At 57.1% G+C, this 68838-nt stretch overlaps 2 protein-coding genes across 4 annotated transcripts; both read right to left on the reverse strand.

Moving 5' to 3' along the window:
* Positions 1-2933: 2933 nt before the first annotated feature.
* PFKL (phosphofructokinase, liver type) lies at positions 2934-31309 on the reverse strand. The gene is made up of 22 exons (XM_086416856.1): positions 31174-31309; positions 25818-25891; positions 23722-23799; positions 19221-19410; positions 18402-18567; positions 17763-17807; positions 17397-17505; positions 15626-15721; positions 13952-14044; positions 12619-12744; positions 11572-11636; positions 10887-10950; positions 8923-9069; positions 8494-8564; positions 7964-8051; positions 7344-7496; positions 5679-5843; positions 5122-5183; positions 4801-4912; positions 4083-4182; positions 3891-3996; positions 2934-3514 (listed from the first exon to the last, which is right to left on the reverse strand). Exons 1-22 carry the CDS (start codon positions 31256-31258, stop codon positions 3367-3369), a joined length of 2343 nt encoding a protein of 780 aa, XP_086272982.1. The 5' UTR covers positions 31259-31309; the 3' UTR covers positions 2934-3366.
* A 10610-nt stretch (positions 31310-41919) lies between these two features.
* AIRE (autoimmune regulator) lies at positions 41920-52403 on the reverse strand. 3 transcript variants are annotated; one of them, XM_086416926.1, is made up of 14 exons: positions 52051-52403; positions 51390-51564; positions 50990-51145; positions 50539-50622; positions 49871-49984; positions 48954-49096; positions 48709-48789; positions 47725-47837; positions 46655-46757; positions 45952-46131; positions 45094-45215; positions 44807-44942; positions 43187-43255; positions 41920-42222 (listed from the first exon to the last, which is right to left on the reverse strand). In XM_086416926.1, exons 1-14 carry the CDS (start codon positions 52198-52200, stop codon positions 42142-42144), a joined length of 1707 nt encoding a protein of 568 aa, XP_086273052.1. In that variant the 5' UTR covers positions 52201-52403; the 3' UTR covers positions 41920-42141. The 3 variants fall into 3 exon arrangements, with proteins under 3 accessions (XP_086273052.1, XP_086273042.1, XP_086273060.1); XM_086416916.1 differs by having other exon boundaries at positions 47725-47840; positions 52051-52389; XM_086416934.1 differs by lacking the exons at positions 41920-42222; positions 43187-43255; positions 44807-44942; ... (2 more) ...; positions 46655-46757; positions 47725-47837 and adding an exon at positions 48139-48283 and having other exon boundaries at positions 52051-52389.
* Between the last annotated feature and the right edge of the window lie 16435 nt (positions 52404-68838).

Below are 68838 nucleotides of genomic sequence, written 5' to 3' on the forward strand. Positions count from 1 at the left end.
GTCTGAATCAACACTTCCTCAAGATGTCAACAAGTGGGAAAGCCAAGACAGTATCACTCACCGTCCCCACATACCCAGTGGGTGGGACTGCTGACAGATGAGGACCCTGACGTGTGGGCACCCCAACTCGACCATCAGACTGAGACAGACACTGCCTGTGGCCTTGATGTCCCCTGGCCGGACTCTCCAGGGTCTGCAACAGAGCCTGAGGGCCTCCCCCGCCCCCTGCACTTAGGCCCTCAGGGGAGGTCTCTCCCACTGCCCCGTCGGAGCGCACCTGCGCAGGAGCCTCTGGAACGATTACCCAGAAACACTGTCCAGCACCTGCTGAGCCTGCCGCCGGCAGGATTACAGAGAAGGGCTCTGGTTAAACCTGCTGCACAAACGTCTGCTTCGGTGGATGCTGTTCCAAGTTCCATCACCCCCGCAAGAATGACTCATGGGCTGCCTTCCCTGGAAGCCTCGCGGAAATAGCAGGGTTTGGTAGGGCCTGAAATAATAGTCTTCACATCGTAAGAAAGAGCTCGAGAATGCTGAGACAGAAAAACAATGCACTTGTGGTCGCGTGCGTCCCAGAGCCTTTCCTGACTGCCTCCCCAGTGGGCACCAGGCTCAGGGAGGGGGTGTGGCTTGTGGAGAGCTGCCCTGGGCCTGGGGGCAGCTGTCAGTGTTGAGAGGGGCTCTGGGTTCAAACACTCCCCTCCTTTCCCAGCGGGGTGGCCCTAGACCAAGGGGGCAGAGCAGGAGTTGTGGACATGGGGGGTTCAGGCTGCTTCCCGAGGCGGGTAGGGTGATTGCTCCTGCTCTCTGGACCACGGGAACACATGCCCAGCACCCCTGTGTGCAACAGACTTCACTCAGCCCCTCCCAGGCTCCTCCTCAGCCTCAGGCAGCCAGAGGGTGATGCATGACCTCTGGCTCACCCTGCTCCTGGGCCCGCAGCCCCTCAGTCAGCTATGTCCTCTGTGGCGTGTCCTTGGCTGTACACACCACCCCACCCTGTTCTGAGAAACTGCAGCGCACACACTCCCTGCAAGTGAAGCCCACGCTTGTTGTCTGGGGAAGGGGGTGGGATTCTCAGGTGCCCCAAAGTCCTGACCCCTGGTGTGTCCACCAGATAAGACCCCACCCCTAAGTGGGAGGGCAATCTGAGTGTGGATATGCTGCCTTATACGGCCAAGGTGAAGAGTTCACAGATGTAGTGAAGGCCCTCATCAGGTGAAAGTGAAAAGTGAAAGTTGCTCAGTCGTGTCCAACTCTGTGACCCCATGGATTATACAGTCCATGGGATTCTCCAGGCCAGAATACTGCAGTGGGTAGCCTTTCCCTTCTCCAGGGGATCTTTTCAACCTGGGAATCAAACCCAGGTCTCCTGCAATGCAGGCAGATTCTTTACCAGCTGAGCCACCAGGGAAGCCCCTCATCAGGTGACTCTGCCTTAATGAAAGGGGGTGTCCTGGTGGGCTTGCCCTGATCAGGTGACCTCAGTCCCCCTGACAGGCATCCTCAGATCAGGGCTAAGAAGGCTGTGGTCCTTCCCTCCCTGAGCTCAGGAGCAGCAAACACTGGAATTCTGTCAACAGGCAGCTCACTGAGGTCCTGGTGAGACCATACCTGGCCAAACAGGGAGACCCCTTTGCTTGGGGAGCCCAGGGCTGGCTGAGAGGAGGAAAGCGGGTGACGGGGAGGAGCAGAACAGCGGTGGGGCTGGACCCCTAGGCTCTCCTGCAGCTGCTACAGTCTCACCCTCTGCTTCCCAGCTGCAGGTCAGGTGGCCGGTGGCACCGCTGACGTCCTTCAGCCTGGGAGGCAGCTCCCTATGTGCCCCGCACTGGCACGCCCCAGGGAGGGAGGCTGAGTGGCTCCAAGGAGGCAGATGGCAGGCCTGGAGGAAGTGTCCTAGCTGGCAGAGGCCAGTATGGGGCCAGGTCCTCCCCTGCTGCTGAGGCAACTGCTGCCTGCCAGGATGCCACGCTGGCCCAGGCACTGCCCAGTGCTGGCCTCACCCGCGCCCAGCTCCCCTTAACCCCTGCAGTGATAGGGCCCGGGCCACCCCAGGACACCCAGTGCCCAGCCTGGAGAAGCGAGAAAGAGCCTGCGAGGCCAATATTCCAGGGTTTTACCAGGATCTGTAGACTCTGCACATTTAAGCAAAACCAATCCGAAAACCCTGGAAAAAGCCAGGGTCTGTGGGACATGAAGGAACCAGAGAAGTGGGCACCAGCCTCAGCCTTAGAGCCAGTCAGCCATTTGAGACCTGACCAGGAGGCCCTCCAACCCGGGGACTCCCAGTTGGGCCTGTGGACCCTCCGAGGTCAGGGCCTCCCAAAAAACCTCACCTGACCTCTGTGGGTGCCAAGGGCAAGAGTGCAGGCAGAGCAGCCCTGGACGAAGTGCCCAGGTAACTGCTGTGGAAACATATGGATAGGCAGCCTGGTCAGAGTGACAGGGACCCACCAAGCACAGCTGTGTGGTCCACATCCAGCTTGTCCTCCTCTCGGCGCCTCGGTGCTGGCATCTGCTGTGGAGCCAGGCACTCCCGCAAGCCAGGGACTTCCAGGGGTCAGCCCACCCATAGACCCCAGTGGTGACAAGTGTCTAGCTGCCTCTCAGCCCCCCAGATCCCCCACCAGTGTCTCCTGGGTGGTCCCTCCCACCACCACCTGTCCCAGGGTCCTTGGCTCTGCTTCTGAGACCCCAGCCCAGGCAGAGTCAGACTCAGAAGTCCTCCCACGACTGGCATGGGGGTCAGGTCACCACACAGACAGGGGTGAGGGGCTGTTGGTTCAGGAAGGGGTATGGCCCCAGAGAACGCATGTCCCTGAGACAGCCTCAGCCCAGGGGCCAAAGGAGGACCCCAGACTCATGCATACAGGTGGGGGGATGACCACCAGCCCGCCCACCCTCCCCAGGTTTCCAGAGATTGACAGCACTCCACAGTCAGGTGATTTTATTCCTAGAAAAGGTGACAAGCTCTGCTCAGCCCCGGCGGCCAGTGCACACAGAAGCAGGGTCACAGTGAGGTCCACAGGGTAAGCCCTCCCACTGCCTTGGGCCCAGGGCAGGTGAGGGTACAGGGCCGCCTAGGAGAGAGGCTCCAGGCCACATGGGGTGCTGAGGCAGAGGGGCAGCCATGTCCAAACACAGACGCCAGCGCATGCCCCTGCACTGGAAGGGGGTGCCCAGGGTGCTCTGTCCCAGGAGAGAGCTGAGAGGGCAGCAGAAAGGAAGTGGGGCAGTGAGAACCCTGGAGCCTGCACAGCCCTGCGGCCCACAGCCCCTGCCCGCGCACCCGCAGGGTCCAGCAGCCTGGCCCCGAGGAGCTGGGGGAGGCGGGTGCAGGGTGAGCGGGGCGTGGACGCAGCTTCAGAAGCCCGTCTCAATGCTGAGGGTGCGGCGGGTGACGTGCTCCAGCTCCCCGGACACGTAGTCAGCCATGCTGATGCGGTAGTGTGCCAGCATCTTCAGCATGAGCCGCAGGTTCAGCCACCACTGCTCCCGGGGCATGCGGTGCCTGGGGCGGGACAGGGTCAGTGTCAGAGGGTGGGCTCAGGGGTGGGACTGGCAGTGCCTGCGGCGGGGCGGGGTCAGGGTCAGGGGGCGGAGGCAGGGGAGGGGTAGCTCCCAGGCGCATCCCTTTGGGACACCTGGCCACTGTGTTGGGGTCCTGTCCCTCTGGGGCCCACACCCAGGAGGGCTCAGCAGATCAAGTACACCCTCAGACCTGACCATCACTGACCTCTACCCTCTCACCCTCACCCTCTACCCTGTCGGTGGTGGACAGGCAACCCTGTGGGGTCAGGGCTGAGTGTGGCCACACCCCTCTCCCAGCACATTCGCCCCAGGCAGGTCTGGGCCCTGCGGTCCACCCTCTCTTTGGAGGGACTCACTCAAAGTCGGTGTCTTTCTTGAGCTCGGTGACAGGGCTGAAGGCCACCACTTTCTTCTGCAGGCCAATCACGCAGGCCGAGTCAGAGGCATTGGCAAACACCCGCCCTGTGGACATAGGCATGTGATGGCAGCCCCACACCAGGGATGCAGCGGAGGGCAGGTTGGGCCGGCTGCTGCCTGCCCCCACTTACCATTGCGATAGACTGCCCGCAGCTTCTCCGACATCCAGATTATGGCTTTCACCCCGAGCTTGGTACCATAGTTCCGGTCAAAGGGGGTGGGAGCTCCACCCTGGAAACACAGTGGGTGAGGTCAGGTTCTGGCCTTTGGGGAGCCGTGGGAAACACAGTGGGTGAGGCCAGCTTCTGGCCTTTGGGGAGCCGTGGGGCCACAGGCAGCCCCAGCCCTGGCCTGAGCCCAGCATCCTGGCCTGACCATGACCTAGGTGAGCCCTCCCAGAGAGTTCTGACACCCCATCCCCTCGGCCTATAGCAACCCAGCCCCTTTCTCCATCCCACATTTGGCCCAAAGGCCACCTCCAGAGGCCGGGTAGTGGGTCGCCAACTCATCGACTGGGAGGCTTCTGTGGGCCCCTGCATCCAGCAGACAGGTCCCACCACTAGTGGGCAAAAACCCCTGGGGAAGGGGTGCCTTGTGGGTGCACACAGCTCTCACGTCTGGCTGGGAACCCACAGCATGGGTCTCACCAAGACACAGCCTGGGTCTCCTGCCTGTGCAGTGGGCGATGAGCACTCGGGTCAGGGGTGTGTGGATGAAGTAGCCCCTACAGCCAGGTGCCCCATGAGGAGGGGCATGGAGAAGTGTCCTCGCTCTGCTGCAGCCCCCTGGGCCCCTGGGCACAGGTGTCAGGGAGCAGCCTTCTGGAATCCACGTCCCCACCCCCCACACCTGCTGCAGGTGGCCCAGGACGTTGGTCCTGCAGTCAAACACGCCCTTGCCCTCGGAGGAGTAGAGGTTGTACAGGAACTCTGTGGTGTAGTGCTCATGGCACTTCTCGTTCCTGGAAGAGGAAGGTGGGACCTGAGTCTCAGGGATGCTGAGCCCACCCCTGTGGGCTGGCCCACAGGCTCGAAGGAAAGCTCGACCCCACCACCACTGCCTAAGCCCCCATCCTCTCTCTGCCCAGCTGCCCCTCAGCAGCCCTGACCCACAGCCCAGGGGTCAGGAAGCTCCCACCCCCAGGCCCTGTGGGCTCGCCTGCAGCCTCACCGGAGTACCAGGCCCCGCTGGATCTCTGTCTTCATCTTCTCGGTCATGTGCTCCACGTTGGCCTGCAGAGGGAGGACCAACCACAGTGAGTGAGGTCGGTGCATCAGTCAGCACTGCCCACCCCCTCCAGCAGCTGCGGGCTGTCCAGGAAGGAACGTTCCAGAATACCCGACAGGCAGGGCCAACATGACCCAAGTCCACCTACAGGGGCAGGCTGGTCCTGCAGGCCCTGAAGGACTAGAAGGGCTGGTGCGGGGGTGGGCCAGTGGCTGGACAGTGAGGCCGGGTGGGAAAGCCACAGGGCGGGGAAGGGGGGCTGCATGGAGGTGGGGGCGAGGGGGTGGGACTGCATGGGGTGGGGGGGCTGCACAGGGGTTGGGGGTGCTGCACAGAATAGGGGTGAGGGGACTGCACTGTGGGGGAAGGAGTGCAGGGGGTCATGGGCTGGTCCCCTTGAAGGCGATGAGTCCCCAGCCTTCTGGGCCATGGCTCCTTGGCTGGAGTCCCAGCCCCTTCAAGTGGTCTGCAGCGGGAGGAAGGGCGGGGGCTCTGCTCACCTTTAAGTCTTGAATGTTGAAGGGATCCTCGAAGACATAGGCAGCGTCGGCGCCCACAGCGATGCCAGTCACAGTGGCCAGGTAGCCGCAGTAGCCACCCATGGTCTCCACGATGAACACACGGCGCTTGGTCCCCGAGGCCGACTGCTTGATGCGGTCACAACTCTGGGGGCCAGGAGGCAGTCAGAGACCGCCCTTCAGGCCGCAGGGACCCACGACGCTACAGGGACTCAGGTCTCTGGCCCAAGCTGAGGACCAAGGCGGAGGCAGGGAGGGGCTGGGACAGCCCCTGCCCTGTGTGCCAGGGTGCTGGCAGGCCTCACCATGAACCTCCCCTTGGCCACACAGAATCGAATTCCCAGTCTGGGCAATTCTGCCCCCAGGACGAGGAGGGATCACTAGAGTGTGGTGGGTGGAGGCCAGGGGCGCTGCCAGGAGCCTCTCCCTGACCCTGGGCCAGGGGCGTACTGAGCCTTAATCTGCCAAAGCGGGAGACATGCCTGCCACGTCAGGGTCATAAACAGGGGCCCAGACAGCACATGCAGTGAGGGCTCTGCACACACTAAGGATAACGTGACGCCTGATAACAATCCTACCTCTGAATGGTTCAAGGAAATGCGAGTATTGGATAAAGAACTGAGGAAAGAGAACCAAAACAGATGAGCAGGTCACTGATGTCTGAACTGTGAGGATCAACCCCAGATGACAGATGAAGAGCAAAGTGGAGGAGACGGCCACAGCGTTTGCAAAGAGTCTGTGTCCCACATATGTAAAGAGCACTTACAAATAAAAAAGAAAATGTGCCCAGAGAAAAATAGGCAAATGGTGGAAAAAGATAATTTCCAAAAACCCATAAATGGCCACCAATAAATGCATGGAAAATGTTCAACTGCACCAGAAATCAGAATTGTGAACTAAAATAGAATCCTATCTTCCCCCACCTGGTGAGGTTCAGGGGCACCAGAAGTTTCAGAAGAGCAGTGGGTGCAGTGACCCACAGCCAGTGCAGATGGAGGCTGGATTCTAAGAAAACCCCTGAGGATCGTGGTATTCTGGGATGGGGGAAGTAGGGGTGGGGGGTTTGGGGTCTCCTTTAGTCTCTTGTTCCACTTGTATTTTCTTCTTCATCTAATAATATGTAGCACTTATTACAGCAGCACACCCTCTTCCAGCTTCTGATCCCCCAAATGGAGGTGCTGGAACCTCGGGGGAGCTGGGTTCATGAGAGGTAATAGGGTGGGAAAGGTCTGGAGAGTGAGAGAGTCAGGGGGACGCCCCTGGGGAGCTCAGTGGGGCAAGCCTGCTGGGACCCTCCCCCATCCCGGAACAAGGCTCCCACCTCCCACGTCCCAGCCAGAGCCCTGGGTACCCCCAGAGCCACCATGTGGCTGCTTCACCAGACAGAACCATGGCTGGATGTCCACACCAGTACAGCAGCTCAGTTAGGTCGGCTGCAGCCCTGCCCACCATCATCCTCACACCCTATCACCCTACAGCCACTCCCCCCCGGTGCCATCCACGAGGCCTCGGGGGGCAGCCAGGTCCTGCCCACTCCCCACATGGTCCACCAGCCTCGGTGGGGCCCCGTACCTGTCCTACCTGCTCGGCAGCCCCTCTGCGCACTCCCCACTCCCAGCCAGCCCCCGGCCCACGCCCAGCCCGCACCTCCATGGCGGCGTTGACGGCCGTGTCGGAGCCCAGGCTGAAGTCCGTGCCTGGCACGTTGTTGCTGATGGTGGCGGGGATGACGCACATGACGATGCACAGCTCCTCGTAGCGCCCACGGGCCTCCACCAGCTGCAGCACCCCCTCGTAGGCCTGTGGGGATGGGGGGCTCAGGCCCGGCCCTGGAGAGGCTGGTCTGGGGGCCAAGGCCAGAGAAGGGGCCCCTGGGTCCTGCTCCCCACGTGCGTGTGGGGCTGGGCACCTGAGCCCACCTGCCCCCACCCTCAGGGCCAAGACCAGGTGGGCCCCACCCAGGAGCTCTGTAGCCACCGTCCCCAGGAACTGGACTCCAAGGAGGGCAGGAAGGAGCCCAGCTGCCGTGACCCCGACCCACTCCACCCATTCTGCAGGCGCTCAGGTTCCTCCAGGAGAGGGCAGGAGTGGATGTCTGTCATGGAGGGGGCTGAGCGAGCACCAGCGTCACATGGACCCCCCCCCAATACTCAGAGCTCTGCTGAGAGCCCTCTGGACTGGCCCCTCGCCAGCAGGAGACTGAGGCCCTCGGCCACTTGGTCCTCCTGCCTGGGTTGCCCCCACATGCTCCCCTGCGGCCCCCTCACCTCAAAGCCCCCGATGACCAGCAGGGCGTGGATGTTGTGAAGGCGGATGTTTTCCACAATTTTCTCCATGTAGCCTTTGGGCAGCGTCCTGCAGAAGATAAATCAGATGGATACGCGAGTCTGCACAGAATGCCAGGCTGGAGGGACACACGTCCACAATGTCTGACCACAGGAGAAGGTGGGCATGGGACCTGGCAATGTGATTATTCCCCGTTAGAGGGGAGGCAGAGGTGAGGCATGGGTGGGTGGGGGTGAAGGGACCACCAGCAGGACAGGTGGCCTGGCACCTGCCAGGGCACTGGCCACTGCCCTCCCCACACCTGGGCTGTAAGCCTCACTTCCTGCCCGAGGGGGTGCCTTCTGCAGGCTGGGTCACCTTAATAGCCATCCTCTACACAGGTGCCCTCAGGGAAGCCCCCGGCAGCAGGGTCTGTGTCCCACTCTAGACAGGCCACCAGCCAGGGAGGACCCAGCCTGTGGCCACCGGGCTGGTTTCTCTGACATCCCCCGCCCAGTGGCCAGCTGCTCACCTCTTTGTCCCCAGCATGGAGCCACCACGCCCCAGCCAGCCGGCCACGTCATGCCAGCTCACTTCTTGCACCTGTAGGGGGAGGCATGGCTTCAGGGAGCAGGCCAGGGCACTTGCCCACTTCTCCACAGATGACAGGCCTGTGCTCAGAAGTGCACATCCTTGGGGGGACAGAGGCCAGGCCAGGGACTGACCCTCCAGCCGCAAGTCGGAGCAGGGTCTCGGGGGCTGACCTAGGCTGAGGTGGATCCAGCTGTGCCCCCGCCACCCAGGGGAGCAGGCCCAGCCTTTCCCCGTGCCCACATTGCGAGTCCTTTGGTCCTTGTGTGTTTATAAGCCAGCCGGGGACATAGCCTAAGCTGACCAAAGGCAAACAGGCGCACCACCACAGGCTGGGCTCCCCACCGGCCTCGGGCACGGCCTCACCTACCTGGTTCTTGGCCAGGCCTTCAAAGCCGTCATGCACGACATACACCGTGTGGCCCTGGGAGATGCCAGAACGCACCGCCGAGCGCACGGCTGCGTTCATGCCGGCTGCTGGGGCCCCCACGTTCAGGATGGCCAGGGAGAAGTTGGTCTTCAGAGAAGAGGGAGAGACAAACACGTGGGCACAGGGCTGGGGGGCCGCTGACCCAGACGGAAGTCAGCAGACAGCAGCTTCCAGAGAAAGGGCCCCGGTCCTCGGGCCAGCCTGGACACCGTCCAGGGACTGGACTCCCCCGGGCGTGACAAACACCTGTCCTCCTGATCCCATAACAGGAGGGTCTGTGTCCCGCTGATGCCTCCTGATGCTCAGCTCAAGACCACCCGAGCTACCGTGCAGGCCCCGCCCACAACCCGCACAGTCCTGGGCCAAAGGCAGGAGCAGGACTCCAGCCGCTGTCAGTCAAGTGCAGCTGGGACCACAGTCAGTGCCTGCCAGTGGCAGTCACCCCACGCTCAGGGCTCAGCGCCCCAGAAAATCCTTGGTGAGCAGCACAAGGGGGCCACCGCAGCCACAACAAAGTGCAAAGAAGCAGGCGACGCCAATTTCGTATTAATGGTGGTGTAGTCGCTAAGTCGTGTCTGACTTTCTGCAACCCCATGGACCGTAGCCCGCCAGGCTTCTCTGTCCATGAGATTTCCCAGGCAAGAATACTGGAGTGGGTTGCCATTTCCTTCTCCAGGGGATCTTCCTAACCCAAGAATCAAACCTGAGTCTCCTGCATTGCAGGCGGATTCTTTACCAACTGAACCACCAAGGAAGCCCTTTAATATTAATAATTAATAGTAATAAAATGGTTAATTCAACCTGATAGAACCAATGTGTCATCGCCTCAACTCGGAATCAATGTAAGAAATCAGGTCTTTCACACCCATTTCTCCTGCTGCTCCTCAGACCCAACATCTGTGGGGCACGCAGGCACCCCACTAGGGACAGCCACGTTCCCAGCACTCAGCAGCCACGTGTGGCCACTGGCTCTGCTGGGCTGTGTGGCTCTGGTGGGTCCTGGTAACACCAGCCTGATGCCCCAGAGGTGGTCATAACCCAGAGGGTTCTGGAAGGAGATGTGGACACCACTCTGCCTTGCCTGGGAATGCTGCCCACCCCCAACCAGCTCTTGGGATAAATGGGGGTGGGTGGGCCAGGACCCCACCATCCAAGATTGTCTTGGTGTGACCCTTTCTTTGTCCCATGATTTCAGAGATGGATCCTGCTGTTGTCCTTATTTGGAAGAGAGACCATTTCCTGAAGTTTTTAGCTGTTTGGGAACATGTCTTAATACTCTTGAGAGTCCCTTGGACAGCAAGATCAAACCAGTCAATTCTAAAGAAAATCAGTCCTGAGCATTCATTGGAAGGACTGATGCTGAAGCTGAAACTCTAATACTTTGGCCACCTGATGCGAAGAGCTGACTCACTGGAAAAGACCCTGATGCCAGGAAAGACTGAAGGCAAAAGTGAAGGGGGCGGCAGAGAATGAGATGGTTGGATGGCATCACCAACTCAATGCACATGAATCTGAGCAAACTCCAGGAGACAGTGAAAGACAGGGAAGCCTGGAGTGCTGCTGTCCACGGGGCCTCAAAGAGTCAGACACGACTGCGCAACGGAACAACAGCGTAACCCTGGAGCCCTGCTCTCCAAGGCAACCTGTGGGCCTGACTCAACCTTCAGCCATTTGATAAGCGACAGGCCAGTGTAATCCCCAGGCCCAGACACAGGCTGTTGGGGCCTACTGGTCAAGCAGAGGCCAAGCCTGCCCTCTCAGCCCGCAGTTCAGACCCCAGACAGGAGGGAGGTCCCGGTTCCCTGAGCAGGGGCAGCTCCCTACTCCCTGAGCCAGGCTGTGGGGGAGCTGGCAGGTGGAGGCTGCAGACACAGACAGGCATGGGCTCCGCAGCCTGCTCTCACCTTCTCCTTGGAGATCTTCTGGTGGGAAAGCAGCTTGTAAATATTCCAGTTGTTCTCAAAGCTCCTGGAAAGGAAGCGGGTCATGCACGATGCAGCCACAGCCGAGCAGCCTGGCCCAGCACAGCCACAGCCCAGCCCAGAATGCAGCCTCCGAGGGGCCAAACACGGGCATGGCCCACTTCCCCACTCTTGTCGCCATGGAGCCTGGCTGGGTGCCATCGCCAGGCGGCAGAGATCCCTCTAAACACGCGTTCCCAATGCCCCCTCAGCAAAGCAAGTGCCCGCGTTCAGCCAGCATGGACTCTGCAGCTCCAAGGCCAAGGGACCCAGAGGAAACAGACCTGTGGATCCAGTTGACCTGGCCCCGGGCCTGCCCCCACTGCTTCCTCCTGCGGTGTCCCCTCCCCCTGCCCCCTCCCCAGGCCCCCTTCCTGACCCTACCTGTGCAGTGTTCCACACTCACACCCAGCCCTGCAGGCTGCCCGCCTGCTTCCTGGTCACAGGGACCGTCACGCCCCGTCTCCTGCATGACGCATGCCCTAGGAGAGGGGCTCAGAGCGCCACCTCTGCAAGTGGGCACGTCCGCGTGTCAGGGGCAGGGGGGGCCATGGGCAAGACACTCGGAGTCTGCTGGGGGCCCCACAGAACAGACCACTGCCCAATGTGGGGCCCGCCAGGCCCTCACCCGCCTCGGAGCTGGATGGCCTCGTCAAACCTCTTCTCGTCCATGGCCTTCTGCACCTCCTTGGTCTTAAAGCAAACAAGAAGCACAGGCTGGAGACAGGGGTCTGGCACACTCAGCTGAGAGGGGTCTGGCCCAGACCTGCCGGGCAGCCGTCACTGCTGGCAATCGGGAGGTCTAAGGGGGACCCCATCTGGCCTGCTGGGTCCTCCCCTCCCTGGAAGGGGCACCTGGGCCTCACTCCTCCTAGGAGCGAAAGGCGAGGCAGTTCTGGCCCCCAGGCTCACACCACCAATGACCAGCCTGCCCCAAAGCGAGGCCCCATGAGGTCACTGCAGGAGGGTGTTCCAGGAGAAGCGCCGGGGCAGCCCCTCTCTGCTGCCAGCCTGCCTCCCCTGGGCGGGCTCCACTGCAGAAGGGGAGCCAGTGCCCACATTTCCACCAGCCTCCCAGCCTCTCTCTGCCCTCACCTCCCGCTCCCCTTCCCGCAGTGGCCCCTTCTCTGACAACACAAGATGTCCCAGTGGCTCTGGCCCCTCACTTCCCCTTCACCTTCTCATCCCCACCCTGCCCAGTGCAAGACCTGTCCCAGGCCACTGGCTCAGGAAGGCTAAGTGACCTTGGCTCCCCCCAGGGTCGTGCAAACTCCAGCTCACCAGAACCCCACAGGCTCAGCAGCTCCCTGCAGCCCCCCACACCTCTCTTGGGACTTGTCTCACCTGAGGCATCTGCTGACACCTCCCTCCCCCTGGATGACTGCAGGCCTTGGACACCCTGAGGCCTGCTGAGGTGAGCAGCAATGCACCAGGGTGGGCACACCAGGAGGTGGTGCTGCGTGAACCGCCTGCTCCCTGTCACACACGTGGGGGAGCAGCAGGACTCCGAGAGGGATGGGCTGGGGGCCCTCACAGCAGGCCTGCTGGCTGGGCCCTGAGAGGCCTGGAAGGGCAGGCAGCTCCATGTTGTGGTGGGGAGCACAGCAGAGCCCAGCAGAGCACAAAGGCCCCGGCACCTCCTCACCCTGGGCACCCTGGGCAGGCCAGTGCTCACCATCTGCACACACTCCATGAGGGGCAGCCGCACAGACTGGTTCCCCGAGAGGCTGACCACGCAGGCCGGCGTGTCGGGCGTGGCCTCCAGCAGCGCCATCACCGCCTCCATGCCCATCTTACTGCTCTAAACAGGGAGAGGTTGGTAGAGCTCAGGCAGGTGCAGCCGGGAGGGAGCCAGCCCCGTGACACACACGTCCCTTGGCAGACCCACAAGGCCTCAGCCCTCAGATCCTGCCCACCACACACACACACACACACATACACACACGCACTTGTGTGCTAGAAGCTTCTAGAATAAGTGGCACCATTTATTCTAGAAACGCTGATTCCACGTGGTCATCTTTCACCTGCACCAGCACCATTTCCAGGTCTCAGCAGCCCTGCTGGAGGCCGTGGCACCTGCACTCCGGTTGCAGCCGCAGGGCTGGACCTGGGTTTCTGGGGTTCTTTCCACTATGATGAGGTTTCTCATTTCCGGCCCCTCTGCCAAAGCTGTTCTGATGTGGGTGCAAATGGGGGCATGGTCTGGTGGGCTGGACCAGCTAAAACAGGTAAGGACTGCCCTCCGTGGGGACAAACCACAAACTTGGGTCCCAGCACAGACAGCGGGAACACACAGGTGCGTGGGGAGTGAGGCCTGTGGCTCCACTGGGTGAGACAGCATGTCCCTGCGTGCACCACGCCGGGCCTCCCACACTGGCCGGGTGAGTGTCGGGAACAGCCTTGGAGGAAAGGCCCCCCGTCCCCCGGGAGCATCTCAAGCCGGCCCCCCTGCTGTAACTCCCTGTGGGCCTGAGCTCGGGGACCAGCAGCAAGCTGCTCCTCCTGTGGCTCCCTCCCAGGCATCCTGTGTCTCCATCAGCATCCGCAGAACCGGAGGCCCAGGCACAACTCCCACCTGCCCCGCGGTCTCCACGCCCTTCCCCAGGATGACCAGGGCCTCACAGGCAGGCGCTTTCCACCCAGGGGCCTCCCTGACTGAGTCCCTGTCCCCCTGTGGCTGCAGCAGTGTTCCCGCCCTGCAGAGGGTGAGGGGGCACCAGCAACGATCAGGACACCGATGCCCCCTCGGGCCAGGACCCAGCGCCTGGGCCCTGGAGCTGAGGCACCCGGCCCACTGGCCAGACTCAGAACAACCTGACATCCGCTGCACCCCAGCCCTCCTCCCCAAAGTCCCATCAAAGTCATCACCAGGAGGCTGGGGAGCCTGGGCTGCCAGGCCTCGGTCTCACTATGAACACTGGCGGCAGTGAAAACACATGCACTCAGGCATCACACGCACCACGCCACCCGTGCACGCACAGCCAGCGCCAGGGCGAGGCCCCACCTACCAGGATGCGGTCGAACGCGGAGGGGGTCCCTCCCCTCTGCACGTGGCCCAGCACAGTCACACGCGTGTCGAAGCCCAGCCTCCGGACCACCAGCTGCTCGTGGGGACAGAGAAGCAGGGGCCCTCGGATTTGCCACACCTTCCCCACTGGGCAGGGCCACCTCATGGCCCCCAGTGCTCTTCCCTCCCGTCCCCCATCCGCCTCAGGGATTTCAGGCTGTCAGAACCCCAGCGGCCCTACAGAGCTGGCCCAGCCTGAGTGTGCAGGGGGCTGTTTCCATGTGTGTGTGTGGTGCATGCTCCTGCGTGTGTGGGTGTGTCTCCGTGTCACCATGGCTGTGTGTGCGTCCGTGTCACCGTGGGGGCGTGTGTCTCCATGTTACCATGGCTATGTGTGTCTCTGTGTCACCGTGCGGGCGTGTCTCCGTGTCACCATGGCTGTGTGCCTCCGTGTCACCATGGGGGCGTGTATCTCCGTGTCACTATGGGGGCATGCTTCTCCCTGTCACGGTGCAGGCGTGTGTCTCCGTGTCACTGTGGGGGCGTGTGTCTCCATGTCACCATGGCTATGTGTGTCTCCGTGTCACCATGCGGGCGTGCTTCTGTGTCACCATGGCTGCGTGTGTCTCCGTGTCACCGTGCGGGCATGCCTCTGTGTCACCATGGCTGCATGTGCCTCCGTGTCACCATGGCTGCGTGTGTCTCCGTGTCACCATGTGGATGTGCCTCTGTGTCACCATGGCTGCGTGTGCCTCCGTGTCACCATGGCTGCGTGTGCCTCCATGTCACCATGGCTGCGTGTGTCTCCATGTCACCATGGCTGTGTGTGTCTCCGTGTCACCGTGCGGGTGTGCCTCTGTGTCACCATGGCTGCGTATGCCTCAGTGTCACCATGGCTGCGTGTGTCTCCGTGTCACCATAGCTGCGTGTGTCTCCATGTCACTGTGCGGGCGTGCCTCCGTGTCACCATGGCTGCATGTGCCTCCGTGTCACCATGGCTGCGTGTGTCTCTGTGTGTTCCCGCATGCATGCCGGGTTGTAGGAGCTCGTCATGGCCTCCAGCCCCTGTGCGTCAGCCCCGCCAGACACTAGCAGGAAGCCCAGAGCGCACTGTAGCGGCAGACGGGCCAGTTCCTGGCAGCACCTGACGGGACTTGAGGACAGGGTGGGTGGCCAAAGTGATGGGCATGGAGGCTCCCAGGGGCTGTGCCCCACTGGGGGATGGGGGCCCAGGGCCCTGGGGTAGAACCAGGCAGGTGGGGCAGGTCACAGTTAGGAAGGAGCCCCCAAAGCCCCAGCTGTTCTGTTATGAATCTGATATGCATGGGCGGTGGGCACCCCTGTCACTGAGGGGCTGGCAGGGGCTAGACTCAGCCATTGGGACCACTGGTGGGGGACTGGACGGGGCTCCTAGGATGGGGGGCTGTGCTGAATGAAGACTGGAAGCCAGAAGATGCAGGGCTCCCGGCAGGTGGGGCCACACTTCAGCCTGGGGGCCCAGGGCTTCTCAGAGGGTCCCAGCCATGCCCACTCCACATCTGGCAATCGTTGGGGCTGAGGACACTCCCTCCTGGGGCCAGGGTTGGGGCCCCAACAAGAGTACGTGGGGACTGGAGATAAAGGGGAGCCCCCTCCAAGGCCCTGCCAATCCCACATGACCCAGGGGTTCACTCACGTCCTTCACGTAGCGGGACGAGATGGGCTTCCCGTTGCGGTCGATGGCACCCTCAGCAATGATGATAATGTTGAGGCGGGACCCTCGGCTCCGAGTCTGGGTCAGAGACACCCCAGGGCTCAGCCACCAGCCTGCAGACACCTGTCCCCAGACACCTGGAGCCCTCCTTGGGGTCCACGCCTCAGGGTTCATGTGGGCGAACCAGGACCCTGCTGCCCCACCTGGGGTTGGGGATCAGGGAGGAGGAACTTGCAGGGGGCTAGGGGACTGGAGGATTCCTGCCCACCTCCCACTCCCCAGGCTGAGGGAAGCCTTCCTGCCTCAGCTGGTGAGGATGAATTAGCATCACTCCTTGTTGCAAATGAGAGGGTCTTGGGGGATTTAAAAGTGCTTTTCACCTATTTCCTCAACAAACATTTGTAAGAGTCACTCTGATCCACCAGCCCGTTGGCCCCACAGCACTAGAAGAAAGTGACAAAGACAGGATCGGAGTAGCTCCTGCAAGGCATGGGTGCAGAGGGGACGGGGAGCCAGGCATGGAGGGCTGCCTGGAGTAGGTGGTGGTGGTGCAGTGCAGTGAAGCCGCCAGAAGGGCCCACACCTCCCCGCCTCACTCACTGCAGCCCAGGAGGTGGGCAGGGCAGAGGGTGACACCTGCATGTAACAGGTGGGGAAACTGAGGCTCAGGGAAGCCCTGGGGGGTGGGGCTGGGGTGGGGCTGAGGGCCTTACACAAAGCAGGAAAGCAGCAGGGTGTGTGAGCCTGAGTCCAGGCCACTTCCAGGAAGACCAGCCCCCAGTTCTCAGCAAGTAGGTCAAAAGCAAGGCTAAGGTCAGCCAGGGACCATCACCCTCAGAGCGGTGCTCCACCCATTGAGGCTACGTGGCCACTCGGGGGTACAAGGACTCCAGCCAAGGAGAGGACACAGGCCTCTGGCCGGCCTCGCTGCCAGGCTCAGTTCAGTCCCACCCTTGCCTTCCCTGGGTAAGGTTCCAGAAGGCAGTCATGACTCTCAGCCCCGCCCACTGTCCTGGGCAGCAGGGACACAAAGCCCTGGGTGGTGGGGGTGGCGGGCAGGGGCGGGGCATTCACCAGTGGATGGGAGTGAGGCCACCTCCTTGGTCACATGGGGAGAGGGACACGCAGGAAGCATTGGGCTTGGCTCTGACCGCCCCCAGGATGCCGGAACAGCAGGCCCAGCCCCAGGCAGCCTCCACGCTCGTCCTGCCCTTGGGCCAGTTTGCAGAGGACATTATGGGTGGACACAGCCTGTTAGGGTCCCAGACTGGGCCTGAGCGTGAACTTGGGAGCACAGTCTCAGGGGCTCCCCGGCTTCGAACCCAGACCACAGCCCCTGAGCACCACCTCATGGAAGGGTACCTCCCACCCCTATCCTAGCCCTCCTGTCCACCACTGAGCCCTGGCCTAGCCAAGTGGCCAGTTTATTCCAGTTGGCGGCTTTGGGGATCCCTACCTAGGCCGGAGAATCTGCCTGTTCTGTGCCAGAGGCCGCAACTTCATCTTGAGGGGCCAGAGAGCTGCGTCTGGGCGCCCTGGCTCAGGTGCCCCGCTCACCCCTCCTGGATGAGCCTCAGCCCTGCTGCTCCCACCCCCACGAGCCCCTGCCGCACGCCCCTGTGCACCTACTTCACAAGGCCATCCCCCCAACTCAGGCTCAGCAGTCAGGGCCCCCAGGAAGCCAGCTTGACTGTGTCCCTGCTCCTGCCGTGCTCACAGCAGGGACCCTGGGAGAAGACCCTCAGCCGCTCACCTCGCCGAGCCGCTCACACATGAAGTTCTCCCAGCCGTCCTCAGGGGGCGCCTCAGGGATGAACAGCCAGTCGGCCCCCGAGGCCAGGGCAGACACCAGGGCCAGGTACCTGCAAGGGCAGGAGGGGGTGGGGCTGCAGTGGGTGGACCCCCACCCAGCACCCCAGACCCTGAGCCCAGGGTTACAGAGCAGGTACAGCTCTGAGCGGCAGCCAGCCCCAGAGTCAGGGCTCCCAGTCCCCACCCCGGCTCTCACACCCAGAAAGTCAAGGGAGCACCCGCCATGGGCGGGGCACCGAGGAGGTCCCGCGTCCTACCCCAGCTCCCCAGGAGCCCCGGGCCCCCGCTGACCGGGACCGCCCCTTACCCACAGTGCCGTCCCATCACCTCCAGCACGAAGGTCCTCTGGTGGCTGTGGACACAGAGAGGACAGCAGGCATCAGTGCCAAGGCCCCCAGAGCAGCCTGGACTCCTGTGTCCCGCCACCCACAGCCCCAGCTCAGCCAAGAGCACGCCTGGGGGACACAGAGGGCGCGGGGGCAGCCCAAGGACAGGCAGCCTTTGTCCTTCCCAGGGCGGCCAAGTCTCTGCACTAGGAGTCACCTCTGTTGGGCTCACACCCGGTGTCAGACAGGTTTTCACTGATCTTCTGTTCCTGAGGCTAAAGGCCATTTGCCTGGCCTGGGCTTGGCTGTCTTAGCTAGCAGCTGAGGACCCCTGCGGGATGCACCATCGCCCAGGGCCACAGGAGCCCTGTATGAGCCGTGGCCCACCCAGGGCTCAAGGGAACCTGGCAGGGTAGGGACCAGACCCAAAGGCCTTTTTGCTCACCCCACTGTTAATCTCCCTCCAACTGGGGGCTGAGGGCAGCCAGCACAGACCCCTAGGGATGGAATCACACTGACAAGCTGTTGACTCTGCAGAGCGGCCACCTCAGCCCCTGGCTGGGGGACGGGATCCTGAGCTTGCTTGCTGGGTGGCCTGGCCGGGTGGAGGCCTCACTAACCTCTGGGCAGTGGTGGTGATGGCGTCGATGACTTCCATGATGCGGTGCAGCGCCGAGTCTGTGCCGATGGTCATGTCGGTGCCGCAGAAGTCATTGTCGATGGAGCCCACCAGCCCCGCGATGTTCAGGTGTGAATAGGTCTGAGCCGTGCCCTCTGAGATCTTGCCTGGGAAGAAGGGGCCAGTCCGGCTGCAGCCTCCGTGCCTCTACCCAGCTCCCGTGGCCACAACATGGGGCTCAGACCCTGATCCCTATCACCTCCCTCAGCCCACCCGCAGTGCAACCTGATCAGGCCCTCAGGCTCGGCTTCCCCTTCCCCAGGTCCTGCAGCAGGGGTCCCAAGTGTGGAGAGGGGAGCAGTGGCTGGACCACTAGAATCGAATACAGACTCATCCCCTACCCAGAGACCCCCAGGGAAATCCTGGAGTGTGCACCCCTCACCTCCACGTCCCCATGAGTGGCACAGAACCAAGGGAGCTCCAATAGGCCACTTTCCAATCGGGGATCCCCAGGACTTTACATCTTATGTTACCAGATTTTAACTATCATGCTTCTGCCAACTAGGACAAGCCCATAACCAACATCCAGGAACGAATCCCGCAGCGCAGGTAGGGCAGCCTGGGAACTGCCGTCTAGCCCCAGGAGGCCTCACTACTGGCCAAACTCGGAGCATCAGGTGAGCACCTCCCACCCTGGCCCGCACCTCCTGGAGCGCCCAGGCCCCTCCTCCCGGCCAGCAGCCAGGCGGCCTCTCACCTCCTCTGGTCCTGCCCACTCCCTGCCCTCGAGCTGCTGTGTCCGGGCTGGGCCGCAACCCACCTTCGCTCACCAGCTCCTCCAGGAGGCTGCCCCACTCGCTGCGGAAGATGTTGGCCCCAGTGAGGCTGCCGTCCCCGCCGATGACGCACAGGTTGGTGATGCCGCGCTGGACCAGGTTGTAGGCGGCCGCCCGGCGCCCCTCCCGCGTGGTGAAGGCCTTGCAGCGGGCGCTGCCGATGACGGTGCCGCCCTGCGTGGAGGAGGGGAAGCCTGAGCCAATGGGGCATGGCAGAAGCCTGGGCACTGGGCAGGGGAACTGGGGACCCCAAAGAACTAAGAGGGCTGAGGCCAGGGGCTCCTCAGAAGCCTGGGCAGGTGTCCCCTGCTCCCTGGCATGTCTCCTCATGTGTGCGAGGAGGAGACTGTCCACACCAGGCTCAGGGAGCTCGACAAGGCAAGGGGTGAGCAGGCTCTGAGATCTGTAAGGTGCACACAGATACACACGTGTGCACGCGCACACACACGCACACGTGCACCATGCACACGCACATGCATGTACTCTGGTGGATACGTGGGGAGCCAACACAGGGACCTGCCTGGGCAGCTCACGCCAGCATCCACGTGGCCCCTCCCTGCTCAGCCTCGGCCAGTGTCCCACGAGAACACCTGTGGATCCCCTGCTCTCAGCCAGGTGGAGAGGACAATGTGCCCGGGCCACGCCATGCTGCTCCCAAGACCAGGAGGCTGGTTTCAGACTTCACGGAAAATGCGAGTCAGAGCTGCCCCTGGCCTAGCCTGCTCCCTCCCGGAGCCCCTCCAGCTCCTCCGGCCCCTCTTGCCCCCTTCCCCTTGCTCCTGCCCCCCCACCCCCTGTGCTCTGTGCCGCTCCTCACTCCTCCCCAAACACCAGCTCCTCCCACATCCTTAGTGCCCACCTTTCATGCAGCTTCACTTCCCAGCTAACACTTGGCCTAACACCCCTTCCCTGGGTGCTCTCTCAGGACAGAAGGATGGCCACCCTCACACACAGGGTCGGAGCAGAGCGACAGCTGGACCCAGGCCTGAGGCAGGACGGCTGTCCTTCTTGGACCCCTGGGGTGGAGGACGAGGTATCCAGGCTGCCGCAGCCCCACCCATGACGGGGTCAGGGAGCACGGCTCCAGAGCAGGGGAACAGGGGACGGGGTCTGACGAGGCCCAAGAACAGGGCTCGTCTGTGCCCTGCGGGACCCACCAGGCCTCGATAAACCGGCTAGTTCCCAAGGGTGCCTATAGAGCACAGTGCCCTGGGAATGTCCACCCTGGGCAGGAGGGGTGGGTAGCACCTCAGGGTTGGCCGTGCCTGGATGACCCTGGGTAAGGCCCATCACCACTGCTCTGCTGACCCATGTGTGGCTCGTGATGACAACAGATCACTTCAGTAAGCAGGTGTCAGCTGGTGGCTCAGGACACAGAGGTGACAGGCGCCCCACAAAGGTCCCTGCTCTTGGGAGGACTAGGGTCTCCCCATAGACCCCTGGTTCAAAGACCTCCTTGCCTAGGAATCCCTGACCCCAGGGGGGCGTTGAGCTGCTCAACCCCCACCCTCACTAAGTAGGATGATAAAGGGGAAGGCGGGGGAGGCGCCGAGAGGCTGAGGCCGCGCAGGCCCCCTCCAGGGGGCCCTCTTCAGCCCGCAGCTGGAAGCTGAGACATCTGGGGCCTTCCCAGCCCTGTGATCTCTGAAACCCACCACCTCCCACCCCCGTGACCCCAAGGCAACTGGATGGCATAGTCAGCCTGGAGCCAATCCCCTGAGGGATGGTGTGTAGCCTGTGTCCCTAAGTGTGCATGCCCCCTGTGTGTGTCTGTCTCTGTGTGTCTATGTGTCTGTGTGTATCTGATATGTGCATCTGTGTATCCCTCTGTGTGTCCCTCTGTGTGTCTCTGTGTGTGTCTGTCTCTGTGTGTGTCTGTGTGTCTCTCGGTGCGTCTCTGTATCTCTGTGTGTATCTGATGTGTGCACCCGTGCATCCCTCTGTGTGTGGCTGTGTGTCTCTGTGTGTGTCTGTGTGTGTGCACCTGTGTATCCCCCTGTGTGTCCCTCTGTGTGTCTCTGTGTGTGTCTGTCTCTGTGTGTGTCTGTGCATCCCCCTATGTGTGGCTGTGTGTCTCTGTGTGTGTCTGTGTGTGTGCACCTGTGTATCCCCCTGTGTGTCCCTCTGTGTGTCTCTGTGTGTGTCTGTCTCTGTGTGTGTCTGTGCGTCTCTCTGTGCGTTTCTGTATCTCTGTGTGTATCTGATGTGTGCACCCGTGCATCTCCCTGTGAGTGGCTGTGTGTCTCTGTGTGTGTCTCTGTGTGTGTCTGTGTGTGTGCACCTGTGTATCCCCCTGTGTGTCTCTCTGTGTGTCTCTGTGTTTGTCTGTCTCTGTGTGTGTCTGTCTCTGTGTGTGTCTGTGCGTCTCTCTGTGCGTCTCTGTGTCTCTGTGTGTATCTGATGTGTGCACCCGTGCATCCCTCTGTGTGTGGCTGTGTGTCTCTGTGTGTGTCTGTGTGTGTGCACCCGTGCATCTCCCTGTGAGTGGCTGGGTGTCTCTGTGTGTGTCTGTCTCTGTGTGTGTCTGTGCATCCCCCTATGTGTGGCTGTGTGTCTCTGTGTGTGTCTGTGTGTGTGCACCTGTGTATCCCCCTGTGTGTCCCTCTGTGTGTCTCTCTGTGTGTGGCTGTGTGTCTCTCTGTGTGTCTCTGTATGTGTCTGTCTCTGTGTGTGTCTGTGTGTCTCTGTGCATCTGTGTGTGTATCTGATATGTGCATCTGTGTATCCCTCTGTGTGTCCCTCTGTGTGTCTCTGTGTGTGTCTGTCTCTGTGTGTGTCTGTGTGTCTCTCGGTGCGTCTCTGTATCTCTGTGTGTATCTGATGTGTGCACCCGTGCATCCCTCTGTGTGTGGCTGTGTGTCTCTGTGTGTGTCTGTGTGTGTGCACCTGTGTATCCCCCTGTGTGTCCCTCTGTGTGTCTCTGTGTGTGTCTGTCTCTGTGTGTATCTGTGCATCCCCCTATGTGTGGCTGTGTGTCTCTGTGTGTGTCTGTGTGTGTGCACCTGTGTATCCCCCTGTGTGTCCCTCTGTGTGTCTCTGTGTGTGTCTGTCTCTGTGTGTGTCTGTGCATCCCCCTATGTGTGGCTGTGTGTCTCTGTGTGTGTCTGTGTGTGTGCACCTGTGTATCCCCCTGTGTGTCCCTCTGTGTGTCTCTGTGTGTGTCTGTCTCTGTGTGTGTCTGTGCGTCTCTCTGTGCGTTTCTGTATCTCTGTGTGTATCTGATGTGTGCACCCGTGCATCTCCCTGTGAGTGGCTGTGTGTCTCTGTGTGTGTCTGTCTCTGTGTGTGTCTGTGCATCCCCCTGTGTGTGGCTGTGTGTCTCTGTGTGTGTCTCTGTGTGTGTCTGTGTGTGTGCACCTGTGTATCCCCCTGTGTGTCTCTCTGTGTGTCTCTGTGTTTGTCTGTCTCTGTGTGTGTCTGTCTCTGTGTGTGTCTGTGCGTCTCTCTGTGCGTCTCTGTGTCTCTGTGTGTATCTGATGTGTGCACCCGTGCATCCCTCTGTGTGTGGCTGTGTGTCTCTGTGTGTGTCTGTGTGTGTGCACCCGTGCATCTCCCTGTGAGTGGCTGGGTGTCTCTGTGTGTGTCTGTCTCTGTGTGTGTCTGTGCATCCCGTGTGTGGCTGTGTGTCTCTGTGTGTGTCTGTCTCTGTGTGTGTCTGTGTGTCTCTGTGCGTCTGTGTGTGTATCTGATATGTGCATCTGTGTATCCCTCTGTGTGTCCCTCTGTGTGTCTCTGTGTGTATCTGTCTCTGTGTGTGTCTGTGTGTCTCTCTGTGCGTCTCTGTATCTCTGTGTGTATCTGATGTGTGCACCCGTGCATCTCCCTGTGAGTGGCTGTGTGTCTCTGTGTGTGTCTGTCTCTGTGTGTGTCTGTGCATCCCCCTGTGTGTGGCTGTGTGTCTCTGTGTGTGTCTCTGTGTGTGTCTGTGTGTGTGCACCTGTGTATCCCCCTGTGTGTCTCTCTGTGTGTCTCTGTGTTTGTCTGTCTCTGTGTGTGTCTGTCTCTGTGTGTGTCTGTGCGTCTCTCTGTGCGTCTCTGTGTCTCTGTGTGTATCTGATGTGTGCACCCGTGCATCCCTCTGTGTGTGGCTGTGTGTCTGTGTGTGTCTGTGTGTGTGCACCCGTGCATCTCCCTGTGAGTGGCTGTGTGTCTCTGTGTGTGTCTGTGCATCCCCCTGTGTGTGGCTGTGTGTCTCTGTGTGTGTCTGTGTGTGTGCACCTGCGTATTCCCGTGTGTCCCTCTGTGTGCTCACGTGCCTGTGTGTGTCTGTCTCGTGTGTCTGTCTGTCCCTCTTTGCGTCCCTCTATGTGTCTAAGTGTCTGTGTCTCTGTGTGTGTCTGACATGTGCACCTGTGTAACCCTTGTGTGTGTCACTGCCTGTGTCTGTGTGTGTGCATCTGTGTACCCTCTTGTTGTTCCTCCATGTGCCCGTGTGCATGTCCCAGCACGCACACGCGCTCACAGCAGGGAGGGTCCCAGGCTCACCAACTGGATGATGTTGGAGACGCTCAGCCAGTTGGCCTGCTTGATGTTCTCGCCGCCCTCCACGAGGCCTTCATAGCCCTGAAAGTGAGAGGACAGGCGTGAGATGGGTGCCCATGGCTGCAGAGAACATTGCCCGCGGGAGCAAGACGCATGGAACCTCGGCCAAAAACCCATCTGGCAGGAAGCAGGCCCAGGGGTCCTGAGTGCAGAGGCCCCTCCACTCCCAGGGCCTTGGGGGACAAAGCTGGGGTTGGCTGGAATCAGGGGTGTCGGGGGAGAGGCCTGGCACCCAGAGAGTCTCCCAGAGCACCCTCTGCAGGGCCTGCAGGATGGTGTATTACAGAGCACGACTCGCTCGGCAAAGTGCCCCTGTCACAGGCACACCTTCTGACGAGTGTCCATGAGCTGCACCTGGGTCATATACCTGGGTCGGAACCAGAACCAGTCAGTGTCCTGTGGCCCCTCTGCCCTGCCAGGACCCTCTCCTCCAGAGGTGCCCACTGCTGTGCCTCCTGGGGCACCAGCGAGATTCAGAAATGACAGGCACAGCATCCACTCTGTCTGGCCTCCCTCTCTCAGCTGGGTGACTGTGCGGCCCCACAGGACCACGTGAGGCTGTGACTGCTCACTGCTGTGTGGGAGTCCCCCGAGCAGGCCCAGTGTATGATCTGTTCACCGTTCGTGGACCTCCGGAGGGATCCGGTTTGGGAATATTGGACATAATGCTGCGAAGAACACGTTTGCGTCACTGGGTGTGTGGCCAGCCTCTGACGGCACTGCTACCCAGCACCCCACGTGCTGTGGCACCTCGTCCGTCAGCAACACGGACAGGGCGGGCCTCCGGGCACCTCTCCCCCAGTGCCAGGCCGTGCTGGTCTCCACCCTGGTGGCAGCATGTGGCCCCTCAGGTGGGTTCTCCCCTGAGCGCCGCTGACAAACCCGCTGAAGAACCCTGTTATTTCCCATAAGCCACTGGCCGCCTGGACAGCCGGCCCTTCTCATCAGCAGGAGCTCTATACAGTCTGGACCAGGCCACGTGCTTTCACAAATGGTGAGAAGACAAAGCACCACCAAGCGCCATGTATACAACCTCCAGGAGCCTGGCCTTGGACCCACCCCACCTGATCAGAGACGACTTGTCCACAAAACTCGGCCACTCCTTGAAGAATCTCACCCTGCTCTTTGGAAGGTTCTAGACTATTATCGGGGCGTGGGTCCCACCCACCCGGCTCCTGAGGCCACGGGTCCCTGAGGCCCTGAGGAGATGGCTCCCCAGACATGACCAAAGACTGAGGACTCTGGCCATCTGAGCCTGGTCTGAGGGTCTGGATCCCGCAGGAGGGAGGGGCCTGCAGAAGTGTCTGCCCATGTGTCCATTCAGATGGCCCCGTACAGCCAAGGCTGGGAAGTCATGCCTGACCTGGGTCAGGGTGAAGGGACAGGGACGCAGACATGCCCAAGGTGGGAGGAGGAAGCTCTGGGGAAAGCAGAGCAGGCCGGGGTTCCTGCATTCTAGTAAAGAGTGAAAACAAAGTAACACAGTTCACAGGGTGTGAGGGAATTCCAGGGCCGCCCACATGTGTCTGTGTCTATGTATCTGCTGCAAGTCTGAAACAAGGATTTAGGGGGATAGGAATGGGGAGGGTGGAACAAAGGGCAGCCCCAGCTTCTGCAGAACAAAGCAGAACAATGATTCTCTGTTGCTTTGCACAGGGAGGCTGTTTGCTAGAGTGACTCAAGCTCAGGTTAGGCGAGGAGGGTGCAGGAGGGCTGGGGGTCAGAGGACGGTGGGCTGACGTCCTGGCCTCAGAAGAGGACCACAGCTTCATGCCCTCCTCTCTCTCAAAGGACACACCCGCGCCCAAGAACCCAGCCTGAAGGCAGGCTCCACCCCACAGCTCAGAGCCAGGGCCCCGCCCCATCCACTGTGCTGACCAGCCCCTCTCTGGGCCTGGCCCTCAGGCTGAACAAGGACCAGTCACCCTGACAGAACAGGGTCCCGCATCCCTCCTCCCCTCCCCTCCCCCAGTGTTCCCCGGCCGCCAGAGCACAGGGCCCACCCACCAGAGTCTGGGGCGAGGACCCCTGCACCTTACCTCGTAGATGAGGAAGACCTTGGCCCCCACGTAAATGCCCATACGAGTCACGGCTCTGACAGCGGCATTCATGCCTGCGAGGGGTCAGGGAGACGCCTATCAGTGGAAACACAGAGTGTGGGGGAACCCCGGACCACCCCTCCCCGCATCTCAGGGAGCCCAGCCAAGGGTCTGAGTCCAGCCCAGGGTGAACCGCTAAGGTTGTTTCAGCTTCGCATCTGGAAACATGCCACCCCCAGAGTCACACCGGGAAGGCCCCCACCAGGCCAACTCCTGAGCCTGCACTCCTGACCCTGCACGGGCACCTGCAGACCAGCCACATCCTTTCCGGCCGCATCCTCGCCCAGTGCTCACCTGCAGCCTCTGCTGCTCGGCACAGCCCTCTCCCTGGACCTCAAGGCTCTGACCTGGGGGCATCCCAGCAGGTTGGGGACTTGGCCCCAAGATGAAAGAGGGGCTGGCGGGACGCAGGAGACAACCGCCTTTCAAACTCTCCGTCATCCTCTGCCAGTGTCTCAGACCACCACATGGAGCTCCGTGCCTGTGGCCCTGGGGCCATGAGGCCCATAGGGGCCTCCGTGAGCCAGGAGAGGGGGCAGTGCCCCCGAGAGTCAAGGTCTGGCTATTGGAGGTCCGGAGGCCTCAGGCAGTGTAGCTGACTCGGCTGACGCCCCTGCCCCCAACCTGCACTGCACGCCAGGGCCACCAGGCTCGGCGGATCACCTGTCTTCCCTGTCCCCTAGCCCCAACCTCCCAGTCTCCCATCCCCCCACCCCGGTCTACAGCAGCTACCCTGCAGCACAGACTTCGTGGAAAGACAGATGTTCACGGGGAGGAGGAGCAGACAGCTTGTAGGAAATGCTCAGAGGATCTCAGAGGAACGCCAGTTCCCTTCCCTCACGGACAGTCCTGAGACTGAGACCCACAGAAGGCAAAGGGGTCCCTGAGGTCGCTGTGGGGGATCATCGAGTCCCTAAGGTCCCTCCATGGAAGACGCTCACGTGCTCCTGGGGTCTCATATACAGTCAGGCTCACTAGCACGACTTGAGGGAGCCCCCGAGAGGCTCGAGCACCAGCAGTGGCCCCAGGCGGTGGCCCTGCTGCTGCCTGAGGGTGGGACGCGGCCCTGCCCAGGGAGCAGGCCTCCAAGTGGCCCGGTGGCAGGGCTGCAGCTGTTGCAGGCCTGGACAGGTCAGGTCAGGTACCGGGTCCGTGGCCCTGTGCAGGCACCCAGGGAGGGCCCAGCCCGCACGCTGACTGCCACCTGGCAGGTAGCCAGGGCTGGGGCACATGGACGGCTGAGGGGCTCTGCGCTCGGGGCTCAGGAGCAGGAGCCTGCAATCAGTGGCTGTAGGCATTTTGCCTCAAACCTTCTTACCCGTCACAAAAGATGTCAGCATTAGGAACAGGCGGGGTGGCCCCACATCCTTGGAGAGGAAGAAAATTGGCCAGTCACCTGCCCTGGGTTCCAGCCTGTGACACTGGGTCCGGGGACCAGGTCACAGAGGTAATGCTGGGTCTGACCCCAGGACCACCCCTATTCCCCCAGCCTTCTTCCTGGTGGTCCTGGCTCAGAGCACATCCACATCCCATGATCTGTCCCTAGGCTGTGAAAGCTTTTCCCTGGAAAGGCGGGGCACCAGCTGGAAGTGACCAAGGGCCCAGGAGCCCTGCCCTCCCGGCCCAAGAGCTGGTGGAGGGGCAGTGCCCATCAGCTTGGGAATCCCATGGGAGGACCGTGAGGCTTAGACAACATACAGTACCTCAGGAAGAGCCTGGTGGGCAAAGCCTGCCCCAGTGGGGGCTCATGGCACTGGGCTCCGAGGAGGTCAGCACAAAGGTCACTCTCCAGACGGGAAGCTGGGGTCCCAGAGGGAGGGCGGGGGACTGCTGGGACCCCAGCTGGTGCGGGCAGTGCCTGGAGACACCTTAGAACCCCCACCTTGGGCACAGCAGGCTGCCCCATCCCCACCCAGCTTCTGCTCTCTGACGACCGGAGGGACTCCCTAGGCAGGGGTGCCTGGACATCACAGCCAGCAGGGCACAGAGGCCAGGCGGCCCTGAACCAGCCACATTCAGAGCTTACACACCTGCCTTTATCAAGAGAACTCCATTTCTAAAGAAACCATAACTCGCATGTTCCTGTAATGTATGGAAGTGGGGTTATAGTCACTGAAGTTAGCAATAGGAGCCCAGGGAGCGTAGCCGCCCCCACCCACACACACACCCAGGCTGCTCCAGGAACTGGATCTGAAGGCCAACAGTCCTGCTGCTGGAGGTCAAGGGCTTCGAGCTGTGGGGCTGGTGGAGAGGGGGAGGGAGATGAGACAGCTGCAAAGCTGCCCCTCCTGGCCCCCAGCAGGCCCTAGGTCCTGCAGAAGCGCCTGCCCACCTCTGGGGCCTTGGCCAGCCCAGGCTTTCCACTCTCAGATATCTGCCTCCCTGGTCACCCCCGCTGGGGTGAGCCCACTGTGATCTCACTGCAGGCTCAAGGTCCAAGCCCCACCTCTGGTGGCAGGAGGGAGACCAGCAGTTCTGGATCGGGGCTGGGGTGAGGGCAGTGGCTGGAAACCAGGTCACCACCCAACTCAGAGGTTATGGTCATCTCCCTAGCCAGCCTGGTGGGCTTATCTGCAGCCGCAGGGACTGCAAAGGTCCCCATTCTTAGAGTGCTGTACTCAGTCTTGCAGAGGAGAACAAATGACCATATTACAGGAAAACTCTTGACTCTTCGAATGGGATCGTGCCAGCTGCCATGGAGACAGAGGCCTAAGGGTGTGGGCTTCCCTGTAAACCTCACAGTAAGCTGCCTTCCTAAGAGGGCCTTTTTAATTGCCCTTTAAGCTGCTTTTCTTTCTCAAAATAAACCAAGGATGGCAGCCACGAGCCCCAGGGTCAGAGAAGTGAGGAGGAGAGCAGCTGCATCCATTGATGAGCCAGCCCTGGACCCTTGCTCGACCTTCCACCCTAACCTCCCCCACCCTCCGCCCTAGAGTGGGCCAGGGAGACTGCTACCGATCACTTCCTGTTGAAGGAAATGGACACCAACCAAAGTGATGTCAGAGGTGAAAGCACCTGTTCCGAAGGTGATTTTTCATCATAATTAGCTTCCAGAAAAACAAAATGTACAAGAAAGAGGTGATCTGATCCTGGGGGAACACGGGGCCCAGCAGATGCATGTTTATTCATCAGTCGATGTGAGGATACGGAGCTGGACTGGACAGCTGAGGGAAACTGAGGCCCCAGGATCAGGCTCGGGTCAAGTCATAGAGCTGGTCAAGGCTGGCTTCCCATCACAAGGCTGGCCTCCATTCACCCCAAGAGCAGACTTAAGCGTCTGAGAGTCAAGTGCAGGTCAGGGTGGAGGCCCGCTCTCCACGTGGCTGTCAGCCCCACCACACACGGGAGGGCATGTGGGGAGGGCCAAGCGGCACCATCAGGCCCCCAGAGGTCAGCCTCTGTTTGGAAGGCAGTGGTGGGGGTCCCTGAGGGAAAACTGAGAAGCCATTGCCTAGAGCCAGTTCTCTGGAGCAGCGCTAGCGAGAAGGAGCAGCCTCAGGCGGACACCCATGGGCGGGCTCCCAGAACTTACAGAGCAGAAGGGCTCTGCCCCACAGACAGCCAGCTGGCCCACATCCTCCCCCAGGCATCAGCCTGAGCCCTAAATCAGGGAAGTCTGCGGAAACCTCTCTCACAGCCTCAACCATAAAACCATGTCACAGCCAGGCGTCTAGGAGAGTGAGGACAGGGCATGAGGTGAGGGGCCGACGGTCAGCCCAGCCAGAGGCGCACGGGCAGCTACACTCCAGGGCATTCAGGAAGCACTCCCCGTTCCGTGTGGGGCACCAGGGCTGGACTGGCCAAGAGGAGACCTTCAGTCAACAGGCTTTGCCCTCAGCTGGCCTGCCTGCCCGGGCCAGCAGCACCTTTGCTGCCAGGGTCCTTTCCGTCCAGCCCCTTATCCTATTTTGTCTGTGCAGCCACTGAGCTCAGCTCCCCTGCTTAAGTGTATCTCATTTATCCTCCCCAGCCCTCCCTGCAGTGCCGCTGTCACCACGGTGCAACAGGAGCCTGGGTGGAGACCCCCTGCACCCGCACCAGACCTCACAAAGGGTCCAGCCCTCTGGTGATGTGTCTGCCCTCCACACACCTGGCCCTTCCCGTGGTCCAATCTCACAGGATGATGCTTCCCCAAGACCACCCTCCAAGCCCACTCTCCTCCTGCCCGGCCCCGGCCCACCAGCCTTGCTCTAAGAGGGCTCCAGGTGCCACTGCCCAGCAATAGGCAACCGCTCTGGCCACGCAGGGCTGCAGACGTGTAGCAGAGCACACTGCCTGCCACCAGTTCAGAAACGGAGGGCTCAGCCAAACCCGTGGGAGGTCTATGAAGGCGGGGGTGCAGACAGCCGCTGACCCCTCTGCCAACCTGGTCTGGTTCCCTCATGAAAGGCCCCTCCTCCATGCTCTCCCCTGCGTCTGAGGGGGGAACCAGTAGTCAGGGGTCTGAGGCAGAGACAAATTAAGCGTCTAGACTTTCTGATCCGGAAGGAGGCACACCAGGCTCACTGTGCAGCCTGAGGGTGCTGGCTCCATCCCTCCCGCTTCCTGGGCTACTTAAAGTCTCTCCCAGGGTTCAAGGTGTGTGGTGTGGCCATGTGGCCAAGCCCCACAGGTGTGACACTAGCCATCCCAAGCCATTGGTCCTGGAGAGCAGTGGTCAGGACAGGACCAGGGTGCCAGGACGGGGCTGCCAAGACAGGCCCCCAGGAAGGGCAATAGCCTGGCTCTGCCAGGTCCTGGCTGCGGGACGCTGGGCAGTCCCCCAGGAAGACCATCGTCTTAGATACGCGGCGTTGAGGACAGGCCTGCACTAAAGAAATGCCCCAGACCCGCCCTGAAGGTGGTGTTTGGGGGAAGCGCTGAGCCCTCGGGTCGTGTTTCAGAACCAGGAAGAGACTGGTTCTCCAGGCCTGCGGTGACTGCCCTGCCCTCGGCGGCCTCCGCTCAGCGTACATTCCAGGAAATAGGGCTTCTAACACACGTGAACGGGAAGGGGTGCCGGGACCGCCTGGAGCGGAGAGAGCCGGGAGAGCTCCGGGTCGCCGGCCACAGCCGGCCGCGCAGACACGCCCCCGGGGGCGGGGGCAGGCGGGTGGGGCGCAGATGCCGTGGTGGGCGGCACGTACGCGGGTACCCGGCGCGCCGGGGAGGATCCAGGACAGGGACGGGGACCTGGGCCGGGAGGACCTGCCGACCGCGCGCCGCAGATCCGGGCCGAGGGTGGCGGGCACGCCGCAGGGACCCGGGGACAGCAGAACCCCCGCCCGCCAGCGACCCGCCGCGCGCCCGCGCCCACCTTGCGCATCACCGCCACTGGTCAGCACGCCGATGGCCTTGCCGGCCCCGGTGGTCCGCAGCTTCTCCAGATCCACGCTGGCCATGGTGGCGCCGACTCTGCCCCGCTCACTGTCCTGTCCCGCGCCGCCGCTGTCGCCGAGCCCGCCCCGCGCCCTGCGCTCCGCCCCGCGCCGTGTGAGGTCACCGCAGTCCACGCCGGGGGCGGCCGGGGAGGAGGGCGGGGCGGTCGAGGCGGGGGCGGGGCCGACGTGCCCGTGCGGATGTCTCCGGTCCCGGCGCGCACCGCACCATCCCCCGCTCCCCCACCCCACCCCACCCCGCTCCTGGGCGGAGGGACCGGCGTCTTTTCAGATCAAGTTTTAAACCTGTTCAGTCTGACACGGAGCGCGTTTATTGAGGGGGGCGGACGGTGGCCGTCCAGATCTGTTGGTCACCAGCTGCGGCAAAGCTGGTCTAGCACGTTGACCGGACCTGAGGGAAGCCCCACGTGTCCTTTTGCTAATCGCTGCCTGCCCTGCTTCTCACAGGAATTTGTAATTCTGGGCGCCCGTCTGTTTCAAGTTTGTTCATTGCAGGAGTCAAGAGAGTCCTACCCCGCCTAAGGGCACGTCCCCACTTGGAGGGGAGCAAGACTAAGGCACGAAGAATTAAGAGGAAAACCGGCCAGCGTTCATTCGTTCACCTATCCGGTTACAGGAAATGTTAGCTGGACCCTTGGAAACCTTGCACCCCAGGCAGCACTTTCATGGGTCAGGACAGCGGGAGCCACGAAGCCCCTCCCCTGGTCCAGCTCTTCCCCCCAGGGTGGGGATCCAGCCAGTCACCAGAACAGACTGGACCCCTGCCCTCAGGAGGCCAGGTCACTGGTCTTGAACTGGCCCAGACTGGTTGTCCGCACCCCCAGATCCTGGCCCATCAACCACGGGGACACCTGAGGCTCCCACCACAAGCCTTGTCTGCCTGCTCCAGGCTCATGGTCTGTGGGCCCAGGTCACACAGGTGCTGAACATGAGGTACCGAGTTGGAAAGAGAGGTGGGGAGGGGCCTCTGCCTGGGAAGGTGGGGGGGCACTGCCCTGGAGAGGTGTGGGGGGTCTGCCCCAGAAGGTGGGAGGCATGCCCCTGGAGATGAGGGGGTCACTGCCCCAGGGAGGTGGAGAGGGCACTACTCCAGAAGGTGGAGGGGGGCACTGGGGAGCACTGCCCTGGGAGATGAGGGGGCACTGTCCTGGCGAGGTGGGGGTGTCTTCCCCAGAAGGAGGGGCCGCTGCCCTGGGAGGTGAGAGGGGTGCTGCTCCAGGAGGTGACGGGGTCACTGCCCTGGGCAGGTGTGAGGTCATTGACTGTGAACGCTCAGGTTGGCTCCTCCAGGCAGGGAGGCAGGGCAGACCTGGCTGGAGCAGAGTAAGTGTTGCGATCATCCCTGGGCGTCTAGGGAGAGCCTCAAAGGTCTGTGGTCTGGGTTTTGTTGGCTTGCTCTTCCATTTTGCTGTGGAGGATCCAAGCGTGCCCCTGGGTTGAGAGAGCAGTAAGATGGTCCCAAGCCCCTCTCTCCAGCCCCTCCCCCTCCAAGGGTCCATTCAGGACAGTGTCCACACTTCAGGAAAATGACTCTGGGTGGAAGATGGAAGGAGGGGAGTGTCTAGGGGCCAGAGCAGTGATGGCTATTCCAGTAGAGAGGGCACCCGTCTGTGAGGTGTCTGGGGTTGGGGGGTGGTTCAGCAGGAGAGTTTGGGCATGGGTGGGACTGAGGGAGGGGGTCGTGGAATGGAGGGGCAGCCAGGGCTGGAGATCCTCTTCCCCGGGTCGCTCTGCCCTCCCAGGTGCCCCTTTTGCTCTGGCAGCACAGCTGCTCCTCCTGTCGCATCCCAGGGCTGCCCTCGATCACCCCCCTAAAGTGATGTCCACTGCCCTGGGATGACAGCTGTTCACAGGGAACAAGGCCCCAGGAGCTCTGCCTCCACAGGAGAGAGTGCTGCCCTTCAACACGTGGGAGGAGGAAGCCCTTGGCTTTCATGCATCCACTGGACAGGGATCCATGGAGCCGGAGCTGGACAGCCTGGGCTCAGGGCGGGGGTGGGGGTGGGGGGCACTACCCAGTCACAGAGAGCACAGCCTGGCCACCTGTAGCACCAGCCCATGTAGGTCGGGACGCGAGGACACACGGGGAGCGGCTGTGCCTTTTGTAAATCGTACTTTTAAAGTTACCTAAAAATTATTCAGGGTGACAGGATAGTTTACAAAAGAAAAATCATCTATACTCCCATTTTCACACAACTGTCTCCACCTTTTCAGTTTCATCTTCCAGCATTTCCCTCTATACACACACATATCTATGCACATATGTACACACATACATACACACGTCTAAATACATATACTCTGGGCCTCCGGACTGGGAGGCAACAGGGCTGAGTCGGGATCCAGACACTGACCAAGAGCAGGGATGATGAAGTGTCTGGTGCTGGTTCGAGCCCCGTGTTGGGGGGCGTGAACTTGCTCTCCAGCAACTTCAGCTTCCCGGAGTTGTTCACTCAGAAGGTGGAGGAGCAGTGGCAGAGGCCGGAGGGGCCGCCCAGGCCCACAGCAGCAACCAGAACAGCCGACCACCACCAACAGGCCTGGGGATCCGAAAAGGAAGTGCGGCCGGGGCCCCACACTCAGCTTCGTGGGAACAAACTAGCCCTCAAGACAGGAAGAGCGGACGTCCCTGGTGGCGCAGTGGATACGAGTCCACCTGCCAATGCAGGAGGCAGGGGTTCGATCCCTGGTCCAGGAAGACCCCACAGGCCGAGGAGCATCTATGCCCATATGCCACAACCACTGGGCCCCTGAGGCTGCAGCTACGGAAGCCTGCTCGCCTCAGAGCCCATGCTCAGCAACAAGAGAAGCCACCACAATGAGAAGCCCGCACACCTCAACCAGAGAGTAGCCCCCGCTCAACGCAACTAGAGAAAGCCTGCGTGCAGCCACAAAGACCTAGCACAGCCAAAAATATAATATAGCAGTGTGTACACGTCAAAAAATTTTTTTTTAATCTGGGAGGAGTAGCCAAGAAGTAGAAGGCGGAAGATGAGGTATTAACACGGAGCGGTGAAGCCTGGGCCAAGTGCAGGGCAGAGGCAGTAAAGTGCGAAGTCCACCGGTGCACCAGTGTGGCTACGAGGGTGAGTGATCGGCCCCGGGCGAAGGGACTCCCGCCCTGCCTGCCTGCAGCCTGGTGCAGTGGCAGCCTTCTCCCCCCAAGGACTTATGCACAGAAGGAAACCGCGATGCTCCCTGCAGCTGCGGACAGTTCTCCAGGTCTCTTTCTTACCCTGAGCACTGGCCTCCTGAGACTTCACAGAACAGTGGTTTAGTGTCCCCTCCCTTCCCATCACCTCCGTCTGTCTGTCTTCCTCTTCTTGCCCTCTCCTCCCTCCATTTAGCCATCACTAATGGGAAGCAAAGAAGTAAAGAATTTGACTTAGTGGTGGGAAAAATAAATACATACATATAGTATCTTTTGGGGGGGGGCGGGGGGCTTCCCTGGTGGCTCAGATGGTAAAGAATCCACCGGCTATACAGGAGACCTGAGTTTGATCCATGGGTTGGGAAGATCCCCTGGAGGAGGGCATGTCAACCCACTCCACTATTCTTGCCTGGAGAATCCCATGGACAGAGGAGCCTGGCAGGCTACAGTCGCAAAGAGTCAGACACGACTGAGCGACTAAGCATAGGCATAGTGTCTTTTCATATATATCCTGTCTATCTCTGTATAAATATACACTTTTTAAATGTACATGTCATGTAAAATATCATGTATGAAACGAGATGCCAGTCCAGGTTCAATGCACGATACTGGATGCTTGGGGCTAGCGCACTGGGACGACCCGGAGGGATGGTATGGGGAGGGAGGAGGGAGGAGGGTTCAGGATGGGGAACACATGTATACCTGTGATGGATTCATTTTGATATTTGGCAAAACTAATACAATTATGTAAAGTTTAAAAATAAAATTAAAAAAAAATAAATGTACATGTATATACAGGTGACCCTTGAAAACATCAATTTAATCCACCTATATGCAGATTTTTTTCAATAAATATATTGGAAAACTTTTTTGGAGATTTTTGACATTTAAAAAAACTAGCAGAACCATGTAGCCTAGAAATAGAAAAAAATAAGGAAAGGGCATGTATGAATGCATAAGTATATATAGGCATATGTACAACATACAAAATACAAATTAACCAACTGCTTATATTATTGGTAAGACCTCTGATCTACAGTAGATCTAAGACTTCTGATCTACAGTAGTAATTAAGTTTTAAGGAAGTCAAAAGCTATGCTCAGACTTCCCACTGAGTTATTCAAGGATCAACTGTACATAATCTGTAGCTAGTTAGCTGAACAGACGACACTCTAAATACACAAATACACACATTATGTATGTGTGTGTGTGTATATATATATATATGTATATGTGTATATATATATATATATACACATATAAAGAGAGAGGGAGGTAGTTTGACAAAGAATGCTGTGCTGTGCTGTGCTGTACTTAGTCGCTCAGTTGTGTCTGACTCTTTGCGACCCCATGGACTGTAGCCCACCAGGCTCCTCTGTCCATGCAATTTTCTGGGCAAGAATACTGGAGTGGGTAGCCATTTCCTACTTCAGCAGATCTTCTGGACTCTGGGATCAAACTCACATCTCTTGGATCTCGTGCATTGGCAGGCAGATTCTTTACCACTAGCACCACCTGGGAAGCTCTCTCTATATATATATTCCCTGGTGGCTCAGAGGGTAAAGAGTCTGCCTGCATGTGGGAGACCCGGGTTTGATCCCTGGGTAGGGAAGATCCCCTGGAGAAGGAAATGGTAACCCTCTCCAGTATTCTTGCCTGGAGAAACCCCATGGACAGAGGAGCCTGGCGGGCTACAGTCCATGGGGTTGCAAAGAGTCAGCTGCAACCGAGAAACTTCATTTTCACTTTCATTGTATATGTGTATGCATAAATTTTATATTTATCAGTCCAATTCAGTTCAGTCGCTCAGTCATGTCCGACTCTTTGCGACCCCATGAATTGCAGCACACCAGGCCTCCCTGTCCATCACCAACTCCCAGAGTTCACTCAAACTCAAGTCCATTGAGTCAGTGATGCCATCCAGCCATCTCATTCTCTGTCGTCCCCTTCTCCTCCTGCCCCCAATCCCTCCCAGCATCAGAGTCTTTTCCAGTGAGTCAACTCTTCGCATGAGATGGCCAAAGTATTACAGTTTTAGCTTCAGCATCAGTCCTTCCAATGAACACCCAGGACTGATCTCCTTTAGAATGGACTGGTTGGATCTCCTTGCAGTCCCAGGGACTCTCAAGAGTCTTCTCCAACACCACAGTTCAAAAGCATCAATTCTTTGGCACTCAGCTTTCTTCACAGTCCAACTCTCACGTCCATACATGACCACTGGAAAAACTGTAGCCTTGACTAGATGGACCTTTGTTGGCAAAGTAATGTCTCTGCTTTTGAATATGCTATCTAGGTTGGTCGTAACTTTCCTTCCAACGAGTAAGCGTCTTTTAATTTCATGGCTGAAATCACCATCTGCAGTGATTTTGGAGCCCCCCACCCCCCCCCCAAAAAAGTCTGACACTGTTTCCACTGTTTCCCCGTCTATTTCCCATGAGTGATGGGACAGGATGCCATGATCTTAGTTTTCTGAATATTGAGCTTTAAGCCAACTTTTTCACTCTCCTCTTTCACTTTCATCAAGAGGCTTGTTAGTTCCTCTTCACTTTCTGCCATAAGGGTGGTGTCATCTGCATATCTGAGGTTATTGATATTTCTCCCGGCAATCTTGATTCCAGATTGTGCTTCTTCCAGCCCAGCGTTTCTCATGATGTACTCTGAATACAAGTTAAATAAGCAGGGTGACAATATGCAGCCTTGATGTACTCCTTTTCCTATTTGGAACCAGTTTGTTGTTCCATGCCCAGTTCTAACTGTTGCTTCCTGACCTGCATACAGATTTCTTAAGAGGCAGGTCAGGTGATCTGGTATTCCCATCTCTTTCAGAATTTTCCACAGTTTATTGTGATCCACACAGTCAAAGGCTTTGGCATAGTCAATAAAGCAGAAATAGATGTTTTTCTGGAACTCTCTTGCTTTTTCAATGATCCAGCAGATGTTGGCAATTTGATATCTGGTTCCTCTGCCTTTTCTAAATCCAGCTTGAACATCTGGAATTTCACATTTCACGTATTGCTGAAGCATGGCTTGGAGAATTTTGAGCATTCCTTTACTAGCGTGTGAGATGAGTGCGATTGTGCGGTAGTTTGAGCATTCTTTGGCATTGCCTTTCTGTGGGATTGGAATGAAAACTGACCTTTTCCAGTCCTGTGGCCACTGCTGAGTTTTCCAAATTTGCCGGCATATTGAATGCAGCACTTTAACAGCATCGTCTTTTACAATTTGAAAGAGCTCAACTGGAATTCCATCACCTCCACTAGCTTTGTTCGTACTGATGCTTTCTAAGGCCCACTTGACTTCACGTTCCAGGATGTCTGGCTCTAGGTCGGTGATCACACCATCGTGATTATCTGGGTCGTGAAGATCTTTTTTGTATAGTTCTTGAATGTATTCTTGCCACCTCTTCTTAATATCTTCTGCTTCTGTTAGGTCCATACCATTTCTGTCCATTATTGAGCCCATCTTTGCATGAAATGTTCCCTTGGTATCTCTAATTTTAAATATAATTTAATACACCTCAGTTCACCTACTGGGCTTCTGTTTATCATTCTTATTGTCTGGACAGCATCCCAACCTCTGACATTGTTTCTCCATGGATACTGAACATTTAGTTCATTTTCAGAGTTGGATTCACTCACTCTGAGCACTGACCAGCCTGGGCTCTGTGCAGACCTGCTCCTGGCACACACAGTCTGGAGGGGATGGTCAGAGAGCAAGTGACCAGACAAAGGGGCCTATGCCCTGAAGGTGTGGAAACAAGGCCATGGTGAGAACAAGGGGCTTCCCTGAGACTGGGGTGCATGTTGCTCAGGAGGGGCGTCCTGTAGTGGGTGGTCTCTGTTGGAGGGCTGGGGGGCTTCAGTGGGGCTGCATGGAGTGCATTGCTGTGGACATCTGTTATCCGGTTAGAGCCAGGCTGCAGAAGCTGCAGGTGGAAACCAAGTGGCCATCAGAGACCCCCGGGGCCTGGGCCCCACTAGCACCTGTCCCCAGGACCCCGTGAGACCCCCCACGTTCAGTGCTGCCACTCAGCTCCCAGATGTCCTCCAAGTCCCTAGAGAATCAATGGAGGTGAGACAACTGTCCTGGGAGCTCCAGGGTGACATCAGATGATGGAGCTCAGGGCACAGGGGGTGACAGAGGTTGCGTCCAGTCCAGTTCAGCCCACGAGCCAAGAGCTCAGCCCACATGTTTATCTTGAGTCTGACTGTCCAGAGCACTGTCTTCTCCCAAGCCCACCAAGCCCCGATGTGTCCACCTGCACCAGGCTCTTCACCACTTGTTGGCAGTGACCCCTGAGGCCGTCCAGGGCCCAGCACAACATGAAATTCAGACTCCTTGTTCACAAATCGTTAACAATTTCTGAACAGTGACAGCTGAGCCTCCAACCAAGGGTGGGTCAGCAAGACCTCTGACAGCCTCGTGTGGATGAAAAGAGCAATGTCGTGGCCAAATCCTGCCCATGTTAAAGAAAAAGGAGCCCATGACACTCGCTAAGGTGCTAAGGGCCTTCCCAAGTGGCGCTAGTGGTAAAGAACCCACCTGCCAAAGTAGGAGACACAAGAGAGGCAGGTTCGATCCCTGCGTCAGGAAGATCCCCTGGAGAGGAAAATGGAAACCTACTCCAGTATTCTTGCCTGGAGAATGCCATGGACTGGGGAGCCTGACGGGCTACAGTCCATGAAGTTGCAAGTCGGACAGGACTGAAGTGATTTGGCATGCAAGGGACTACTCTTGCAGGGGGGGACCCCTGCAGTGGGGTTTGCAGGAGGGGAGAGAGGTCGAGCTCAACTCCTAATACAACCTGGAAAGTGGGGGTTTACAGCCAAGGAGCAAGGTGGGGCCAGTGGATGGAGATTTCAAAGAGCAAACACTGGGGCCTGGGGATATGGCTAAGCCCCTTGACAGGGCCCTTACTGAGGGCAGGTGATCAGTATGAAGGCTGAAGAAGAGAAACAGATCAGATGTTCAGAGAGCTCAGAGTCCAAGGGAGGGGGTTCCCCCAAACTGACTTGGACTTGTAAGGATCAAAGACAGAGGTCAAGGTCAGAGGCCAGGATTGTCTGAGCTGCCTGGTCTGTGGCACTTTGTCAAAGTTGCCCAGGAAAGGAGTCCAGGAACAGGATGTACAAATGTAGCCGCTGGCCAGTGCCGCCCACCCGCTGGGCAGACACATGCTGCAGGGGGTTATGTAGCCGGCCGCCACTCACTACCAGATGAGCAAGACCAACTTCCAGCCCCACAGGAAGATGGACAGGAGCAGCAGATGGACAGCAGCCCCTGAGGAGCAAAGCACAGGGGCTGCAGAAGGGTAGGGCCCACTCCCGACAGTCGTTCTCTCCTGTCCTCTAAGCATAAATCACTGTACGAACACAATGCCACCAACCCAGGCTCCTGACAGCAGGAATGGCCCCTCCCCACCTCCTCCTTCCCACAAGCACACCATGGATGGACAGACAGACGACACTCGGGATTGCTGTGTGCCCCTCACCGCACCCCACCCCCTGCTCAAGTTCTGAGTGACATTTCCTGAACTTGAGGAAAGTGACTCGGGTGCAGTGGAGGCCACCGGGCCACCAATGGGAGCACTAAGCTCCCAAGGGAGGGTGTTCATGGACCTGTCCACAGAGGGATTCTGATGAGGCGGGGGTCTCCAGAGCCCAGGATGAGACCCAGTGGCGGGGGCGCTGCAGTAGGCTGAGAGGAGGGCTGGTCACGGCTGTGCTCAGCAGCCGTGGGGGTCCTTGGAGGATGTGGACAATGATGGGCAGGGTGTCTGTGACATCTGGGTCCACCCTGGTCAGTTCCCTGACATGCCCCTCCACCACTGCCACTGTCCCCATGGTGTCAAACCCACTGTGCCACCCCCACCGTGCCACCCCCACCGTGCCACCCCCACTGGCTTTTGCAGCCTTCATCCAGCCCTGCTTCATCCTATGGGAGGGGGACGGGGCAGGGACAGCAGTTGGGCTCCATGGGGAAGAGACAGCTCTCAGACAAGCAGGGCCCCCCTACTAGTCAGAAAGCCCTCGCTCCATCACACCCCTGGTCCATTCCATGCCCCGCCACGGGCCCTGCTCACTCCTCCCCCCATCAGCCACCCAAGCCTGGTCTCTAGTCCCTCCCTCCACTGGGTCTTGCCCTGTCCACAAATGTGATCCGGTCTCCAGCTGGGCCGCTCCACATGTGGCCACGGCCTGGCATCACTGTCCACTGCCATCTGTCCCTCTGCTGCCCACCTAGCCTGGCTGCCCTGGAACAGCTGCCCACTCACTCGTGACACTGGTGTCCTCCTCAGTGGGTCCCTATTCGAATAAACAACTTCACCCTGTGACCTGGGGCGGTTACCCCCTACAACGGAGGGTGTCTGCCAGCCCCTCCCCAGCGCTGTCCCAGGTCAGCTACTCCCAGCCCCACCCCCACAGAGGCTGCCTAATGTGTGCCCAGGACAGAGGGGCTCCGGAGGGGCTCAGTGAGCCGCTAGAGCCCCCAAAGTCCAAAGGTTGTGAGTCCCGTGCTGGGACCCCCATTCCTGTTAGATAGGCAGAATGCTCTCTGCCTGCCCAACCCTGGGTGGCGACACAACCCATGAGTCCCAAGTCCACACACATCCACTGCTGCCCCCTACTCACAGGGCACAGCAGGCCTGCGGCCACCCCCTTCTTCCCCAGGGCTCTGACCCCCATCAGGGTTTCTACCGAGGGGTCCCTGCAGGTGAGGGGTATGACAGCCCTGCCATCTCCTTGCAGCAGCAGTGACCCAGCAGCTGTGCCAGGGCCTGGGGACGAATGTGGCTGAGAACTAGACAGAGTCCCAGGTCCCCAGGGGCTGCTGTAGAGGGGAGACAGAGACCACCAGTAAAGATCTCCATTCTGACGGGCTCTCTTCCGGTGGCAGGTGTGGTGAGCAGGATAAGCACCGTGCTGTCCCCCACAGCCCACAGCACCGCCACCCCTGACCTGGTGTCTGTCCCAGATGCACCGGCTCCCGGTCCCTCCCCCACACACGCTGGCCCGCTGGCCCCCTGGCCCTGTCTTGTGTACTGCTTCTAAGGTCACCCTCCTCTTGTGAACGACCTGCCACCAGAATATCCCCTAGTGCTCAGCCTACAGAAGAGTTACAGTAAGGGTTTCCCGAATAAATGACCCTCTGAATGAAAGAATGAGGAGGTGGCTTTGGAGCTGAGACCTCCCACGGGTGAGAAAAGAGACAGGCCAAGTACCAAGGGGAACCCCGAGCAGAGGGAGCAGCCCGTGCAAAGGCCCTGAGGTGGGGATGGGCTGGGCCCTTTGAGGGCAGAGGTGGTAGAAGCAGTCTGGGGGCGGGGGGCACGCAGAGGTGGGCAGAGCCAGACCAGTGGGGCAGGGGCTGTGCCAGGGGCTCCTGCAGAGGGGGAGCAGAGGGACTCCTGCTCCCAGCGGCATTCTACTACCCTCTTTCTGACACAGCCAGCTCAGCCTGCACGATGGGCACCAGAAACAGACCCTCCAAAACAAACACACTGCACCAGAAGTCACGTCGAGCACACAGAAGTGACTTTACTTTCAGACAGGGTGCTGATCAGCTGAGTGTTGATGGCATGTGGAACATCTCAGATCCTGGCCCTAACCTTCCCCTTGATCCCTTTCAGAGCTGGTGGTCCAAGTGTGAAGTCTGCTCCGGCAGAGTCCACAGGTGCCTCCCCTCCCCCTTCCATGCTGCCTGCAGCCCAGTCTGGGTCAGCCCGGCATCCAGATCAGGAGGGGAAGGTGGGCGCCTCGGCTAGCGGGCGGGACATGCTCTGGATGGCCCACTGCAGAATGCCGTCAAAGGAGTGCTGCGGAAGCAGAGAGCGGGCTCAGGGCCTGGCTGGAGCCTCAGCGGGCAAGTGTGCCTGCCTGGCCCACAACCCATCTGCTCTGGCCTTCAGGGCCGCCTGAGTCATCAACATCTGACCCAGCTGTTCTACTCAGAGGTGAGGATGTTGAGGCCTGAGGCCCCACCGTACACGTCCACTCCTCCAAGCATCCCTTATGCCTGGGCATGGCCACCACGGCTGTTTGGCTCCTCGTGGCTTCTTCCCAGGTGACCAGCAGAGCCAGCTCCTTCCCTCCCTCCACCCAGCTCTTTGCAGGACCTGCCTGGTGCTCCAGCAGGACTCGGGGAGCCGTGGGAACACCCAATATTCCAACAGAACAAGGTGATCTGCTCCAGAAGGGCCTGCCTCCTGGGGCCCTGGGCTCTCTAAAGACACCTGTAGTGTCTGGGACCTGCCCGTGCCCAGCCCATCACATAAGGCAGGGCCTCCATGGTCAGCTGGGATCCCCAAGTGCCACACCAGGGTCCTGAAGAGAACACACACTGGCCACCTGAGGCCTGGGGGTGGCTGGAGAAATTTGACCTTTCCTAAAAGCCACCTTTTCTTCCCAGTTATTCTAGCTGCTCATCATCAGGTAGAGAAGCCTGCGTTGAGAGCAGTGAGTGAGGGATCTGCAGGGTCCAGAGTGCGCAGCCTCCACCCACACCTGGGGAAAGTCTCGACCTCCATGTCAGGCTTCAGCGGCCCTGGTGCCAGATTCTGCACCACCAGCCCTTCAGGGTCCCAGGCCTGGGACCTCCAGGGAGGCTGGGAAGGGGGCAGCTCCGGGCCCCCTCTGGCTTGTTTGTGCACGGAGGTGCCAGCGCCATCTGGCAGTGGGGGCCCATGGAATGCCATGGGCCCGGAACAGGGGTGCTGACTGCTTCAGAGGCCGTGGAGAAAGGGGAGGAGGGGAGGAGGAGGGGGCTGGGTGACATGTTACCTCACTCAGGAGGGACTCCAGGTCGTCCCTGTGTAGAACCGGCTCATGACCAGCAGAATCATCCCCCGCCTGGATCCCAGAAAGATAGGAGGTCAACCCAACTTCCACACCCCTGCTGGGGTCATCACCACAGAAGCAGGACTCTCTACAGAGGGGGCAGGGCTGGGGGCAGTGGCCATGCCAAGGCAGCGGTTGCTGTGTACTTCTCCAGGTGGGACCCCGGGAACTGAATTCTAACATCCAGCTCCTGGGGGCGGGGCAGAGATGGAGTGGGCATGAGTGAGGTGGGGGCTGCCCACCAAGGGCCCTGCCACCCCTCTGAAGTGGCTGCCCAAGGCCCCGGGGGCCTGCCTGCCTCCACAGTTCTGGGGGAAGGAGCAGCTGGGAGGATTCCTGTCACCAATGAGAATCCTGAGGCCCAGAGAGGAAGGGTCTGATCCCAAGCCAGCCCTTCAGTGACCCAACAGTCATGCGTTCCCTGCCCTGCTCCTGGGTGAGGGGCCAGAGCAGATGAGGCACACTCCCCCATCACAGGTTAGGAGGGGGACAGGCCATACTAAGTGGAACCATAAGACAATGCCGGGTTTGCAGCTGCAAACAGCCACTTGTTCCGGCCCCTGGAGGGGCCACCAGCCTGGTGTGGCTCAGCATGGACAGCAGACGGCTGGGGGTGAGGCGAAACTTCCAGAAGGAACAGGGCACCAGCAGGTGGGGGCCCTCTGTGCCCAGTGTCCCAGAGCCCAGTCACCCACAGAGTGTAAGGAGGGAAGAGATGGAGGCGGGGCTGGGAGGTGGGATGGACCATGGACGGGTAGGACATCACCACCCGGGGACCTCCAAGGGTTCTTCCGGGGCAGGGATGGGGTTAGGAAGTCCCTGCTGGGGCCTGGAGGCTTCTGAACGGGAGAAACTGGTGGTGGTGGGGGGGGGGGGATCCCCAGGTTCTGAGGGAGCCCTGGGAAGTAAGTTTCAATGAGGTTAGGGTTACTCCTCCCAAGGTCCCAGGGTCCCAGGCTGCTGGAGGACTGTGGAGATGACACGGGAGGGGGGTGGGGGGGAGTCACACTGCTCACCTGTGTGTGCCTGCTTGCTCATTCCTGGTGGGGAGCCTCCTTCCTGCTCTCCCCGCCCCACCCCCAACCCAGGATGGCGCTCCTGGCAGGGGTTGCGGGGGGTGGGGGTCGGGGGTCGGGGATGAGCTCAGGGAAGCTGGGGGTAAGGTGCTGGGGGTTAGGGGAGCCCTGAGACTGGGTTAATCGTGAGCCAGGCCTGCAACCAACCAATGACTTCACAGCCACTGTTGCTTAGGAGGGTTTCCTTTTTTTTTTTAAAGTATTTATTTGGCTGTGTTAGGTCTTAGTTTCCACAGCCAGTCCCCTGACCAGGGATCGAACTCTGGCCACCTGCATTGGGAGCACAGCGTCTTAGCCACTGGACCACCAGGGAAGCCCCAGGAGGGTTTCCTTTTTAGGTAGATTTAAGTTAAACAAGAATCGATTTAAATAAAAATATCATACATACATAACCGTCAGGCGGTTTGGTGCTCACTGCGAAGCTGGCCCCCGGGCTTCCCCTGGCGATGTGCCCACCACCCCCAGCCCCCAGCGTCCCTCCCCTCACCTGCGCCCCGGGGCCGACGGCGCCGGCGGTGAGCTTGGGGGTCGCGGGAGCCGGGCGGGCGGGGCTCGCGGCAGGCGCCCCCTCCCCAGGGGCCGGGGCGGTGTCTCCGGAGCAGGCTCTGCAGCGCAGGGCGGCCCTGGCGAGCGGAGGAGAGGCTTCGGGCTGCCCGGTTGGGGCCAGGCTGGGAGCGCCCTCTGGGGACCCAGGTCTCGAAGAGTCTTGGTGGGGGGTGCCGGCCCTCCCCTCCCCCTCCCCCTCCCCCTCCCCCTCCCGAGCCTCGCACTCACCCCGGCCGAGTAGCGCAGCCGGGGAAGTGGCAGCGCCAGTGGAAGGCGGCCGCGCAGTGTGCGCATCGCAGCGCGTCCGCGCCGTCCCCGCACACCCCGCAGCGCGCGCCGGGCACCGGGCCCTGTGGACCGACAGACCACGGCGGGGTGACCGAGGGCCCGGGCGAGGCAGGGGTGGGGTAGGGGGGATGGGGAAGTGGCGGTGGCCTGAGCGTCTCGAGTTCAGGACCGCCCGGACCCCGCCGGGGCCGAATGGCTCGGAGGGGCGCACAGGGTAGGGGAGCAGGTCGAGATCCAGACCAGGAGAGGTCAAGGGCACTCCAGCACCTTTGGGCTGCGGCCTGGAAAAACCAGGTGCCCCATCTACATCCTCCTTGGTGGGCCCAGGCCCCCTCCAGGGCTGGTCAAGAGGTCCCCGGAGGCCGGGCTCCAGAGGATGCAGGAGGGACTGGGAGACCTGGGACTACCCAGGTCCCAGGTAGACTGCGAACTACCTGCTTTATTGTTCTGCCCTGGTGGGGTGGATGGGCGTAGAGGGGCGGGGGGCGGATGGCGCTCGGTTTCAAGGGCAAGGAGAGAATGGTCACCCTGGCTGGAATCCCTCCAGGAGCCCCCTTCCCCCCCCCCTCTCCCAAGAGCCCCCACCTTGTTCTGGGTAATCTCACAGCCCCCACAACCTCTGCACCTCCCTTCAGCCTCCTCCCACCTGCCCTCCCCATGGCCGGCCTGGCTGCTCCTGAAAGCTCCACACCCACCCTTGTCTGACTCCTACCTCCTTAACCCCCGCGACTGTCCTATTTCAGGTTCGCCTGGCTGCCCCAGTGGACCCTGGGCTCCCTGACCCCAGCACCCCCTCACCTGCTGCCCCTCAGGGCCCACGCACAGTAGGGGGCGCAAGGCAGAGGGGTCGAGCACGGGCAGGGGCGCTAGAGAGGGCGGGGCCAGCAGGTGCTTGTAGGTGACCGCAGCATCCGTCCCAGGGGGCAGCCCCGTGGGCAGTGCCCTCGCCTCTTCCCCTGACCTCAGACCCAGGAAGGCCTGGAAGCAGAGGGTCAACTCTCAGAGGGGCTGCAGGGGGCTTGCCTAGAACCATCCGGGGTTCATGAGCATGGGGAGCCTAGGGCCCACACTGGGTGGGAAAAGTCGAGGCACGGTTCCTGGGTCTGTGGCCCCTGGCCCTTTCCCCACCAGAAGGCAGTGCCCCGTGGCCCTCGGAGGCTGTCAGAGTAAACACTCTGGGGCGCGTTTCACGTCCTTCATGCCTTTGTGGCGACAGAACGCTCACTGCGTTTTGGAGAATGTTATCTGTGATCGAGATGTGTCCCCTGTGTCTGCTGGCAGCTGAGGGCCCAGAATCAGCGTATTGAGCAACCAGTCCTCATAAGGGCCACTTCCCAGTGGGCTGCACCCCCATGGCCCCACAGGAAGAATAAAGTCAGACTGATGGGGCCAGGCCAGCGTAGGGGTGCATGGCTTCATGGCTGGGGCAGGTCCGACCCACAAGAGTGGCCAGGAGGCAGGGAGCAAGTAGACAGAGGGGCCGAGAATGGTCTGGGCATACCGGGGTCTCTGCAGGCAGCTCCTGGGGCCGGGGCTGCTCTGCCCGGGGCAGGTCCCGCTGGGCTGTTGTTCCCTGGACGCAGTTGGAGCACCTCCAGGTCCCGCTGGTCACCGGCCGGGGACATGCGGGGCAGGACAGAGGGGACAGTAGACTCCCATACCGGCAGCGCAGGGGAGGCCTGAGAGCTCCTCCAGGTCACCCACCCTCATGGTCCCCAGAGGGGGAACCCTGGGTGGAGACCAGGGGAAGGGCCTGCCCACTCGTCAGCAGGAGAGCCTGGGGGGCCAGGATCGCTAGCCCTGGTGGGATGGCCTTCACCAGCATGGCACGTCTCCTGAGTGCTTCTCGGACGAGCCCCGAGAAGTCCTGACGCCTGGGAACTGGCAGTGGCCCATGCCTGTGTTGGCTCCCATGGACCCTGCCTAGCAGGCATGACCTCCGAGGCTGGTGCAGGTACACGCTTGGGACCCTCCCCCAATTCCTTGGGGGGACGGTGTCCAGCAGAAAGGGAGCCGGTCAGGGGCAGGAAGGAAGAGAATGGAAGGGCAGTGTTGAGCGGAGCCGAGGGATGACCCCGGCTAGAGATGTGACCTGCTCAAGGTCATGTGATGAGTGGGGCAGGGCCGGGTGGAGAATGCCAACCCCATGGTCCTCCCCACAGACCGGGCTGCCCTGACCTATGCGAACTGGTGGCAGAGGGAAGCGCTCTCCCTGTGGGCCAGGACAGGGGACCTTGCGCCAGGCAGAGGATGGGGAACCCCCTGGCCCTTGGGGAGCAGCTCTATGGCCTCCATACTTCCCAACCTGACTTGGAGCCAGACTCTGCTTAGGATTCGGGGTCAGCTGCTCAGGGGAGCTGACCTCCTTGCCTTGGGTCTCAGGGCCCCATAGGCCAGACTGGAGGGACAGTATGGCCACGCGGGGAGGTGGGGTGGGATGATCCCAGGCCCCAGACCCACCACCCAGAGACCTGAACCAAGGCCCCTCCCGGGCTGGCCTCACCATCCACTGGTCGAGCGATGGGACTTCTGGGCAGGGGGTTGGGGGAGGAAGTGGAGGCAGAGGCTCACCTGGGGATCTCGCTGAGTGGCGGGGTCAGGCAGGCCAGGTGGAAGGCACGGGGGCAGCCATCACAACAGAGCAGTTCCCCGCCATCCCGGCAGGCTGCACACTCGTCCTCATTCTTCTGACAAGAGACACGTGTGTCTGGAAGACCCAGGATGGGGCGGCCCTCCCAGAGACCCCACCCCCACAGTAGTCCCCCAGGGACACCCAAGTCCCCTGGCCCACTCCCAACTGAAATCCTGCCCTGACTGCCTGCTCCCTGGGGTGCCCCACGACCCCACCATCTCTCAGACTCTAGCCCCCAACACCCTCTCTTGGGAAGAGAGAACAGTCTTTAAGAAAGTCTGGCTTCCCATGGGTGCCTGTGCTCCAGGGCCCTGAGGCTGCAGGCCCATCCCCATGCAGCCCCTTCCTCACAGGGCAGTGGAGGGCAGCCCCAGCAGTGTTCCCCTTGGCCTTGGGCACCCGATGTCCCCTCCACCTGAGGCTTGCTGGCACCCTTGGCTGGATGCGCCCACTGTGCCTCCTTGGACGTCATCTTCTTTGGAAGTCCCCCTCCCCTGCCTGGGACGACAGGGCCGGACCGATGTGCACAGCGATGAGCACACTGACCATAGTAATACCCCACCCCAGACCCCGCCAGCCTCGGGGCTCCTGGGAGCACCTGGTGGAGGTGTCGGGTTCTAGAGCTGGTTCCACCTTGTTCAGAACCAGTTCGAGGAACCCAAGAGCTTCTGTGGCTTCCAGCAGGGGCCACCGTCCCACCTAAGGGCCCAACTACGAGTGCGGGACAGTGGGCACCTGGGCCCAGGAGGACTCACCTGCTCTGACTTACGTGACTTTTTACACTTGTATATTATCAGGGAAAAAAAAAATTAAAATCAAGAACTCCACACTGAGAGCAGAAGTTTGGCTCTCATGCCCCAGTCCCTGGACGAGTGACAGAAACCACCCTCCCTTCTCAGATCCTGGAATGCTCCAGGCTCTACCTGGTGCAGCTGGGGCTCGCTGGGGAGGGCAGGAGGGGCTGGGGCCCTGTCCCGTGGGCCAGCCCTGGAGTCACCTCCACCCTGTGGGGATATGTGGGCGGGTCAGCAACAGGACAGAGGAGGCAGGAGGGGCCGACCCCAGCCCCCAGCAGAGTCCTGACCCAAGGTGACGCCACTGTCCCTCGAGTGCTGGGGGAGGGGACTGAAGGCCAGGCTTCCCCAGGGGTGGTCCCCGCAGTACTTACAGGGGCAGGGGCCTGGGTCCCCTTGGCTCTGACCAGGGTCTTCAGGCTGCTGCTGCGGGTCTTGTTCTTTCCCCCAGCGGGGTCTTCAAACTTGTTGGGTGTGTAAAACTCCCCCCCAACCTGAATGCACTTCTTGGAGCCACCTGGGGGGAGATGGGGGGGCCTGGCAGGGAGGCTGTACATGTGCTGTACATGTACAGTCAGCTCTGGGGCCAGGTCCGGGGCACAGCTGGGGTTCTCCGCTGGGGGAAGGAAGCGTGTCTCCCAAATTCACATCCACTTGGAACCTCAGAAGCAACCTTATCTGGAAGTCGGGTCTTTGTAGATGTTAAGATGGGCTCACACTGGACCCTACGTCCAAGGACAGGGTCCTTCTGAGAAGAGAAGGCAGAGACACAGGGAGGAGGCAGAGGCTGGAGTGATGACACCACAAGCCAGGGCACAGGGTTGGGGCGGCCACTCCAGGAGCTGCAGGAGCTGGGAAGATCTGCCGTGGAGCCTTGTGAAGGGGCAAGCGTGGTCCTGCCCGCACGGTGGTTTTGGAGTTGCTTGAAGCCACCCCGTTTGTGGCGATTTGTCACAACAGCCCTAGGAGTCTACTGCAGGGACCATCCCTGGAGCCTGGTGAAACTGGAGCCTGCATCAGCTCCCAGGGTCCTCGAGTGCCCTGTGGGTGCCCAGCACAGGGAGTGGAGGAAGGAGGTGATGCAGTGGTATGTCGGGCAGGGCGGGGGTTGCACTTGTCCCCCTTAGAGTCCAAGAGTATCCCCTGCCCAGACCATCCCCTCCAGAGACGGCAGACCCACTGGGGGAGCAGGGCATGCCAGCTGCCTTGCCCATGTCCCAGCTGCTCCAGAGCCTCCAGGGAGCTTCGTGGGGACGTGGATGCACTGGCAGCCTCTCCCAGTGCCGTCTACCTGACTCAAACACTTGCTGGATAAGGATCCCCTCCACGGCCCCACGGGCTCCTGGGACGTCCCCAGAGGACACAGCCATGGCTCTCTGGACCGAAGTGGACATGGTCTGAATTCCTAGGAAAGTGAGCATCAAAGTGGGTGGGGGTGGGGGGACAGTCATCAGTTGGGTGAAGACCCCTGAGCACAGGCAGTGGGGAGCCAGAGGGGTCTGGGCAACAGAATCCTTCCTTCTTCCCACCCAGGGCAGGCCAGACTCAGACAGACAGACAGCCTGCCTGTCACTGCAGAGATGGCCATGATGTGTGTGTGTGTACGTGTATGTGGTATGGCCTGGTGTATGGTGTGAACTGGCTGAAGACAGCAGGCAGGAATGAACAGGGACCTGGGACATGACCCTGGACAGTGCTGGGAGGGGGAAGGGTCCCCAGGGCCTGCCCACAGGTTGGCACCAGCTGGCCCACAGGTTGGCACCAGCCGGCCACGAGAGGTCTCTAGGGTCCCAGTTTGTGTCCAGCCAAGGAACAAGGAGAATTCTCTGGAGGAAGCAGAGTCCAAGCTGGCCCTGACGGTCGGGGCATTTCGGATGGGCACAGGTGGGGTGACTCCAGGCCAGCATGGTCCCAGCTCCCAGGATGGCCCCTGACCCCAGGACCTCGGGCCTGGCTTACCATTGCCCAGCGGGAGGCGCTGTGGTTCTGCATTGCTCTCAGGCTTCTTGGCGGGCTTGGTCTTGGTTTGGGAGCCTGTGTTGGCTGGGTGAGGGGAGAACCGACAGCCTGGCCCTCTTTCCTCTGCTGGGCCAAGGCTGAGGGGCAGGTGGGAGAGCCCCAGCAGGGGACTCCCAGACTCTGGTGGATCCCCTTGCTTTACCCAGCTCTGGTGTCCACATCAGGAAAAAGGAAGAACACCTGTCTGCCTACCCAGGGGGCTCAGGGGCAGCATGGATTGCCAGGCTCACCCATGTCCCTGGAGAGACCTCTGCCAGGCTGGTCAAGTAGGAGGGACAGATGCTCCCGAAGCTGGTTGGGAGGGGGTGGTCAGGGAGGGGTGCGGTCTGGGGGGGTGTGTGTGGAGCTCCGCAGGGGATCTGTGACCCCACCAGCTTCTCAAATGGAGTACCTGGACTGGAGGTGCCCCTTGGGGACGGGGCTGCTGGTGGGGCAGTCCGCGGCTCCTCGAGTGCCTTCCTCTTGGTGGGGGGCCTGGGCAGCAGCACAGTGGCCTTGGGACCAGCCGGGGACCTCCTCCCCTTCCGGGGCTGGCTGAGGTCCACATCTGCGGGGCACGTGCAGGGCCAAGGGCCGAGCTCAAGCCCAGAACTGACGCCTCGTTCAGGGAAGTGAGGCCTGACCCTTGGTCTCTTAGAACCCAAGATGGTCTAGGCAACGTCAGGGGCTCCCTAAACACCCCATCCCTCCCCTCTTACAGTCCAGTTGGGGCCCAGAAGCCGACTCCAGCTGCCCCAACCCCTCTGAAGGAGGCTAAGCCGGCCAGGACCCCAGCCCCCGGTGCCCCCCACCTTTGGGGAAGGTGTCCAGGATGGACTGCAGCCGGGCGTATCTCTCCAGGTTGTAGTCCTTGAAAAGAACCCTCCAGAAGTCCAGGATGGCGCCGGTGTCCTGGGTCAGGAGCCACGAGAGGAGCGCGTGGAAGGCCTGTGGACAGCCCTCCTTCTCCTTCAGGCGCAGGGTCTCCTGGAGCAAAGGTGGGAGTGGGGGCCCTGCCCTGCCGCGTCCAGGCCCCACTTCCTGCTACCTCCACCGCGGTCGGAGGGCGAATGCTGACCCCGAGGAAGGCAGCTGTGTCCATCCCCTAGGCTTGGGCAAGTGTGGGGATGGCGTGGGGGTGCTGGGGTGACGTGGGGGGCCACCTGGGCTTCATCTTACGGGACTGTGCTCAGTTTAAAGGCGGATTGGGGAGGGCAGGGAGGGTGCTGGGGGCGCAGTAACTTGTCCTGGAGACCACGCCCTCCGCTGGTGGGTGGGGCGTGGTCAGGCTGCCGCGTTAGGAGCTGGGACCCTTTGGCTCTGCGGCTTCGGGGAGCAGAGGGGCGTTGAGGGCGGAGAGTGGGGCGGGGCGGGGGAGGTCCCTATGGAACGCATCTGCCGAGACCCTGCCGGCTCCAGGGACCGGCGTTGGGGCAAGTCTCCCGCGCGTAGCGCCTCTGGGTCGCGGCCCACCTGGAACTTCTCCTCGGGGACCACGTCGTGGTCGGCCAGCGCGTGCAGCAGCGGGAAGGCGCTGTCCACGGCCACCGCGATCTCCGTGCGGTGCAGCCTCAGCAGGCGGCGCAGCGCCGCGTCCCCACCGGCCCGGGTCTCGCCCGCCATCGCGGGGTCCGGGGACGCGGCGCTGGGGGCCCCCTCTCCCCGCCTGGGGTCTTGGGGCCTCAGGGCGCCGCTGGCCTTGTGGGGTGTCCGGGCCGTGTCTGCCTCCTGGTCCTTGCGCTCCGCCTGCGCCGGGGACACCTGGGCGGGCTCACCTGCTCGGGGAGAGGGAGTCCTGACAGCTTCCTCCGGCCTCCTCGGGGCCGGAGTCTGTTATACCTGCGTCTCCTGGGAGAGAGCAAGGGCCGCTCCGCCAATCAGGGCCCAGGCAGCTTCCTCAGGGGCCAGAAACTTCCCCGTGACTGAGTTCCCCAAGGTCCCAGCCACCTGCCAGCGCCCTTGAACACCTCCGGCAGGCTGTTGACTTTTCTTTCCGTTGTAAAGAAGCGTCCAAACTCAATTCCCAAAACGTGGTTCCGGCCAGCATCCCACGGGGCACTGTTCAAATGGGGGAAAGCAGTGCTGGGTGTCCTCCAGCAGCTGCCAGGGGCCAGCGCATGAAGCCTCCAGGGAGCTGAGCCGGGGCAGGGAGTGGGCACTACTGCCTCCGCAGCTGCTGCTCAGAATCCCTAGTCTGGGGCTGTAGGAGGGGTCCAGTGAGGGGTGCTGTCTGATAAGGGGTGCCCTGGGTTATGACTTAGTGTATCAGTGGGTTCAGTGCTGGGCATCACCTGGAGGCTGGGTGATGCGGGACAAGTGTCTCTCCTTCTCTCATCTTTGAAATGGACACTTTCCACTGGGAGTCCCCAGGGTCAATCCATCCTCTACCTCCTCTGGGTGTGTTGGGAAGTAAAGCTTCTAGGAAGTTGACTAACCCCATGGACAGACATATCTGAGCATTAGCCATGGGAGCCCCTGTCTGGCTGGCTCACAACCGAGGGAGGGGCACCCCAGGGGTCTTCCTAGGGTTGGGGACAGAAGCTTCTGGGGGAAGTGAAGAAGGCTCCCTGGAGAATCACAGCAGGGGTCCCTGGTCCATGAGATGGGAACAGCATACCAGCAATGGGTGGGCAGGGGCAGAGGACCAGGGTGTCCATGGACCCTGAGCCCATGTGGCCCAGGCAGCATGGTCTGGGTGGGGGGCAGGGACATGAGACATGGTGGGAAGGCCCATCCATGTGGTCAGGCTGCAGAGCCCAGGAGGCTTGTGGAGGAAGGCATCTGGCCAAGTTGTGTTAGGGAGAAGAGCTGGACACCTGGGGACAGGTGAGTGGGGGGAAGCCTGGGGTCAGGGCCAGCACGGGGCTGGGACCTGCCACATGGGTCAGAGAGGAGACTCATGACCAGTTGGCTGGTGGTGTCCCCAAGACTTCTCACGTGTGTCAGCCTTCATGTTTTAGACTGAGGTGAGGGTTCAGGGTGGGGGGATTGTGGGGCCCCTTCCTCCTGATGCAGGAGCCCTGCCTTGGTGTTCCCACCTCCAGGTCCTGGGCCCTCGGGCTGCTCCAAGCCTGGGGAGGGGGTGTCAGAGGTGAGCTCCAACAGCCTGGGGTCGGGCGCAGGAGGCCATGCTGAGGGCGGAGACTGTTGTCATCTCAGGGGCCAGAACTTGAGGGTGGCTCTCTTGGGCTAGCTGTCCTGTAGAATGTTCTGGAAACTGACCTGGGAGCAGGGCCCTGGTGCTGCCTATCTCAGGGGCACTGAGCTCAGTGGCTGCTGTGGGTGTGGACATGGAGGTGTGGGGCTTGGGTTCCCAGTCCTAAGTTGCTCCCAAATTCACACACAGAGGCCCTGGGATGCCAGGGACCCATGTTTGTGGCTTTGGGGTGATCGGCCCAGAGGGCCTCCCCTTTCAGCATCGTGGTCTTCCATCATCACTTTGCACCTGGTGGATTTTCTCCTTGGGGGGCTGAGTGGTCATGGAGGGACACCTTAGCCACAAGCCAACTGTTCAAGGGAAATTTACAAACTGCCAAGAAGACCAAAGTCTTCACTTGACTTTTTAAAGCCCCAACACCCTTGCAGGTGGCTCTGCGCCCTCAGGCTGGCCTGGCAGCTTTGGGCGTTGCCTGGCTGCTGCCTTGGAGGTTAGCACACGGGCTCCTGTAGAGTTTTGGACTTTCCACTGCGCCGGGAGTTTCCACAGCAGCCCCTTACCTGCCAGCAACCCAGAGCGACCTGGAGGCGGCCTGTGCAACCACAGAAGGGCCCAGTGAGGGCCTGTCCTGCCTTCAGCCAGGTCACTGCCCCGGAAGCCTGAGCCTCAGCTCCTCCTCCAGGCAGTGGCCCAGCAACTTGCCTGCCCCCTGGTAGCGCATCTCTGAGGCTCTGTCCTCACCTGTGAGGGACCAAGCTCAGGAGCTCTTCCTACATCTGGGTGATGCTACATAACAGACACCCCAGTGCCACCATGCACCAGCCCTGATCTGAGTACCTGGCACCTGCCCTCACCTAGGAGAAGGCAATGGCACCCCACTCCAGTACTCTTGCCTGGAAAACTCCATGGACGGTGGAGCCTGATAGGCTGCAGTCCATGGGGTCGCTAAGAGTTGGACACGGCTGAGTGACTTCCCTTTCACTTTTCACGTTTACACATTGGAGAAGGAAATGGCAACCCACTCCAATGTTCTTGCCTGGAGAATCCCAGGGACGGGGGAACCTGGTGGGCTTCTGTCTATGGGGTCGTACAGAGTCGGAGATGACTGAAGCGATTTAGCAGCAGCAGCAGCCCTCACCTAATCTCAGAACTGCTTTGTTCAATCAGCATTGTTATCAGCCCCCACTCCATAGACTGGGAGACTGAGGCACAGAGAAGTTAACCAGCTGTGTGCTCAGTCATGTTCACCTCTGTGACCCTGTGGACAGTAGCCCACAAGGCTCTTTTGTCCATGGAATTCTCCAGGCAAGAATACTGGAGTGGGCTGCCATGCCCTCCTCCAGGGGATCCTCCTGACCCAGGGATTGATCCCAAGGAATTTGACCAAAGGCATACAACTAGTAGATGGCCTTGGGTGGATGGTGTCCAGCACTCAGGACTCAGCACTCAGGACACTTTTTGGGTGCCCAGGTCATGCCAGGCCCTCCCATTGCCCAAGGAGGAGGAAGTGCTCCCTGTGTGACATGCCCAGAAGTCAGGGAGAAGGAGGTCCCATTGGTGGGATGGGGACAGGAGGGGCTACTGCCCCTTGGCTGCTTGGCCTTGCCCCTCAAGCAAGCCTGGACACTGCAATCTTCTCCTCTTGTCCCAGACAGAAGCTTCAGTCTGTGTGTGTGTTAGTCGCTCAGTCATGTCTGACTCTTTGAGACCCCATGGACTGTAGCCTACCAGGCTCCTTGGTCCATGAGATTTTCCAGGCAAGAATACTAGAGATGGTTGCCATTTCCTTCTCCAGGGGATCTTCCCAACCCAGGGATCGAACCTGGGTCTCCTGCATTACAGGCAGATTCTTTACCATCTGAGCCACCAGAGAAGTCTGTGTGGCTACCCCAAAAGGGATGGGGTCCCAGAGGTCAGGAATCCTGAGCCAGGATGATCTCAGGGGCCTCAGAATGCCAGCCCAGGCTCAGCTGGAGGATCAGTGCAGGAGGGGCCCTGGGCCTGCTCCCTGAGGACTTCCTGGGTGGTGGGTCTCCTGCTGACTCTCTACCAGGACTTTAGCACCTTCTTGTCCTCCAGCTAGCTGTGTGACCTTGTCTGGGCCTGTCTTCCCGAGAAAAGCTGTTCAACATTGTTACTCATTACAAAAATGCATATTACAGCCAAGTGCGATACCACTTCACCTCCACAAGGATGGCTAGTATCAAAAACAGACAATAGCAAATGTTAGAGAAGATATGGAGAAACTGGAGCCCTCACACATTCACGGCGGGAGTGTAAAATGGTGCAGCCACTCTGGAAGTACCTTTGGCTTCTCCTTAACGAGTCCAGGGCTTCCCCAGTGGCTCAGATAGTAAAGAATCTGCAATGCATGAGGCATGGATTTGATCCTTGGATCAAGAAGGTCCCCTAGAGAAGGAAATGGCTACCTGCTCCAGTATTCTTGCCTGGAGAATTCCGTGGACAGAGGAGCCTGGTGGGCTACAGTCCTTGGAGTTGCAAAGAGCTGGATGTGACTGAGTAACTAATGCTTTCACTTTCTAATGGGTTCAACATAGCACTACTGTATGACCCAGAAATTCCACTCCTAGGTGTACACCCAAAAGAGTAAAAAACAGATACTCAAACAAAATGTTGTACACAAATGTTTATAATAGCACTATCCACAACAGCCAAAGTACAGAAACAACCCAGACGTCCATCTACAGAAGAATGGATAAAGTAGGGTTCATTATACAATAAAATATTACTCAGTTGCAACATGTGTGAACTTTGAGAATGCTACACTAAGTGAAATAAGCCAGACGGAGGAGGCCACCTAGTGTGTGATTTCATGCATGTGAAATACCCAGAAGAGGCAAATTCATAGAGACAGAAAGCAGATTTCCAGGGGGTGAAAGCCGGTAGTGAAAGGTTCTTGCTGAACCTCAAAAAGACGCCAGGATTCTTTGCCTCCAGAGGAGAAGAATTCAATCCAGGGCCAGAGATGAAGCTTGATCACTCAGAGCTTTTGTGTAATAAAGTTAGTAAAGTATAAAGGAGATAGAGAAATCTTCTGACATAGGCATCAGAAGGGGGCAGAAAGAGTACCCCCTTGCTAGTGTTAGCAATGGAGTTATATACTCTCCAATGAATCCAAAGAATGTCTGGAGGTTGTAAAGACCTCACCAGACCTACTCCCCTAATTTACATTTTAAGATAACAGAATTAGCCAGAAGGTTTAATCCAGAGACTGTCTTCAGGCAGGAAGGTAAGGAGCAGCGGCTGCGCTTTGCTGGAGCAGCCGTGAAGAGATACCCCACGCCCAAGGTAAGAGAAACCCAAGGAAGACGGTGTTGCAAGAGGGCATCAGAGGGCAAACACACTGAAACCATACTCACAGAAAACTAGTCAATCTAATCACACTAGGACCACAGCCTTGTCTAACTCAGTGAAACTAAGCCATGCCCGTGGGGCAACCCAAGACGGGTGGGTCATGGTAGAGAGATCTGACAGAATGTGGTCCACTGGAGAAGGGAATGGCAAACCACTTCAGTATTCTTGCTTTGAGAACCCCATGAACAGTATGAAAAGGCAAAATGATAGGATACTGAAAGAGAAACTCCCCAGGTCAGTAGGTGCCCAATATGCTACTGGAGATCAGTGGAGAAATAACTCCAGAAAGAATGAAGGGATGGAGCCAAAGCAAAAACAATACCCAGCTGTGGATGTGACTGGGGATAGAAGCAAGGTCCGATGCTGTAAAGAGTAATATTGCATAGGAACCTGGAATGTCAAGTCCATGAATCAAGGCAAATTGGACGTGGTCAAACAAGAGATGGCAAGAGTGAATGTCGACATTCTAGGAATCAGCGAACTGAAATGTACTGGAATGGGTGAATTTAACTCAGATGACCATATATCTACTACTGCAGGCAGGAATCCCTCAGAAGAAATGGAGTGGCCATCATGGTCAACAAAAGAGTCCGAAATGCAGTACTTGGATGCAATCTCAAAACTGACAGAATGATCTCTGTTCGTTTCCAAGGCAAACCATTCAATATCACAGTAATCCAAGTCTATGCCCCAACCAGTAATGCTGAAGAAGCTGAAGTTGAACGGTTCTATGAAGACCTACAAGACCTTTTAGAACTAACACCCAAAAAAGATGTCCTTTTCATTATAGGGGACTGGAATGCAAAAGTAGGAAGTCAAGAAACACCTGGAGTAACAGGCAAATTTGGCCTTGGAATACGGAATAAAGCAGGGCAAAGACTAATAGAGTTTTGCCAAGAGAATGCACTGGTCATAGCAGACACCCTCTTCCAACAACACAAGAGAAGACACTACACAAGGACATCACCAGATGGTCAATACCAAAATCAGATTGATTATATTTTTTGCAGCCAAAGATGGAGAAGCTCTATATAGTCAGCAAAAACAAGACCAGGAGCTGACTGTGGCTCAGATCATGAACTCCTTATTGCCAAATTCAGACTTAAATTGAAGAAAGTAAGGAAAACCACTACACCATTCAGGTATGACCTAAATCAAATCCCTTATGATTATACAGTGGAAGTGAGAAATAGATTTAAGGGCCTAGATCTGATAGATAGAGTGCCTGATGATCTATGGAATGAGGTTTGTGACATTGTACAGGAGACAGGGATCAAGACCATCCCCATGGCAAAGAAATGCAAAAAAGCAAAATGGCTGTCTGGGGAGGCCTTACAAATAGCTGTGAAAAGAAGAGAAACCAAAAGCAAAGGAGAAAAGGAAAGATATAAGCATCTGAATGCAGAGTTCCAAAGAATAGCAAGAAGAGATAAGAAAGCCTTCTTCAGCGATCAATGCAAAGAAATAGAGGAAAACAACAGAATAGGAAAGACTAGGGATCTCTTCAAGAGAATTAGAGATAGCAAGGGAACATTTCATGCAAAGATGGGCTCGATAAAGGACAGAAATGGTATGGACCTAACAGAAGCAGAAGATATTAAGAAGAGATGGCAAGAACACACAGAATAACTGTACAAAAAAGATCTTCATGACCCAGATAATCATGATGGTGTGATCACTGACCTAGAGCCAGACATCCTGGAACGTTAAGTCAAGTGGGCCTTAGAAAGCATCACTATGAACAAAGCTAGTGGAGGTGACGGAATTCCACTTGAGCTATTCCAAATCCTGAAAGATGATGCTGTGAAAGTGCTGCACTCAATATGCCAGCAAATTTGGAAAACTCAGCAATGGCCATAGGACTGGAAAAGGTTAGTTTTCATTCCAATCCCAAAGAAAGGCAATGCCAAAGAATGCTCAAATTACCGCACAATTGCACTCATCTCACACGCTAGTAAAGTAATGATCAAAATTCTCCAAGACAGGCTTCAGCAATATGTGAACCGTGAACTTCCTAATGTTCCAGCTGGTTTTAGAAAAGGCAGAGGAACCAGAGATCAAATTGCCAACATCCGCTGGATCATCAAAAAAGCAAGAGAGTTTCAGAAAAACATCTATTTCTGCTTTATTGACTATAACAAGCCTTTGACTGTGTGGATCACAATAAACTGTGGAAAATTCTGAAAGAGATGGGAATACCAGAACACCTGATCTGCCTCTTGAGAAATCTGTATGCAGGTCAGGAAGCAACAGTTAGAACTGGACATGGAACAACAGACTGGTTCCAAATAGGGAAAGGAGTTCGTCAAGGCTGTATATTGTCACCCTGTTTATTTAACTTATATTCAGAGTACATCATGAGAAACACTGGACTAGAAGAAACACAAGCTGGAATCAAGATTGCTGGGAGAAATATCAATAACCTCAGATATGCAGATGACAGCACCCTTATGGCAGAAAGTGAAGAGGAACTAAAAAGCCTCTTGATGAAACTGAAAGAGGAGAGTGAAAAAGTTGGCTTAAAGCTCAACATTCAGAAAACGAAGATCATGGCAGCCGGTTCCACCACTTCATGGGAAATAGATGGGGAAACAGTGGAAACAGTGTCAGACTTTATTTTCCTGGGCTCCAAAATCACTGCAGATGGTGATTTCAGCCATGAAATTAAAAGACGCTTACTCTTTGGAAGGAAAGTTATGACCAACCTAGATAGCATATTCAAAAGCAGAGACATTACTTTGCCAACAAAGGTCCGTCTAGTCAAGGCTATGGTTTTTCCTGTGGTCATGTATGGATGTGAGAGTTGGACTGTGAAGAAGGCTGAGCGCCGAAGAATTGATGCTTTTGAACTGTGGTGTTGGAGAAGACTCTTGAGAGTCCCTTGGACTGCAAGGAGATCCAACCAGTCCATTCTGAAGGAGATCAGCCCCGGGATTTCTTTGGAAGGAATAATGCTAAAGCTGAAACTCCAGTACTTTGGCCACCTCATGCAAAGAGTTGACTCATTGGAAAAGACTCCGATGCTGGGAGAGATTGGGGGCAGGAGGAGAAGGGGACGACAGAGGGTGAGATGGCTGGATGGCATCACTGACTCGATGGACGTGAGTCTGAGTGAACTCCGGGAGTTGGTGATGGACAGGGAGGCCTGGCGTGCTGCAATTCATGGGGTCACAAAGAGTCGGACATGACTGAGCGACTGATCTGATCTGAAAGACCAGACCTGCTCCCGTAATTTACATTTTAAGATAACAGGATTAGCCAAAAAAGGTTTAATCCGGAGATTGTCCTCAGGAAGGATACATTATTGTTATATAATCTTAAGGAATGTAGAGGGAAAAAAAGCTTGTCCTTTTCTTCCTCCTTGAGAATTCCAGACCCCTCTCTCCTTGAGGACCCCTAGACTTCTTATCAACCTACCTAGGAAATGACTTTCTTAGTAGGAAGGAAGACTAAAGCTTAATAATATGCAGTTTCTATTTTGGGTGATGAAAAAGTTCTGGAAATAGACAATGGTGATGATTAATACAACACTGTGATATATTATGGAGAAGCTCTATACAGTCAGCAAAAACAAGACCGGGAGCTGATTGTGGCTCAGATCATGAACTCCTTATTGCCAAATTCAGACTTAAATTGAAGAAAGTGGGGGAAACCACTAGACCATTCAGGTACGACCTAAATCAAATCCCTAATGATTATACAGGGGAAGTGACAAATAGATTCAAGGCATTAGATCTGATAGAGTGCCTGAAGAACTATGGATGGAGGTTCATAACATTGTACAGGAGGCCATGATCAAAATCATCCCCAAGAAAAAGAAACACAAAAAAAGCAAAATGATAGTCTGAGGAGGATTTACAAATAGCTGAGAAAAGAAGAGAAGCAAAAGGCAAAAGGAAAAATATATCCATCTCAATTCAGAGTTCCAAAGAATACCAAGGAGAGATAGGAAAGCCTTCCTCAGTGATCAATGCAAAGAAATAGAGGGAAACAATAAAATGGGAAATACTAGGGATCTCTTCAAGAAAATTAGAGATACCAAGGGAACATTTCATGCAAAGATGGGCTTGATAAAGGACAGAAATGGTATGGACCTAACAGAAGCAGAAGATATTAAGAAGAGGTGGCAAGAACACACAGAAGAACTATACAAAAGCCATACATTCTGGAATGTGAAGTCAAGTGGGCCTTAGAGAGCATCACTACGACCAAAGCTAGTGGAGGTGATGGAATTCCACTTGAGCTATTTCAAATCCTGAAAGATGATGCTGTGAAAGCACTGCATCCAATATGCCAGCAAATTTGGAAAACTCAGCAGTGGCCACAGGACTGGAAAAGGTCAGTTTTCATTCCATTCCCAAAGAAAGGCAATGCCAAAGAATGTTCAAACTACTGCACAGTTGCACTCATCTCACATTCTAGTAAAGTAATGCTCAAAATTCTCCAAGCCAGGCTTCAGCAATGAACCATGAACTTCCAGATGTTCAAGCTGGATTTAGAAAAGGCAGAGGAACCAGATATCAAATTGCCAACATCCGCTGGATCATTGAAAAAGCAAGAGAGTTTCAGAAAAACATCTATTTCTGCTTTATTGACTATAACAAGCCTTTGACTGTATGGATCACAATAAACTGTGGAAAATTCTGAAAGAGATGGGAATACCAGACCACCTGACCTGCCTCTTGAGAAATCTATATGCAGGTCAGGAAGCAACAGTTAGAACTGGACATGGAACAACAAACTGGTTCCAAATAGGAAAAGGAGTACATCAAGGCTGTATATTGTCACCCTGCTTATTTAACGTCTATGCAGAGTACATCATGAGAAATGCTGGGCTGGAAGAAGCACAAGCTGGAATCAAGATTGCTGGGAGAAATATCAATAACCTCAGATATGCAGATGACACCACCCTTATGGCAGAAAGTGAAGAGGAACTAAAAAGCCTCTTGATGAAACTGAAAGAGGAGAGTGAAAAAGTTGGCTTAAAGCTCAACATTCAGAAAACTAAGATCATGGCATCTGGTCCCATCACTTCATGGGAAATAGATGGGGAAACAGTGGAAACAGTGTCAGACTATTTTTTTGGGGGGGGGGGCTCCAAAATCACTGCAGATGGTGATTTCAGCCATGAAATTAAAAGACGCTTACTCCTTGGAAGGAAAGTTATGACCAACCTAGATAGCATATTCAAAAGCAGAGATATTACTTTGCCAACAAAGGTCCGTCTAGTCAAGGCTATGGTTTTTCCTGTGGTCATGTATGGATGTGAGAGTTGGACTGTGAAGAAAGCTGATTGCCAACAAAGGTCCGGCTAGTCAAGGCTATGGTTTTTCCTGTGGTCATGTATGGATGTGAGAGTTGGACTGTGAAGAAAGCTGAGTGCCAAAGAATTGATGCTTTTGAACTGTGGTGTTGGAGAAGACTCTTGAGAGTCCCTTGGACTGCAAGGAGATCCAACCAGTCCATCCCAAAGGAGACCAGTCCTGGGTGTTCATTGGAAGGACTGATGCTAAAGCTGAAACTCGAATACTTTGGCCACTTCATTTGACAAGTTGACTCATTGGAAAAGACTCTGATGCTGAGAGGGATTGGGGGCAGGAGGAGAAGGCAACCACAGAGGATGAGATGGCTGGATGGCATCACTGACTCAATGTACATGAGTTTGAATGAACTCTGGGAGTTGGTGATGGACAGGAAGGCCTGGCGTGCTGCAATTCATGGGGTCACAAAGTCGGACAGGACTGAGCGACTGAACTGAACTGAAACTACAGGGAGGGAACACAGCTCCACCCATAGATAGAAAATTGGATTAAAGATTTACTGAGCATGGCCCAGCCCATCAGAATAAGACCCAGATTCCCCCACAGCCAGTTCCTCCCATCAGGAAGCTTCCACAAGCCTCTTATGCTTATCCATCAGAGGGCATACAGAATGAAAACCACAGTCACAGAAAACTAATCAAACTAATCACATGGATAACAGCCTTGTCTAACTCAATGAAACTATGAGTCATGCCGTATACGGCCACCCGAGATGAATGGGTCATGGTGGAGAGCTCTGACAAAATGTGGTCCACTGGAGAAGGGAATGGCAAACCACTTCAGCTTTCTTGCTTGAGAACCCCATGTACAATATGAAAAGGGAAAAAGATACGACACTGAAAGATGAACTCCCCAGGTTGGTAGGTGCCCGATATGCTACTGGAGAAGAGTGGAGAAATAACTCCAGAAAGAATGAAGAAGCTGACCCAAAGCAAGAACAATGCCCAGTTGTGGATGTGACTGGTGATGGAAGTAAAGTCTGATGCTGTAAAGAGCAATATTGCATAGGAACCTGGAATGTTAGGTCCATCAAGGTAAATTAAAAGTGGTTAAGCAGGAGATGGCAAGAGTGAACACTGACATTTTAGGAATCAGTGAACTAAAATGCACCAGAATGGGCGAATTTAATTCAGATGACCATTACATCTAATACTGTGGGCAAGAATCCCTTAGAAGAAATGGAGTAGCCCTCATAGTCAACAAAGTCCAAAATGCATACTTTGGTGCAACCTCAAAAATGATAGAATGATTTCTGTTCTTTTCCAAACCATTCACTATCACAGTAATCCAAGTCTATGACCCAACATCTAATGCTGAAGTTGAACAGTTCTATGAAGACCTACAAGACCTACTAGCTCAGTTCAGTTCAGTTGTTCAGTCATGCCCAACTCTTCTAGACCTTCTGAAGTAACACCAAGAAAAGATGTCCTTTTCGTCATATGGGACTGGAATGCAAATGTAGAAAGTCAAGAGATACCTGGAGTAACAGGCAACTTTGGCTTTGGAGTACAAAATGCAGCAGGGCAAAGGCTAACAGAGTTTTGCCAAGAGAATACACTGGTCATAGCAAACACTCTCTTCCAACAACAAAGAGACAAATCTACACATGGACATCACCAGACGGTCAATACTAAAATCAGACTGATTATATTCTTTGCAGCCAAAGATGGAGAAGCTCTACACAGTCAGCAGAAACAAGACCAGGAGCTGACCTGTGGCTCTGATCATGAACTCCTTGTTGCCAAATTCAGACTTAAATTGAAGAAAGTAAGGAAAACCACTAGACCATTCAGGTATGACCTAAATCAAATCCCTAACGATTATACAGAAAAGTGACAAATAGATTCAAGACATTAGATCTGATAGCCAGAGTGCCTGAAGAACTATGGATGGAGGTTCATAACATTGTACAGGAGGCCATGATCAAAACCATCCCCAAGAAAAAGAAACACAAAAAAAGCAAAATGATAGTCTGAGGAGGACTTACAAATAGCTGAGAAAAGAATAGAAGCAAAAGGCAAAAGGAAAGATATATCCATCTCAATTCAGAGTTCCAAAGAATAGCGAGGAGAGATAAGAAATCCTTCCTCAGTGATCAGTGCAAAGAAATAGAGGGAAACAGTAGAATGGAATAGACTAGAGATCTCTTCAAGAAAATTAGAGATACCAAGGGAACATAAGATGGGCACAGTAAAGGACAGAAATGGCATGGATCTAACAGAAGCAGAAGATATTAAGAAGAGGTGGTGAGAACACACAGAAGAACAGTACAAAAAAGATCTCCATGACCCAGATAACCATGATGGTGTGATCACTCACCTAGAGCTAGACATCCTGGAGTGGGCCTTAGGAAGCATCATTATGAACAAAGTTAGTGAAGATGATGGAATTCCAGTTGAGCTATTTCAAATCCTAAAAGATGATGCTGTGAAAGTGTTGCACTCAATATGCCAACAAATTTGGAAAACTCAGCAGTGGCCACAGGACTGGAAAAGGTCGGTTTTCATTCCAATCCCAAAGAAAGGCAATGCCAAAGAATGTTCAAACTACCACACAATTGCACTCATCTCACATGCTAGCAAGGTAATGCTGAAAATTCTCCAAGCTAGGCTTCAGCAGTAAGTGAACTGAAAACTTCCATCTGGAAGTTTTAGAAAAGGCAGAGGAATCAGAGATCAAATTGCCAACATCCATTGGATTATAGAAAAAGCAGAATTCCAGAAAAATATCTACTTCTGCTTCATTGACTATGCTAAAGCCTTTGACTATGTGGATCACAACAAACTGTGGAAAATTCTTCAAGAGATGGGAATACCAGACCACCTTACCTGCCTCCTGAGAAATCTATATGCAGGTCAAGAAGTAGCAGTTAGAACTGGACATGGAACAACAGACTGGTTCCAAATTGGGAAAGGAGTACAACAAGGCTGTATATTGTCACTCTGCTTATTTAACTTATATGAAGAGTACATCATGTGAAATGCCGGGCTGGATGAAGCACAAGCCGGAATCAAGATTGACAGGAGATATATACATAACCTCAGATATGCAGATGATGCCACCCTTATGGCAGAAAGCAAAGAGTAACTGAAGAGCCTCTTGATGAAAGTGAAAGAGGAGAGTGAAAAACCTGGCTTAAAATTCAACATTCAAAAAACATGGCATCCAATCCCATCACTTCATGGTAAATAGATGGGGAAACAATGGAAAGAGGACAGACTTTATTTCCTTGGTCTCCAAAATCACTGCAGATGGTGACTGCAGCCATGAAATTAAAAGATGCTTGCTTCTTGGAAAAAAGCTATGACCAACCTAGATAGCATATTAAAAAGCAGAGACATTACTTTGCCAGCAAAGGTCCATCTAGTCAAAGCTATGGTTTTTCCAGTAGTCATGTATGGATGTGAGAGTTGGACTATAAAGAAAGCTGAGCGCTGAAGAATGGATGCTTTTGAGCTGTGATGTTGGAGAAGACTCTTGAGAGTCCCTTGGACTGCACGGAGATCCAACCAGTCAATCCTAAAGGGAGTCAGTCCTGAATATTCATTGGAAGGACTGATGCTGAAGCTGAAGCTCCAATGATGTGAAGAACTGACTCATTGGAAAAGACCCTGATGCTGGGAAAGATTGAAGCAGGAAGGAGAAGGGGATGACAGAGGACGAGATGGATGGCATCACCGACTCGATGGACATGAGTTTGAGCAAGCTCTGGGAGTTGGTGATGGACAGGGAAGCCTGGCGTGCTGCAGTCCATGGGGTCACAGAGTTGGACACAACTGAGTGACTGAAGTGAACTGACTGTAACTATTAATATATGATAAATCTTGAAAGCCAGTAGACCAACTCCTCCAATGTATTCTTTTTCAAAACAGTTTTAGCTATTCTCTAGTTTCTTGGATTTTCCATGTAAGTTTTAGAATAATCTTGTCTCTGTCTACAAAATTCTTGCTGGGATGTTGGTAGAAATTACAATTTTGGGGAAACTGATATACTTATTGAGTCTTCCAATTCATGTATGCCTGTTTCTCCATTTATTCAGGACTTCATTAATTTCTTTCATCAGTGTTTTGTAGTTTTAAAAATCTTTCAAAAAGTTGTTGTTTCAAAAATTCTATACTTGTTTTGTTATATTTACACCTAAGATCTAATTTTTTTTGAGCAAGCATACATAATTTTGTGCTTTTAATTTTGGTGTTTCTATATTCATTGTTAGTATTTAGAAATACCAGTGGGTTTTTTTTTTTTTTTTTTCACGTTCATCTCATGTCCTACAGGCTTGTTGGATTCATTTGTTCTAGGAGTGTTTTGTTTTGTTACCGAATCTACGAAGAAAACTGTGTCATCTGTAAACAGGAACCATTTGATGTCTTCCTTCCCAGGCCGTATGCCTTTTGTTCCCTTTTATTTTGTCTCACTGTCCAGGCCAGAACTTCCAGAACGATGCTGAATAAAAACCAGGAGAGTAGATATCCTTGCCTCGTTCCCAACCCTAGAGGGAAAGCTGTAGGTTATTTATGATGTTCTTTATCATGTTGAGGAAGTCCCTTCCTTTCCTATATTTATGAGAGGTTTTTTTTTTATCATGAATAGGTATTAAGTTTTGTTAAATGCCTTTTTGGCACTGATTGATATGACCAGATAATTTTTCATCATTAGCCTGTTAATATGGCAAATTACATGGATTGATGTTTTTGAATTTTGAACCACCCTTGAATCCCTGGGATAGACTCCACTTGGCCATAGTATATCTTATTGAATCTAATTTTCCAAAATTTTGTTAAGGATTTTTGTATTTATATTCACAAAGTATTAATATATTGACCTATAGTTTTCTTTTTGTAACTGTTCGGTTTTGGCATTAGGATGATGTTAACTTCATACAATGAATCAAGGAGTATTCCATCCTTGTTTTTCTGGAAGAGATATGTAGAATTAGTGTTAATACTTTTTAAACTGTTTGATAGAAACCCCAGTGAAACCATCTGAGTCTAGAGGTTTAGGGGAAGGGATAGACTAAGAAGTTAATCTCCTTAATAGTTACAGGCTGTTCCAATCATTTTCTACAGGTAAGTTGTGGCAGGTTGTGCTTTTTTAGGAATTGGTTCATTTCATGTAAGTTGTCAAATTTACAAATACACAGTTGTTCATAATCTCCCCTCATTTCCCTTTTGATGTCCTTAGGGTCTGTAGTGACACTTTCTGTGTCAGTTTTAAGACTGGAAATTTATGCCTTCTCTATCTCTTTTTTTTTGGTCAGTTTTTCTGGAAGTTTGTTGGTTAAAAAAAAAAAAATCCCAAAGAAGGAGCTCTTCGTTTCATTGCTTTTCCCTATTATTTTTCCATTTTCAACGTGATTAATTTCTGCTCTTATCTTCACCCTGCTATCCCTTCTGCTTGCTTTGGGTTCATTCTGCTCTCCTTACAGGTTCATGAGGTGGGTGCTTAGTTACATCCCTCTTTTCTTCTTCTTTTTAAAAAATAAACATGTAGTCCAACAAAGCCAAGTTTATTGGGTCAGTGAAGCCAGGAAGGACTCTCCGAATAACTACACATCTCCTGACGATGGAGAGAAGGCACGTGGCACAGCTGTTTTCAAGTTTGTGTTAGGCGCACGCTTGTCCAGCCTGTGCCCCCCTGCTCAGGTGGTGTTGCCACGACAGAAGGGTCTAGGGTTTCTTCACGTGCTCCTTTGAATAAAAGGCGTCAGCGAGAGGACAGTGGGCACACCCTACCCTGTATCCCAGGGGTGCGGGTGGGGGCAGGTGTGAGTGTGGCAGGTGAACAAGGGCCAGGCAGACACACCCAGCTCAGGCCATGCCCACGGCGGCTGGAACACGAAGGAACCCCGTGAGTGATGTGAATGTGACTCCTTGACCCACAGGAAGCATTTATTTAGCACCTCCTGTGTGCTAGCCAGTGTCCCAGGAGAACAAAACAGCTCAAGCTCCCTGCCCAAGAAGATCCTAGTCTAGTGGGAGGAGACTGACAACCCAGAGAAGAGAAAAGAGGCCTGAATGTGCCAGAGGGGAAAGTGCAGATGAGAAAGCAGGACAGGAAGGAAGAAGGCAGGTAGGCTGGGGCTGGGGGTCAGGCTCTGCAGCAACAGGAGGGGAGGCAGCCTGCGAGAAGGACCCTGAACCGAGACCCTGTGGATATGCTCTCTGCGGGCAGGGGCAAAGCCCTGTGGGGGTGCCAGCCTGGCGTGGAGGCCAGTGTGTCTGAGCAGCAGTGCGTGCAGGAGGGAGCAGAGGGAGAGGCAGGTGATGAGAGCTGTGGACTTGAGCCTGGGATTCTGACACCCCTCAGAGTGAAACCAGACTGGGAGGCTCAACAGGAAGTCACCCCAGTGACCAGGGAGCCACGGCGGCCTGGCCCAGGTGGAGGAGGGGCTCATGGTCCGATGCTGGG

The sequence above is a fragment of the Bos grunniens genome, chromosome 1 (genome assembly GCF_055505025.1).
Source record: "Bos grunniens cultivar Pamir isolate PY7600 chromosome 1, Bosgru_T2T1.0, whole genome shotgun sequence".
In the NCBI taxonomy this organism is placed as follows: domain Eukaryota; kingdom Metazoa; phylum Chordata; class Mammalia; order Artiodactyla; family Bovidae; genus Bos; species Bos grunniens.

Excerpts from the sequence above, each read along its gene's own strand:
- PFKL (XM_086416856.1), bottom strand. The coding sequence starts at position 31,258 with ATGGCCAGCGTGGATCTGGAGAAGCTGCGGACCACCGGGGCCGGCAAG. Across the intron at positions 18,568-19,220 it reads GGAGGAGCTGGTGAGCGAAG|GCAAGATCTCAGAGGGCACG; the intron begins GTGGGTTGCGGC and ends CCTTCTTCCCAG. Across the intron at positions 5,184-5,678 it reads TCAACATTCAAGACTTAAAG|GCCAACGTGGAGCACATGAC; the intron begins GTGAGCAGAGCC and ends CTCCCTCTGCAG.
- AIRE (XM_086416916.1), bottom strand. The coding sequence starts at position 52,200 with ATGGCGGGCGAGACCCGGGCCGGTGGGGACGCGGCGCTGCGCCGCCTG. Across the intron at positions 49,985-50,538 it reads GCGCCTCCCGCTGGGCAATG|GAATTCAGACCATGTCCACT; the intron begins GTAAGCCAGGCC and ends TCACTTTCCTAG. Across the intron at positions 46,132-46,654 it reads AGCTGCCTGCAGAGACCCCG|GCCTTCCTGGGTCTGAGGTC; the intron begins GTATGCCCAGAC and ends CTCTGCTTCCAG.